The 69,726-nt window shown below is 45.5% G+C and overlaps 4 protein-coding genes across 10 annotated transcripts; 2 read left to right on the forward strand and 2 right to left on the reverse strand.

Moving 5' to 3' along the window:
- Positions 1–20,704: 20,704 nt before the first annotated feature.
- creld2 (cysteine-rich with EGF-like domains 2) lies at positions 20,705–25,253 on the reverse strand. 2 transcript variants are annotated; one of them, XM_069156932.1, is made up of 10 exons: positions 24,827–25,252; positions 24,500–24,582; positions 24,098–24,208; positions 23,271–23,362; positions 22,880–23,056; positions 22,617–22,730; positions 22,424–22,507; positions 21,954–22,049; positions 21,372–21,512; positions 20,705–21,087 (listed from the first exon to the last, which is right to left on the reverse strand). In XM_069156932.1, exons 1-10 carry the CDS (start codon positions 24,977–24,979, stop codon positions 21,029–21,031), a joined length of 1,110 nt encoding a protein of 369 aa, XP_069013033.1. In that variant the 5' UTR covers positions 24,980–25,252; the 3' UTR covers positions 20,705–21,028. The 2 variants fall into 2 exon arrangements, with proteins under 2 accessions (XP_069013033.1, XP_069013034.1); XM_069156933.1 differs by lacking the exon at positions 22,424–22,507 and having other exon boundaries at positions 24,827–25,253.
- A 303-nt stretch (positions 25,254–25,556) lies between these two features.
- On the forward strand, positions 25,557–29,281 carry alg12 (ALG12 alpha-1,6-mannosyltransferase). Its single transcript, XM_069156934.1, has 9 exons — positions 25,557–25,715; positions 26,465–26,597; positions 26,758–26,931; positions 27,093–27,287; positions 27,425–27,530; positions 27,671–27,892; positions 28,184–28,353; positions 28,597–28,672; positions 28,786–29,281. Exons 1-9 carry the CDS (start codon positions 25,557–25,559, stop codon positions 29,018–29,020), a joined length of 1,470 nt encoding a protein of 489 aa, XP_069013035.1. The 3' UTR covers positions 29,021–29,281.
- Positions 29,282–29,609: 328 nt separating this feature from the next.
- Positions 29,610–37,787, reverse strand: zbed4 (zinc finger, BED-type containing 4). Of its 3 annotated transcripts, none has more exons than XM_069156931.1 (2): positions 37,764–37,787; positions 29,610–34,282 (listed from the first exon to the last, which is right to left on the reverse strand). In XM_069156931.1, exon 2 carries the CDS (start codon positions 34,087–34,089, stop codon positions 30,307–30,309), a length of 3,783 nt encoding a protein of 1,260 aa, XP_069013032.1. In that variant the 5' UTR covers positions 34,090–34,282; positions 37,764–37,787; the 3' UTR covers positions 29,610–30,306. The 3 variants fall into 3 exon arrangements, with proteins under 3 accessions (XP_069013032.1, XP_069013030.1, XP_069013031.1); XM_069156929.1 differs by lacking the exon at positions 37,764–37,787 and adding an exon at positions 36,160–36,939; XM_069156930.1 differs by lacking the exon at positions 37,764–37,787 and adding an exon at positions 36,002–36,144.
- brd1a (bromodomain containing 1a) lies at positions 37,264–54,181 on the forward strand. Of its 4 annotated transcripts, none has more exons than XM_069156924.1 (13): positions 37,266–38,225; positions 39,756–41,163; positions 41,502–41,670; positions 42,044–42,175; positions 42,317–42,445; positions 43,966–44,278; positions 44,380–44,694; positions 46,749–47,366; positions 47,885–48,026; positions 48,296–48,429; positions 49,956–50,065; positions 50,495–50,649; positions 52,168–54,181. In XM_069156924.1, exons 2-13 carry the CDS (start codon positions 39,773–39,775, stop codon positions 52,349–52,351), a joined length of 3,792 nt encoding a protein of 1,263 aa, XP_069013025.1. In that variant the 5' UTR covers positions 37,266–38,225; positions 39,756–39,772; the 3' UTR covers positions 52,352–54,181. The 4 variants fall into 4 exon arrangements, with proteins under 4 accessions (XP_069013027.1, XP_069013028.1, XP_069013025.1 ...); XM_069156925.1 differs by having other exon boundaries at positions 37,267–38,225; positions 41,502–41,658; XM_069156926.1 differs by lacking the exon at positions 49,956–50,065 and having other exon boundaries at positions 37,264–38,225; positions 52,168–52,276.
- Positions 54,182–69,726: the final 15,545 nt, after the last annotated feature.

Here is a 69,726-nt window from a genome sequence, read left to right on the forward strand (position 1 = left end):
TTTTTCACGCAGATTTTTGTGGGAGTATCTTTCGAACGAGGATTCATAATAATAACGTCTTTGCAGAAACCTGTTTTTGTAGCTTGAATGGCCACATTCTAGTCATTGCTCAGATTGAAAGCTGACCTTGAGAGAGCAGTTTAAATGTTGAAACTTTCTCACCTTCACACGTCTTGGTGAATCGTGGTCTGAAGTGAGCGGGACTGTCGGTTTTGGGAAAATTTGTCAGATGCAGCCTGCGCAATTAAAACGCCACACCTGGAATTACCGCTTCATGGTTGTATGCCTCCACCAAACAGGCAAGACCAAAATGTGAAATATGGTCACAAAACAAGAAAAGGAAAAGCGTTTTTGCAGAACACTGTGTCATGGTGTAGTTGACCTTTTCATATATATAAAATGTTGTCATCAAAATTGTTAAAAACATAATGCCTCCAGCCATGGCTTAAAGATATGGAGGTGTGGGGTGACACGGTGTACACGCAACCATACAAACTGGAACCTGTTGGGGTTTGACCTTCTTGGTGAGGACTTGCCAAAAAGGGCCCCCTGGCTAGATTCAAATACATAAATGGGCAAGATGTACCATATTGTGTCACAACGAAGTCACTCAATTCGGCTTAGATGGCCCGGCCAACAGGACACAAAGCCCATGGGGTTTAATGGCAAACTAACTCTTTACATGGTTGCTTTCGCGAATATCTAGATGAGTGCAGCAAAATATGTATTTTGGATTAAAAAAAAAAAGGGAAGATCTTAAAAAATCACAAGCCGGAGGAGGAATAAGTCCGGAAAGGAGTACGGCAATAAAGTGTGTGTTTGTGTTAGATTGTGACCCATTTAGCCAAGGCCCATGTTTCCAGATGGTTGCGTCAATGCTGCCTGTGCTTCGGAGAGCTCTGTCTCTGACCTTAAACAATATTGCTGACATAACGCGCTGTGATGCACTGTGATGCATTAACCTTAAACCTCAGACATCACTTAAAACCTGTCTCGAGTTGTCTTTAATCTTTTTGACAGGGAAATATTTGTATCCGCTTCACGACTGCATGCGTTGCATGTAAAAAAAACAAAACAACCGATCAAACTTGGGACACATTATTAGTGTTTTAATCAGAACGCTGAGATGTGTTTTAAATCAAAACGCTTATGGAATCACGCGTATTTTAATTATTCAAAAAGCAGTTAATTAAATGAGTCAAATTTGGGATTCAGAAAAAAAGGGCGATGGTCTGTCTGTTGCACAACATGTTCCTGTCGTCTCAGTTACAACGTCTCTGTGCCTTTATCTTGTGACCTACGACCTCGCTCAGTACTATATACAAAATCAGATACACCGAGGAAGTGGGGGTGACTGTCAACTGTTTGTCACACTGTACATAAGCTGAACTACGGAGGAGAGACTTCGAGCGACGCCGGACATCCTTTCTTTGGGTGCGCATGTATTTGCTCCTTCTTGCAAGAATAAATGTCCGATTATGTTCGATTCTGAATCCGGCCTCTCGAGTCATTTTTCTAACAAAGTGCGTACTCAAATTGCACGTTCCCAACCACAAGCAACAGCGTCTTCATATTTCAAAGCGCTGAATCAAACGCGTTTGTGCCGTCGTGCGGTAATTATCGAAAGGGCTGCGCTTAATCTCAGCCGCCGTCAACACGCCGTCGCGATCTGTCCCTTCCGCTCCGCTCAACGTGACTGCGTTCACCTGAGCATCGGAGGCTCCGAGCGTGACTCAGCATTGTTGCGTGTCAACATCGGCCCCGCTTCCTCTCATTAAAAAAAGAAAAAAAACAGTCCATCATGGAACAACTCTGGGACAGCGTGACCCTGATGCAGTGCCAGCGCGTCACAGATAAAAGCCCCAAGGAGCTGGATCAGTGACGAACACAGCTGCTTCCTCTGGCCCCTCACCAGGGTCCATTCATTCGCTTTGCCTCATTTTGAACTCATTCAGCTACTCTAAACTTGCTCCGTGTCCTCTAAGGGTTAAAATAATAAAAAAAAAATAAAAAAAATACACTGAACACCGCACACAGAAACAAGAGAAATGCTTTTCGCGGTGCGATACCGACCGCGTGTGCTCGGTGCAGAAAAAAAAAAAAGGGCTTAAGAGTGTTTCCAAATTCTTTTGTTGGAAAGAAATATGAGCGCGTTCTTGACCTCGGGTTATTTTATCAAAGCGATCAATTTTATTTTTTTTATTCTTTTTCCCTTCAGGAGTTTCCCAGTAATGCCAGCCCCGGTTTACATAAGAGGCTAGCCCTATCATGAGAACATTTCCACCCCAAACAACACATGGAACATGAGAGCCAACAGGTTTCGGGAGATGAAATTCATAAACAAAGGTTCTTTTCTTCTTTTCCCACCACTTTTTTTTTCTTTTTTTTTTGCTGTGCGGGGTGAAACAACGGTTCATTTAACGTGAAAAGTTTACCGCTCTTGGGTGACGGCTCGAACATTTACCCGCATTTATAGCTCGTTTACCCGACGCCTCTTATTTTCCTCATTTTGCGCGCACAGTTACCTTTTTCCTGCCTTATTTCCTTCCCTTCCTTTAACCCCCATCCTCCTCTTCCTCACCACTACCTTGCTCTTCCCTCAACCCGGCCCCCTCCCTCCACCTCCACCTCCACCTCCACCTCCACCTCCCTTCTTCTCCCCCTTGTTTACCTGTAACTCTGTAGCGATGGTGACGGCTGCGGTTGTCGCGGTGATCGCGTTACAACTAGGACAGCGAGTTCCGAGAAAGGGGAAGCGAGGGATTCCCAATAATAAGCCTCTATTGTTCCCCGAAGGCCCTCTCAGTGCCACTCTACTCCCAAAACGCACACCCACGCACACACACACGGTTACACCGGGGAAAGGACATCAGACACACACTTTGAACGTGAAAGGCCCAAAGATGTGCACACAAATGCAAGAAAATGCACAAACAAACACAACAAAGAACGTGGCGGCGAAAGGTCAAATGGGTGGCAATCTGCTGGATTGTTTATTATTGTTTTTGTTATTGGTTTTTGTTATTGTTTATTCACGATCCCTAACTTTTACCGTCGAGTTTTTGGACACTTTCGAGTTGCCACGGACGCCGCCCCCCCCCGCCCCGGAGGCGCCACGTTTAAGCCCGCTTTCCGCCCTCTTTCTGCAGACCCACGCCGTTTTCAAAAGTTATTTGCTCACAAAAAGAGGTTTAACATAGAATTTTATCACCCTTGTAAACTTCGAGCGATCCCTTTTTTTTTTTTTTTTTTTACGCACAAATGCCGCGGCAGGCCTGCGGCTCGCATTCCTCACCGGGACACGCGCGTTTCAAAACCGTTGTCTCGCGCACGCCGAACGCAGGAAAAGTGCATTTCTTTCACAAAACCGGTCGTTGGGAAAAAAGGTTTTCCTCGCGGCTCCGGAGGGGAAGAAAAAACAACAACAAGAGGGTCGAAGCGGATCGACGAAGCCCGCTTTGAACACAAAGGAACGGTTCTCTTTTTGTTTGGAGTTCGAGCGAGGGCGCGTAAACTCAAAAATAATTCTCCGTAAACCACCTTGCGCTTTTCTGTTTTCTGCCAAACACGAGAGGGGAGAAAAAAAACAAACAACAACAAACAAACAAACAAACACGCCGGAGTAACGCGCCGGAAAACTCTGGAAGACGACCAGAGAAAGATACAGACGCGGGCGTCGCCGTGGACGACGAAAGGGCGATGATGCCGCCGTGGACACTTCCAGACTTCTTCTTTTTACATTTTTTTTTTGTACTTTTTTTTTTTTTTTTTAAAGAAATGGAGGAAGCAAACGGGCCGTAAACATTTTATAAACGTATTTAGAGGATCGGCGTCACGGCGTCGCCGTTTGGAAGAGAATAGTTCAGCGAGTGTACATATTTACCCACTTTTATGGTCGTCATTACTGCAGTAAAACCGACCCGGAGGCCCGTCCCGATGTTTGTATGAGCGACGCCGAAAACCTTTTTTTTTTTTCCCCCGAACTTATCTCCCTTCCTTTTTGTGTGTGTGTATATATTCCTTTTTTTTTAAGTCGGCGTTTTTGTCTGCGCGATCAACAGGAGGCTGCGAGGCAAATTCAAAACGTCGACGTTTAGAGACACGGGTGAACGTTTACCGCGACCGCGGGCGTTGTTTCAGATTTTTTTTTTTGGGGGGGGGGGGGACTCTAAAGTGGAAAAAGTGTGTTGTTGTTGTTGTTGTGGCTAAAAGAAAAAATAAATAAACACACGCCCTCGGACGACCGAGTCTCGCTACCTCAAAACAGGCTTTTGGTCCTTTTTTTTTTTTTCTTTTGTTTTGATTTGCCTCGTGGTTCGGCTCCGAGCGGAGTGACGTCACCCGCCGGTCAACCGTCGGTGACTTTGGTATGCAAAAGACCCACCTGTCGGAGGCCGGAGTCACGTGGCGAGCTGGTGACGTCGCGGAGAGGCAAATTTTGTGTGCTGTGTGTTTCTAAGACGCCGGAGTGTGTCAACATTCCCTATCGCATTTCCCTAGATTCCCTTGTCGACCTCGAGCGCGCGCACGCGCATGCGCGCGCTCTCCCTCTTTTATTCAGACTCGTGTTTGATATTCCGCATGAACCCGCGGAAAAAAACCCAACAACCTCCGAAGCAGGAGTTTGATAAGACGCGATACGGCAGCATGGATCATGATGATTACTGAAGCACAGAGGATAAACGGGAGGCACAGTTGAATAGACAAACAAACAAAAAATGCTGAAGAAATTGCACGATCAGCAACTTTTGTCACAGAGCTGGGACTTGATAAGAGATTTCTATATGTATAGAACATATATATATATATATATGTATATATACAGTATATATATATATATATATATATGCATTCTATATGCATTCTCCTTGGCCGGCGTGGGAATGTCAGATTTAAAAAACCCTAAAGTCCCATACTTAAGAGAATTAAATTCCCAAGAAGGTTTTACCAGCCCTGTAAATTCAGACAGTCAAACGAATAAACGCAAAAACAAACTAAAACGAGTCAAGAAAACACCACAACGAATGCTTCCATTCAGGACATATCGTGTTACCGGTCGGTTTGTTGACCGGAAAGAGGGCTGTAAAATCGTGACCTTTTGACCTCTCGCGGTTCACCGGATCTCAACCCGGCTGAACGTAACGGAAGACTGTTGCCGGTGCTCCCCGTCCGCCATCATTGAAACATCGAGTGGGGGAATTGTCCAATAATGTAACAGAGATATGTAAGCGGTCGTGGCTTTGTCTTTACCTGCGCGTTTTTGTGTTACTGAAACATACAAGGGGGGGGGGCAGAAAATCAGGCGGAGGTCACCCGGGGCCGTTCACCGGCAGCGTCCGCGCAGCACGTTTGCCCCCCCCCCCAGTCCCACAAACACACACACACAAACAAACGCGTGAACCCCCCTGAACCCTCTGCCATATAAACAGGCAGGCATGCAAGGAATGCCCACGTGCATTTACAGACATGTTTTGTGCCACCGGTGGCATTTGTTCGGTTAATCGGCCGGAGCAGGCAGCGGGGTCTTTTGTTATTGGGCCGGGGCGCAGGGCGCAGGGCGGGGCCCGATGGCTGAAAGAACCTATGAGCATCAGCAACATCCTGCTTCTTTCATGGGGAGGGTGGGGGGCGGGGTGGGGGGGGGGATACAGGATTTATTCTTGTAACATGGAAGCATTGTCACCTGGTGTAATACCAGAGAGAGCGGGGAGGAGAAAGGAGGTAGAGCCCTCATCTTTCCCTGTCACTGCTTCTCTCTTCCATCCGGGCCCCTGTAGTCCCAAAGCTGGGGGGGGGGGGGGACTCATTTGTTGTCTGAAAATAAATTTGGATTGGAGAAGGGACAATAGATTTCATATAACTGAAGAGTTTTCACACTCGCAACATTCGCAAAATCTGCACTTCAAAAACAATTCAGGTAAACATTTCAACATATTTTTTATTACAAATCACTTGATTTCAACTTTTTTTTTTTGTAGTTTTCTGACTGCTACACTGGTTTTTAACAGTGATTTTTCTTCATTACTGCCATTTCCTTCCTCTTATTTCACCGATCTGTTGAATATAGTGCGGACGAAGGACCGGACGCTAAACTGATAAACAACAACGGTAATGGCCTGTACAACAGGATGTAAAACTTAGGTGGAATTTGCTTCGTAAACTTTATCGGGGGACATAAATATGGAGACGGTGAAATTTGGCCTTTTGCTGCCACTTTTGCACAAAGTGACTCGGCTTTTCCGGTCTCACAAACACTCGCGTTACAATGCCTCTATTTCATCAGCATCTCTTCAATTCAGGACGAGAATAATTTAAAGAACAATGTAAAGTGAAACCAGTCGGGGGGGGGGGGGGGGGATAACGGCAGCTCAAACGCAGCCGGACGGCAGTTTTGTCTCTGCCGTCTCTTCCACTTCGCTCTCCTCCTCTTCCTCCACCGACTGCGACGAAGTCCGAGGCATTTTGACCTCTGCGGGTCACCGACGCTTTGATGTCACATGAGAGTCATTGAGGTCAGATGTGAATTGTTTTGGGTCAGATGGCACTCATGTGAGAGTCATCGGAGTGGCAAAAAAACGTCTTCGCGGCCTAACAGAAAGTCCAGAGGCCTTGTGACTTATCTTTGTGACCTTTTATTTATTTCTTTATTTTTACTTCCTTACTGCAGGGGAGGAGACTTGAAATAACCTCACGATCAGGATGCCTTTAATTTAGTCCGGAGAGGCCAAATGTAACCCCCGTGATCTGCATGCAGGAGTTTGACTCTGGCATTACAAATTATAGCTTTTTTTTTTTTTTATATATATATATAAAGGAACGATTGTTCAGATTGCAGTTTGCATCAGAGTCGATTGTAAAACACCCGGGAGGGGGAGTGCAGAAAGAAATAGGGAGGAGGAAATGACAGCAAAAAGCCTAGTATCCCCCCCCCCCCCCCCCGAGCAATAGTGCCCGCACAACAAGGCTATTGTGTCGTCGCTTCTTGTCTGATGTGGCCTGGGGGGGGGGGGGGGGGGGGGTGAAGCGAGAGAGGGGAGACGGGGAGGGAAAATCCACTTCAAACAACACCTTACAGTGTTATACCCTTGACAACGTGAACATTGTTCAACCCGCAGACAGGTGCTCGAGTGAAGGCGCGTTATGCAGGAGAGACGGAGAAAGAGGAGGCAAGACAAAGTAAGACAGAAGTAGCTTTTTAGAGACTCGCACGCGTCTCCCGGGTTGCGGTGTCGCTGCGCGAACGGGAGGGGGGTGGGGAGGGGGGGGGGGGGGAGTCACGTCGGCAGGGTGGCCCGCGTCCAGCGCAGTGGACGGGGGGGGCCAAGTTGACGCCAGGGTCCCCCCCCCCCCCCCCCCCCCCCCCCCCCCCCCACGACCCTGTTGTTTACAACCTGAGCACGAAGAGCGAGAGCAGGGAGGGAGAAGAGGGTGTACGTGGGGGGGGGGGGGGGGGGGGGGGAGAGGTAAAACGTGAAGCAGTGTAAGCGAAAAGGAGAGAGAGAGAGATGATCTTCACAACATGGCGTGAGGGGAGGACACGAGTGAAGGGAGAGCAGGATCAAGAGGCGTGAGCGCGAGTGCGTACGTGGCAGGAGTTACATCTGTTCCCAGTTACCCCGACTCCAACTCCCCCCTTTTCCTCCCCCAGCTTGTAAATGGTAGCGCTCTGCCAGCCATGTGGGGCTGTGAAGGGGACCTGGGGGGGGGGGGGGGGTTGCGCTGCTTGGCGGGAGATGAGGCGGGATGCACTTGATTAACAGTCAAATCTTGTCGTCCCCCCCCCCCCCCCCCGTAGCCTCCGGTTTGCGTCACCACCTCCTTGACGGGGTGAACGTCCCCGAACCATTACAAATCCCGTTTGTTACGTCGAGAACGAACACCAACAAAGATTTTTTTTTTTTTAAACAATGTGTTTATAACACCTCTCTCTTTTTTTGTTTTTAAAGCTGCACTTTGTCCCTTTGCTGAGAAGATACAGGTACAGCAAGTTGGTGGATGGCGCGAAAAGAAATGGTTTCAATTATGATTGTTAACGATCATAACTAGTTTTAGTGCTCGGTTAAATGATAAGTATTTCAACTTGGGTCTTATATTTGTAATTCTGGTTTTGTAATTGTGGACATCATTTTCCTCTGAAATATTTACCAACGTTCATTGGTAACTTCACGGCTAACTTCTGCAGGCCGACAACTAACTTTTCCACTTGCGTGAAGGCAATTTTTAAAGAAACACGTAGGACACGATTGTCCTTGATTTTTTTTTTTTTTTTTAAACGGTAGCGGATTAAAACGAGTGAATCAATGAATATACTTGAAACGTCAATATGAAAACTTTGACCATTACATTTGTTTTGTTTTTTGTTTTTCTGGCTCATTTGCGTGACATCATATTTTGTGATGATTGGATTTTAAAGTTCTTAAAAAAAAAAAAATGGAAATAAATTTCAACCGGATATCGAGAACTGTAAACATTTTATTTCTTCATCCGGAGGAAAAGAAAACGGCGGGGCGTCGCTCCGGTGCGCTCCGTTAAAGCGCGACACTTATTGCTGCCTGCGCTGCTGCTGGAATGGAAACACACATTTTGGCCAGATTGTAATGTTTTTTTTGCCCAAATCGATCGACCAGTGGGGCGAGGAAATGCCCGCTCTGGCACAGCGAGCCCAGCAAAACGTGGTGGGTTTGTTTACAACCCGTCTGACTGCTCGCGCTTGACTTTGTCAGAGGTTGCTGTCTTCGTTTCAGTGCAAATACTTCGGAGCGTGCGGTGACAAAAACGGTTCCCAAAACGATTCAAACCGGACCCAAAATTTGAAACGGACCAAAATGAACCTTTTAACCTCAGCCTTGACGCTTAAGCCGCAGTGCAGAGGTGATCATTTTTAAGCCGGGGGAGCTCGTCGGCAGTGGATGGCACGAACGTGTCTTCGCGTGGAAGAGAGTCTTCTCGCTGCGCCTCACCGTTCAGAGTTTGAAGTTTGAAACATGCTTTTGTTATGTAATCCCTGCTCTGGTAGTAGTCCATCTGGGAGTACTGTATTGGCATGTACAAACGTGTGTGAGAGTGTGTCAGCTGAGTGGGCGGGAGCAAGATGGAAAGAGTCACGTGAGTGAGTGTGTGTGTGTGGTGTGCGTGTGTGTGTGTGTGTGTGTGTGCGTGCGGGGGGGTATCTAACGGCTTTTCATGCTTTTAATGCAATCAATTAAATCAAAATTCCTTTCACGATGTCATTTTTTCATTTCTAATTTCCCACCTGATGATCTGAATGACTGCATCAGAGTCATCCTCGTTACCAATACAACGTTCCCCTGTTGTGTGTGTGTTGTGTGTGTGTGTGTGTGTGTGTGTGTGTGTCTGTGTGCGGGGGCAGCGGCAGGCTGGTGAGTGGGCTGATCACTGCCTCTCTCCACAACCAGAGACACTTCCACAGTGTTTTTTTTCTTGGTTTTTTTTTTGTTTTGCTACCAGAGCCATTCACAGCCATCACTACAGAGCCCCAGAAACAGGATGTAGGCCAAGCTGGAGCTGCGATCGCTTGGCCACGGGAACCTGACCGGGATCCAGCATGAAGTAAACCTGCCAGATCAAGCTGTGCAGTCATTTGGTCACGCGCTTAATTTGCAGTTTGAGCGGCGGAGCGAAACACCGGAAGCTCTTCTCCTCTTTTCTCCTCACAACTTCGGCGGCTTACGGCAGGCTGGAGAAAGGGTAAATACCTGGAAATGAAATGTCGCCGTCGTTTTATCGGTCGGCTATCGGACCGGAATAACCTGCCACAGTGCTCCTGTGGCGTCAAGGACTGGGGGAGGGGGGGGGGGGGAGACACTCACTGACTTTACGGACCAATGTATCCGAGAAGGAGCTGCTAAAGGAGCGACGGTCATGTAGCTGCAGTCGCGGGTAACATATAACATCCCGACAACCCCCCCACCTCCCCACATGCACAATTTTTAAAAAAAAAATTTTATGCAAGCATCCATTTATGTTGAGGTCTGCATGATAAAAAAAAAAAAAAACGGATTCTGGATCAGCCCCCTTACGTGCGCCATTTGAGACAAACACAAACAAAGCTTATCTGACTCCGGATCGTCACCCGGAGGGCATGTTCTATAACAACAGAACGTAACAGGAAGTCACAGTGTTCTTTACGTAACTGCTGTGAGGATCAATGTCTTTCTACCGGTGCCCATCGTAAACCAAAAGATTCAGGCTCCTGAGGTAAAACAAAAAAAAAAAGGCCCACACAGGCACCAAGTCAGAACAGTAAAATAAGAGAGGCCCGCCTGAAGGAAAACGCTCTGCTGGATGATTCCTGTCTACAGCTGTGTCCAGCCTTTGAATTGCACGTGTGTCCAGATGTTTCTGCCAATTAAGTCGTGTGTGTGTGTGTGTGTGTGTGTGTGGGGGGGGGGGGGGGGGGGGGGGGGGGGGGCAACAACAGTGGGACGGCTGACAGACTGCATCCCGCGCCACCAGGGTGCCACGTAGTGGTCGATGCTGGAAAGACAGGAGGATGGGGGAGGAAGGCCTGCCAGTGGTCGGACATTGGTCGGATGTTAAAGGAGCGCTGATTTTTACCCATGAAGTTCCGTTTACACAAATACGATTATGTCTTCTAAGACTCTGAAGGCAGCTTTTCGACGTGAATATGGTTATTGCAAAACAAGCTGTAATACAAAAAGAAAACAGGGATACAAAAAAAAAATGCTTAACCTGCCTGTAACAGGAAGTGCGGAGTTTTGTTTAAGAGAGCATATACTGCAAATATGAATTGCTCACAATGCATTTCTTCTTCTTGAAAAATAGAAAAATTAAAAAGGAAGATATAATGAAATGAAATTAAAAGTAAATATACTTTATTAAGTTAAAGTAACCACTTGATGACCGCTGATTTAAAGTTAATAGGATCAGGAGAATGACGGTCATGGCAATTAATGCAATTATTTAGTACTATCTTCTTAAGTCTGTCCTCTGTTGTTATTAATATTAATTTGTCCAATAAATGGCATATCCGTCTATACATGTTGCATACGGATGCCTTATTTAGAGGAGAAATTAAAGAGATAGCAGAGTCCGCTCTGAATCATTTCCCTATTATTGTTCAATAGCAGCAATTCCATGGAAATGAACTAGAGGAAATTGTTCTGGTGGCGGTTTTTATACCTTTTTTTTTGTATTATTTTGCGACTGTAAAAGTTAATAGAGGGAGTTAGGAAGTAAGAGGCTTTAGCTGCACTGGCTGCAGTTGGGAATGAGTGGCATGTCGCCGGACAGCAGCTCTGCATGCCAGATATATATGTCCAAAAGTGCTGAGCTGACAGAGGAGGGTGACAGGCAAGGCTTAGCTGACCCAGCAGCGCTGCTCTCCCTCCCTCTCGCTCCGTCCGACTGCAGACTCATCAGCACAGCCCTTCAATACAGAATGCACTCTTTCCCGGAAACCCCCGCTGTCCGAGCTCCACTTTTCAACGAAAGACCACCAAACCTCCAAATTAATGTAGTTGACTTTTTTTTTTTTCACCAAAGCTGCGATCACGAAGGTAGGGTTTTTTGTTTTTGAGTTTGTTGAACTGAACCCGAATCGACCCCTCGCGCTGACCGAAAGTAGCCCCGTCAGTTGCGTAACGGCCATCGCCGGGGTGGTCAGCGTGGCTAACTTGCTGAGCCCTCCTCTGATCGCTCTCTCTCTTTTCTAGGGTCCCGTCCAGGAAAAACGACGCCATATGAACCGATAACAGCAGGAAATGAGTTTCCATACAAGAGCGACACAGAAGCCCGGGCCTGTTTCATATCCAGTCGATTATAATAAGGGGGGAAAAGGGAATTGATGTCTGTTGTTGTGGCTGCGATAGGCTTCTCATTGCTTTCATGTGGCCGTGTGGCTTTGAAGGGTTCATAAGAGACTATGTCCTCTCTTATTACGCTGCAATGAAACACATCTACTAAACTACCCAATAAAACGCGGATCAGACTAACTCACGTTGAGGAAGCTGGACGGAGATGTGAGACCGTTTTGGTGACCCAGCAGTAGTAGGTTGCAGTTTGACTGTGCGACTGACTGCCTTTTAAAAGCTAGACGATGCCGCAAATTGAGCACTTTTAAAACGACAAAAACAAATACTTGCAGAGTGAAGTTATATATACATATGCACTTATTAGCAACCCTTCATCAGCCAAGAGCCAACCTTCTACTTCAGCCTCCACAACAGCATGCGAGTCTGTCACAGTCTGCAACTCAGAGACAAAGTTGTTGTCTCGCATGTATCCGATCTGTTCATGATTCAACACTGAGCACTTCTTCATGTACAGTACCTTCCATTTGGACCCATTTCATTATGTGGTCTAATTCCTGCTGCTAAAGGGCTATGTTGCTCTTAATATCACATCAGAGAAGTTAAGAGACCATACTGCATTATTATTATTATTATTATTATTATGTACTTTAACATTTCTAGTACTTTCCTTTTTTCCCCCAAATTCTTCTTTGCCATTTAGATTGTCAGCGTCCGCCTCTTACAGTGCAGACACAAGGACAAAAATCAAGTTAAAAGTATAAAATCATCTGGCAAACACACCAAAAATACAGAATTTTAAAACTAAACCTGCAAAATGGCGAAACATCTATATTCAAATGAGTACATAGAGCGTGAAAAGGTTGCTAATCGTGACAAACCCACAGCAGATTATTAGCTGACCCTGCACATTTTAGCACTTTAAGCTCGTCCTTTTTTATTTTTTTTTTACTCCCCGCAACTTCAGTTTTATTTCAGTCTCACCGTTCCAACCGGCCTCTTTACCAGCTGCTGTTTTTTTTTTCCAGAAAAAAATAGAACAAAAAAAAGCTCTGATAAGGCCCACTGCGCACTACCTGTTGTTAGCAATTAGTGAAGTAGCATACTGTTGCATTAAATAGCCCAAAAAAAACCAAAACAATGATGTATCTCTCAGGTGTTCATAGAGACTAAAACGTAAATACAGCAAATATTGGACTTTTGTCAGGAGGCCAGAAACATGGCTCCAAATGAACGCTAATGCTGCTATGTCTGCTGGATGTGTAAATAGGCAACCACTAACATAAAAACCTCATAAGGTGAATAATACTGGTTTTAAAGCTTGTTGCTTTTCCCCAACGGGCAAGAAGAATAAACATAGATTCAAATGGCCTGTTTATTAACTATTTGTGTGTGTGTGTGTGTGTGTGTGTGTGTGTGTGTGTGTGTGTGTGTTGAAAATAACAACATGGAAAATGTTGAGATTGCCTGGGTTCAGGCTCGGATTGCCCAAACGAAGCAACGGCGATATGGTCAAATTCTTCTTCTTCCGCCGTGAAATGATTCGTCTGATTGTTTGGACAACTTCGCGAAAGCGTTTGGAAACCCCGAGTTCCAAATCTGTCCGTGCTCGAAATAATCAATCGTTCACATTATCAGACTCCGGCAAATGAAAATCAGTCACGCCGGTTAAGGAAATGCAGCGGACAAACAGGAGTCTTGTTTCTCTAAAGTGGCCCGGAGTGTGGATTCAGCTTCTCACAGCGGGGGGGGGGTCTCACACACACACACACACACACACACACACACACACACACACACAGAATCAAACCGGCGAACCTTCCAGCCTCACCGATCCGCCCCGCAGCCCAGACCCGTCGTCGTCTGCCGGAGCCTGTACGTGACCTGGTCGATTCCCCCACACACCGATGCCTTGTTCCTTCTCCTCCTGTTTACACCCTTCAGTGTCAACACCGCCCGAGCGCCATGGCAACACACGGGCACGCGCACACACACACACACACACACACAGAGCGCTACGGGGAGAAACCAACTGGGGCCTCTCCGCCTCCTTCGGAGTTTTACTGCTGGTTTGAGAGAAAAGATTTGGAAAATACTTTGAAGACGGGTCGAACAGTTCGAGAGAAGTATGCCTTTGATGTGGGAAGTGAGCTGGTGTTTTATGTTACTGCAGGTGTTAAAATAGGTTAACAATACAATATGCTGCCTATTCACGGCAAAAAGCTTTACTCCCCCAGAGTGAACTGGGATATACTATCACCTACATGATACACCTATTTTTAGAGTTTAGGTTTTAAAAGTTCGATTCATTTTTTTTTATTTTTTATTTTTTTTTAACTTAGCATGAAAACCAAAGCAGGTGTTGAACATCTGCCTGGAACTCTCTACGACTTGACTTACGAAAGCTTTTCGTTTGGCTCCGGAGGTATCCAGAGACGAGTCCTCTGGATGTTCCAAATCTAAACTTTGATTGCCTGCAATTCATCTTTTGAGCTTGGATGTGTCAGATACAGACGATACTATAACGGAGAAAGAATAGGCTTGATCCCTATAGCCAAAACAAGTTTATACTGCTGGAAGTGTTTATTCCAGATTAGTTTGAATTTTGCATGTTCACAAAAGAAATACACTAAATGTATGGCAGCGGCCAGACACCGGTGGCGTGTGATTGGCTGCGTGTTGTGTATTTGTTTTTTTTTTAATTGAAGGATATATTTAACATTATAAACCAATGTTATGGTCCATGTTAACAGCATACAGACTTAAGAAAAAAGTATCTAAACTTTCAACCAAACCGATCACGGAGGTGGCGCAAAGTCTGTGCGTCTCCGAAACGATGGTGCCGCAGGAGGGGGGGGTGGGCTGATGGCCCATCCAGGTCTGATGGCCCATCTAGGTCTGATGGCCCATCCAGGTCTGATGGCCCATCCAGGTCTGATGGCCGCATTGCTGCTTTGAACAAAAGACAGAAATGGAAATTAGAATCTAATCTGATTCTGCGTGCAACAGCCGTGGTTTATTTGTTGTTTTTTTTTTACAAGGAGGCTTTCGCATGCGCGCGCACGATCTGAAAAAGCCCTATAGAAACCCCCCCCCCCCCCAAAAAAAAAAAAAAAAAAAAACCCCTCCCACTATTTTACATGCGATTTAAACAAAGCGCCCTTTCTCATTTGACTTCCAGTTTAGCATCTCAAAAAACAAAAACAAAAAAAAAAACAAAAGATCTGCAGATTTTGCAGAGGGAGGACTGCAGAGTCTCTTTAAAAAAAAAAAAAAAGAAAGAAAGAAAGAAAAGAAAAGAAAAGAAAAAAAAAAAAAAGTCCCTGGGAGATCAAAGTGGCCTCTCTGTCTCCTCTCATTCCCGATGGGTGTACGAGATCAGAGGCCAGACGATGCAGTCACACCGTGGTGCTGCACACGGAGCGCGCACAGGCCAAATCTCATCACGCTGTTATGCAGGCGCTCGCGCGCAACGCGCAGATGTGCGCGCGTGCAGACAAGAGACACACACAGACATGGGCGCTGGCTTTAAGATCAAACAAAAGTGGGTAACATCGGTCCGTCCTACCTGTCTGTGAAACCTCTGAGCAGCCAGAGAGCGTGCCAGCTCGAACCACGCCACTCCCTGTCTCCTTCCCCCCCCTCTTCCCCCCCTCCTCCTCTCTCTCCATCTTCCCCTCAGGGGAAATACACCTCTATTTGGTCGTTACACTATTCATCGGAGGCAGTGCAAAAGTGTACAGTATTAGGCCACTTAACTGATACTGCCATCTTTTTTTTTTAATTATTATTATTAAAAAGAAAACAGCAAAAACAATCGTGTCACATTCACTCCCATTTACAGCTCTTGCGGTATAAATACAGAGTACTTACACCGTTTGGCGCCCGGGTAAAGAAAAGCCGATGTTACTTTTTTTTTTTTTTTTTTTTTTAAGCGGAAGTAAAATGACTATTTTCTCTCCAACTTTTCATTCCCAGCACAATGAACCAGCAGGGCCACATAACGTGCTGAATAATTAACAATGTTTGGATTGATTCATACTCTTGTTGAAAACAGAATAGTCCCAGGTAGAATATCATTTTCACATATGAAAGGAAAACACCGGCGTTATTGAATGTTTTGCTAATCTATTATTTCGCCGTTGCTTCAGGCCCCCGGTACATGTTGTTGTGAAAAAAAAAAAAAAAAAAAAAAAAAATCTCATGACCTAAATAATTCAGATTTACATTATGTTTGTTTTCCCATCAGAAGTGAGCCGTATATACTGCAAGGAAAGGTGTTCATCAATCTAAAACACGTTAAGGAAATGCAGCGTCGGCATTCTGGCCCACGGTGACAATCACAATCATGTTAGGTGTAAGTGATTGGGGACAAATTCTATTAAATTTGAATCGAACATGTAGCTTTCATAAAAAAAATTAAAAATTAAAAAAAAATAGCCCGTGCTCGTAGACCGCACATAAAGGATCGAATCGGATCCGCAACTCGCTCCTCCTCCCCAGCTCGTCCAAACATGGTCACTTCCGGCTCCGAACCGCTCCGAGCAAGCAAGGTGGCGTCGGGCAAAATAGGAACGCTTCATCGTGGCCGTTCGCAAACCACGCGGCGATGTCACTGTCGGTTGGTGCTTTGGTGTAACACAAAACCATAAAGTCCATATATATATATATATATATATATACCTATACCTATCACAATCGTGACAGGGTGTGAAGCAATGCTGAACAGACATCATAATCAGTTTCTCCAATAAAAGTCGTGACTTGAAAATCTGAAATCCTTCAGCTCAAGTTGCACCAGCCGTGGTGAATGTTGACCGGCGTAACCGTAGATATTAAAGGTTAGCCGCCAGCGGACGGCGCTGTTCTTGCACATGTTGTGAAATATCCCGCAGTTCCGCCGGCGTGGTACAGAAGCTCTCAAGCGTCACTTGCGGTGCAGTTCAAGTATCGGTCCGTTGCTCAGATACTGATTGGTCACGTATACGTAAACCGTCCTTTCGCTCATCTGGACTGCGATGACGAGCCTTTATTCAGAACGTGAGAGTGCACAATGAAGCCTTTTGATACAAACAGGATGACACAAATAAAAAAAAAAGAAAACAAAAAAGAAATCCAGCATTCAAGGGGTCACGCAAGACTGCAAGGCGCACAGCACACATTTTCAATTTCCCCTCCTTGACCTCGGGGCGAGCAACGGGAGCTGCAGCCCCAGCCGCTCCCCTGTCCTCCATCTAACGCGTCGCGGAGCAAGAGCGTCAGTTGCTACAACGGTGGTGGTGGTGGGGGGGGGGGCTCTTTTCACCTTTTTCAGAGCCCCCGACGGGGAAGATTCGGGCCCGGCGCCTTGAGTAGGTTCTGCAGATGAGCTCCAGCTGGGTCAGCCCGTCAAGAGTTCCCCCATTTGTCGGGCTCGGTCGTTGGCAGTCGAGCATCCAGCTGGGCGAAAGGAAGGCGAACCCAAACCGCATCAGAGAGGGCAGCGAGTTTAAGGAGTGCCTGACATCAGAGGCGGCGCAGACCACTGACAGACAACAAAAGCACATGGTGCCACATCTGGCTTCTGGTTTAGCGTGCAGTTATCCTCAGTGTACCTCGGCACTATGATTATCTCTGTCCCACTGCCTTACAATGGAACAATGAAGATTGTTGTCTAAGGATAGCTTTGGGAAAAAAAAAAAACAACAAAAAAACCAGCCCTGAGATTTAACCGCTGATGAACGAGGAGGAGGCGAGTCAGCGCCGCAATTTCATGCCAAGGAACAGAGAGCCGGGGGTGTCCCAGCCAGCTAAAATATAAAGCGCCTCTGAATGGACGAGATTGTGGCGCTGTCGGCTCTCCTCCGCGAGCGCGTTTTTCCTTGCTCCGCTTGACGCTTAGGCCGTTTCCCGGTAACCCCCCCCCCCGCCCCCCCTCTCCCGTCGGTGTCCTCGCAGTCACACACCCCCCCCCCCCCCTTCCCTCCCCCCCCGCGCTCCAGCTGGACCATGTGCTTCACAGCTGAGGTTTACCGGCAGAAGAAGTAAAAAATAAAAAAATAAAAAAACACCGCAAAGTCGAGGGGAAAAGAGCGGGGTGCCCCTCCGGCCGCGGAGCGCCCGCGCACATCGCACGAGCGCACGCGTTGTGGAATCGGACGAGGGATTCGCTGAGCTGCGCGAAGAGGCAGGCCCGCGTCCGGAATAAACAGAACCCTTCATTTCACGGCAGGCAAGCCCAGCGGTTAGAGCAGCTGTCGAAGACGGGGGTCACAAGTTCAAAACGGTGAAACTGAGAAGCAGGGTCCCGGAGACCTATCTGCCCCCCCCCCCCCCCCCCCCCGCGCTCACTGTAAGACGTGGAACATCGTAACCCGATCGTGCGAAGAAAAGAAAAAAAAAATTCAACCGTACAAACACCTCTCATTATGACATACGGTCGCTGATGTTATACCAAACTGATAAGAGATGCAAAGGGATTATTTCAGTTGTTCAAGGCAAAAGTCTCGTGTTTTTCGACACGGGCCTTACTTTGAACAGTCGTATCCATGGCTGGGCGCGGTTGCCGCTGTAAACCTCGGGGGGGGTGCAACTGCCCCTGCAGTAATGAGGGGGAACTCGACACTTAAACGTAACTGTAAAAAAAAAAAAAAAAAAAAAAAAGCCATTTTGACTGATGGTATAAACCGCGTACCACCAGCAGGGGGTGCTGAAGCAGCGCCACCGTTATAATGGAAAGCGGTACGATACTACCGATCAGTGAACTTTAGTTTGAAGAAGGTTCATCCTTAACAGTTAGTTTTGTGACACGGTACCCAACAAAAGTGAAAGTGTCTTATTTTTTTTAATTTCATAACTCTGCAATGTATTATTATTTAATATTGAATATATTTAAGTAGAAATCGCCCTCGGCCTGAACTCGGCTTGGATAGGCTTCCGCCACCCCCGTGACTGTTCAGGATAACGCAGGCAGCCTCTAGATAATGGACGGATGGATGGAGGTTTCAGTAGCCTCTCTTCTCTGGATACTTGGAAGGAGGCTGGTATGCATAGCAGGTATATCGGCGCAAACAGCACGACTTGCAGCGTTTGAATTGAGCTGCAGGGTTGCAAATTGAGCTGCAGGGTTGCACAAACGGATTTGGGAAACATAAACTCCGACTGAACAAGTATATTCAGAAAAATTGTGTACATTTTCATTTAACATTCACCACGTGGAAAGCTTTCCCCAGAGTCTAACCAAAAGTAAAAAAAAACAACTAAATGGCCTTCCGGGTTTAGCTGCTATACCTCCACGTAAAGGATCCACTTCAAAGGGGACTTGGTGGTTAAGTGCAAAGTCAGCGTGAACCATACAATGTTCATTAGAATAAGACCCAGCTTAAAAGATACTGGAATTTTCCTTTTATGTTTTGGTTCATTTGTAAGGGCCAAGAAATTCTGACACCAAGACGACAGCTGGCCAAACCGCGCACCTTTGGATAAATGAGCTGAAACCCTCTTTCGCAGACCCGCTTTGTGCTTCGGGCTGATAAGACAAGACACCGTAAGTGAACTTATTCCTCCAGACTGAATCACAAAATCTCCGCCGCTGCAATGCTTCGGCGTGTAGCGAGTAAACCCTGTGAGTAATAAAAAAATAAATAAAAAAATAAAAGGCGGGTGAATCGACAGCGATTACTCATGGTGCCCAGTCTCTCAGCATCAGCTTGCTGCGACATGATCCCTAAACTCTCCCGCTTGAGCTGTTCTGCCACTGCGGTGGTGTGGACGTATCTTGTTTCCGAGGGATGAAACATCATAACAAATATATATATCCAGAAAGGGCTACGTTCACCTAAATGGGTGTTGCGGCATCAGCAGCAGGTACAGTGACTCGTGTGTTAGTCAGGATGCTGACTCATGCGCTCTCTTGGTTTCTCTGATTTGAGCCCTCATCTTGCCTAACCCCTCATAAAAAAAACACGCTTTCTCCTTTGAGGTATTGATAAGACATCATTTAAAAAAAAATTTGTTGCTGCTTTGGCACTGCTTATCTCCCTCGTGCTCCTATTAAATTGTTGCTTTAATCATGCTAATAAAGATGTCTTAAAAAGTTTGATATTCTGAGAAAAATTTTGGGTATTCAGATTTTATCAGTGTAGCCACGACAGCCTTTAAAAAAAGACGTATACTGCAGTACATTTAAGAGCCTTCGCCCATCTTCCCCTGACAGACCCTTCACACATAGTGGAGTTAACGTCCGTGGGTGAAACGTGGAGGGGTTGGGTGAGTGTCTGTGTTGTTATTGCATCTTCACTAGCCTCACTACCAGCTCAGGCAGGTATCAACTGGCGGCTCCTTCCACCTTCAGAAGGCCTGTCGAGTCAAAACAGCTGACATCATCCCACAGGAAGCCAGGACGCTTTATTGCAAGGTGAGACCTGGTTTAGGAAAATATGCTTTGATCCACGCGGTGCCGGAGGAAGGGCCCCTTTCCAAGAAACACCTGAACACCAGAGTGGTGACGGGGCTGCAGACTTTTAAAAGAGTAAAAATGTCAGCGAAGGTCAGGCCTCGTAGTAAATTTATGGATTAATGTGCGACAGAATCCTTTTGACATTTAGGATATTGAATGCTGGGGGATAAAGATATAGAATATCATTGTAATAATAAGCCACCACAACGTGGCTGTGCATCAAAAAATGACTCGGAGTTATGAGGGTAGGTTGAATAAAACCAGTGAGACACACCTTCTAGTCCCTCCTGGATCAATTTAAGTAATGCTCTCATCTTACAGACTCACTGTTGAGTGTCCACCACGTTTCATGAGGCTACAGTGCCACCTTGTGGCCATCGATGATCACTGAAACGCTACTCCACGTTTGCTGCTCGGGGAAAAAAACCCACAAATGCTGAGAAAGAACAAGAAAATATCACATTTACGAGACCCCTTAATGATAAACTGAACATAATTCGCCTTTATTGAAACACCTCGAGTTTTAAAACCACACAACAAACAAAGACAAGTGGTAGTTTGAGCACACCAGAGGAACAACAAGCGGCAGCAACAGCGCACCGAGAGCATTAAATGTCTCTTTTTTTTTCCCTGTCCGTTCATCCGTGAATAGCGGCTGGAAAAACTCCGTCCTGACGGCTGAGGTCCGTTCTGAGTGCAGCCGGGTCATTAAGTGCATGTAGCTGACAGTTCGTCACGAAGGCCTTCGGGTGGCACAAAATGTCAAGAGTTCCCTCCGAACTGGGCGCAAGATTTGATATCAAAGCTCGCGGTGTGGACTCGTGGTCGTCTCGGACGCTTCCGACTCCTCTTCTTCATCTGGCGACAAAGGAAGTCATGTTTGAAAATGTTCACATGTGAACTCGTGTTCATTTTTTTTTTTAACAACAATTACATTATCGGAAATTCCCCCGTACACAATGCCGTCAACTGGTTACGGTCAGATGGCCGAAGTTTACAATCCAAAACGAAGAAATTTTGAAAAATGACATTCATTTGAACATAATATTTGAGGCTCCTTTGAGAACGTCCCCGCCGAGACCTCCTGGAGGTTTTCAGACTGCGTAATGAACCGGGTCCTCAAACCGAACGGCGATCCTCACCCTGCTGAGGTGTTTGGGCACACTCGCCGTCCCGCTCCTCGTAGCCACCGGGGCACGTGCACACGTAGCTGCCCGGCATGTTGACGCACTCCTGGCGCTCCTTCGTGCACACCGACTCGGCCTGAGAACACTCGTCGACATCTGGAAGACACACGACGGCAGCGCGCCGATCGCGCCATTCAAAGTTAACACCCGAATGATTCAAGAACGGACGTATAGCGGCGCGAGGCGATCCTTTTAAATCGTGTAGCCCCCCCCCCCCCCCCCCCCCCCCCAAAAAAAAAAAGTACAAGGGATCAAAAGGAATTGGGACACTTCGGTCTTTTGCGTGTCCCTTTTAATGCGAGTTTCCGCACAAAAGAGTTCACGCGCGGCTCAAGAGTTGAGTTGAGATTTGCCCATTGAGATTTGAGTTGGGAGCCGTCGGCCGGTACGAGGGGTAAAGTGGTGGCCGCGGGACGCCGCGCTGCGCCCGTCCGGGTCCGAAATGAAATCCCGTGCACCGATCAAACCGCCAAAATGATGAAAAATGTGGAGAAAACAAAAACAATAATAGCGAATAGCGAATTACTGGCTTCGTACCTGTGCAGGTGCCCTCTGTGTTTTGGTAGCCGCCGGCGCAGGACCGGCACATATCGGGACCGGCTCCGGTGCAGCCGGAGCACACTCCGTCACAGGCTTCCAGGGACAAACACAAACACACACACACACACACACACACACACACACGCAGAGATAAATAGATATTAGATAAATATCACAGAAAACTCTTTCAATAAGCAGCGATCAGATGATTCCCCTGTTCGACAGCCGTCGGGGGGGGGAGTAAAAAAAATATATATAAACGACGCGTTTTACGACACCTCAATCGCCCTAACGGTCACAAGTTTTCAAAGTCGTCGATTTATTATTACAAATGACGTTGGGAAAAAAAACAAAAAAAAACATGCACTGGTGCAACTTGGATATTTCTGAAACGTTCAGACTAAAAAAAAACGTTGCGCAAACAAGAGTGACGGAGTGACGCCCGAGGACGCTGCGTGTCCCCTCACCCTCGCAGGAGTAGGACCCCTCCGTGTTGAGGCAGTATCGGTCTTCTTCACACGGAGAAGGTTCTCCGGAGCACTCGTTCACATCTGCAACACGTCAAAGACAGACCCGCAGTCACAGGGAGGCCGCCGCCCGCGCACAAAGTAACAAAGGGGGGTGGGGGGGGGGGGGATGATTATTACCGGGCCCTCTTACCGACGCAGGCGTCCCGGCCACCCTCCTCCGAGCCACCCTCCTCCCAGCCTTCTTTGCACTCGTCGCAGTCCCGGTCGGTGGCTCCGGCGCAGGTTTTGCAAGAAGGGTGGCATTCTGCGGGAGGAAAGCGGAAGCTCGATCTCGGGATCACGGGAAGGAACGACAAGCCCGCCGCCCGCCGCCGCCGCCGCCGCCCTCCCTCGCTCCTTCCGGGGAAGTTTTGACGGCGTCGTCGGCGGCGGGGGGGGGGGATCGCGTCGTACCTGCGCACAGGGAGAAGGTGTCGTTCCTCTCTTCGCTGAAGTAGCCGTCGATGCAGTCGAGGCAGAGCTCCCCTCGGTAAGCGCGGTCGCAGCTGCACTCTCCGGTCCCTCCGCGAGTCCCGTCGCCGTCACACAGTCCGTTCCCGTGACAGGGTCTCTCGGAGCCTCCGGCGCACGCTTGTAATAAGCGGGGGAGACAAGCTTAAGTCACGCTCCGCTTATTCTCGGGGTTCACCGTTTACAATACGTCGTGTGTTATTATTATTATTATTTTTTTTTAGCTGTATAATCTGCCAGAGACGGAACGAATGCGCAGGCTTTAAGTGACGCCCCCCCCCTCCCCCTCACCCACCCCCCCCCACCCCGGTGTGTATTGAAGGATTTTCCTCACCATTGCAGTCGAGTCCAAATGTCCCCTTTGGACAGCACACTTCGAGGGCGTCCACGCAGAACCACTTGTGCAGATCGGGATGCTTTGTTTTCCTGGAGCGGAGCAGAACAGGGAGAGCGGAGGGTTTACCGCACCTTGCCGAGTGGAGTGCGTCTTTTAACTGATACTCGTCCCGTTTTCCCAATCGCCCGTTCGGCCTTTTCATTTGGGCGCCAAGTCGTGCCGTACCGTTACGAATCTTAAAAAAAAAAAAAAAAAAAAAAAAAAAAAAAAAAGGCGCGACGTGCAAGGTCCCGTCTCGTAACGCCGCTTTCAAGAGGCGATAGCGAGTCTCTCGTTTTCAAGCAGTTTGGCCTAATCTTTGACGAAACCGTTCGATTGTAAAGCCACATCGCGTGGACCCAGTTAGTGGACGGACTGGTTGTAACCGCGTATCAACAAACAACAAAAAAAACAACCCCATAACATATTGACACAGTAAGGTGAGGTTACTTGTCTTTTATAAGCTATCGCTGCATGACGTTACCAGCTGTTTACTTTTCAGTCCGGAAGAAACTCTGCGAGTTCTTCATCAAACAATTCGCGCCGACGGTGTAACTCCTGTTTAGCTTCTAGTTTGCTCGGAGTTTCAGCCCTTATTGTGTTTATTGTTCCATTTGTTTCTAACGGTGTCTTTTCTGCAGTGACCGGTGACGTCACACCGTGGGACAGCTGGTTATATCGCACCTCTTTTAAATCCAACCAAATTACCACTGAATCGCGATGACACCGACAGTTTGTTGTTGTTGTTGTTTTTTGTCGTTGTTGTCGCATTAACCGACACCCACCTCTTGAACCACCAGGTCTCGAAAGTGTCCTCGTGCTCTTCCACCATTCGGTTGCACTCGAAGCTGCTGCTCTCGCACAGTCCCTCCACGATCTCCATCAGACGGATCTCACTGCGAACCACGACGGACACGCGAGAGGAGGAAGTTAAGAGGGAAGCGGAATAAATAAACTAACAGCAGTTGTCTGATAAAGAAGGAACAAACAAAAACAAACAAACAAACAAACAAACAAAAAAAAGTAAGATGGTTTTGAGGTTGCGCCTGAACAATCTCTGCAGGTGTTGGTTTGGATTCGCGCACGAACTGTTTTATTTTGTTTTTTTATTTTGTTATATAAAAAATAATATGTGTAGGACAGGACCAGGCAAAACGCAGCTCTGGTGACCTGTAGTTTGCCCTCACCTGGTCTCGTATTTTGACAGTTTCCTCTCCTCCCAGGCTGTGTTGCCTCCTCCAAAGTTCTGCTTTGCTGTTCTCTCAAAGCCCTAAAAAAAAAAAAAACACAAAAAAACACAAAAAAAAATACAAAAAATAACCGGTCGTATAATTTAGTACAAGAAACAGGAAATAAAAATAAAAATAAAAAAAAGACACCGCACCGGGAGCATTTAAAGTAGTTAAGGTAACGTAGTTATTCATGTCAATAAGATGAGGAGGGAGAAAAAAAAAAAAAACAACAACAACAAAGGAAAAGGTTTGAAAAAAAAAAAAAAAAAGGGGCTCTCTGACCTTGTTGAAGTTGTCAGTGATTTGCTGGCAGGTTGAACAGGCGCTTTTTAAATCCTTCTTGGCGTCGGTGACTTGTAAAAGTACAAAGAGAGTGGCGCAAGACAATATCCGCAGCAGCCGCGGCTCTGGACCGGTGGACAGCATCTCGGCCATCAATTCACACCCGGTTTCATAACAAGGACGCACGCTTTCAGCCACTCGCAAAGCAAGCTTCCCCCCCCCGCTGATATTAAAAGTGCAGCGCAGCTCGGACACGTCTATAATTGAACTATTCTTAACATTAAATCAGAGGTAGCCGTATCTATGCAAAGCGTAATAAACTGGTATTTACATGCCGGTGGTTGGAGGGAAGGAGAAAAAAAAAATAAATAAAAAAAAAAGAAAGAAAGAAACGATGCGGTTCTAGTTTTCCGCGTCAGCCTCTTGGTAGAATTGTGGCTTGTAATCATTGGCTGTGAGCGCCCGTCAATCAAATGCGAACCCAATGACAAGCCGCCACGCGCGGGACCAAAAAAAAAAAAAAAAAAAAAAATCCAACCGCACGTGGAAAATTCAAGAAGCCTCGTAGTTATATTAAATTATTTTTGTTTTACCTTTTGGATGAAATATTTGTTTAGAATCAAAAACGAAATCTCAACCACACGACTTGTACAAGGATGTTGGTAATTTAGCGGTGCGGAAGCATTCACTTCCGGCGTCGACCGGACGTGAAATAAAGCTTTCAGCTGTCATGGCTGAAAAGGGGAATGTTTGGGGGCCGCCGCTGCTGCCTTTATTAATTTCCGTGGCTCTCTTGCATTTATTAATTTGTCCGCTTACTAAAGTTGAAGAGAGCTTCAATTTACAAGCGGCACATGACATTCTGTATCACAGACTTAACTTTGACAAGGTAAGCAGCCATTTCACGTGCTACTTTAAGATAACTGGACACAGCACCAGAGAGAGCAAAACAAACATGTGGTAACAGATCCAGTGGTAAAAAAAAACAACAACTCAAGGTTCAACCGTTTTAATAGTTTTATCATTTGTAGAGGAGACACGTTTTTAAATATTAAAATTACAGTCACTTTAAAAAAAAAAAAAAAAAGCCATAAAGAGGGTAAATGGATGTTAAACTTTGTAAAATTCAAATGCAATATTTTTTAAAATTTTACAGCTGAATGATGGCAGTCTGTTAAATAAAAGCTAAATGATTCCATTGCTGAAGAAATAAATATAATAAATACAAAAAAAATATATAATGTTCTTTCAAAAATGTATGCATAATAATGATCACCGTGTTTGTTGAAAAAGATCGATTTTGTTACTTCAAATAAAACTTTTAGCTGATTTCATTTGGACGGCTCCAAATCATACCAATTTATACTTTTGCACAACCGTGGATATTAAGTTATACGTGCATATTGATGAATGCGCTGCTGCATCGTGCATATCGCGTTTGTTCTCTTAAAATACGCCGAAGTTTTCGTTATTTTTCACGATTTCGAAAGAACCGAGGAAACCGCCGACATCCCGCGTTAAGATCCATTTTGCCGTCCTTTCGGCGCGTCCAGTCCCATTGCGCCATCTTCATCGGCAGATTTTTTTTTTTTTTTTTTTTTATAAAAACCAACGAAGGTGCCTCTCCTGTCATTTCAGTACGACCACCTCGAGTTCCCCGGTGTGGTGCCGCGCACTTTCCTCGGGCCGCTGTTCCTGTCCGCGCTCTCCTCACCCGTTGTTTTTCTGTCCTCTCTGCTGGATGCCCCGAAGTTCTACGCTCAGCTTATAGGTACAAGCGATCCGAGAGATAACAACGCCTCGTTTGTATTTCCCTCCCCCCCTCCCCCCCTCCCGCCCTCCCGCCAAACCACAGACGCGTTAAAGTCGTTTGTGCTCCTTCTGTAAACCGTATAAACGGACCTTTTCAATGTGTTGTGTGTTCTCTGCAGTCCGAGCTTCCCTGGGAATGTGCGTGGTCGGTGCGCTGTGGCACATGCAGACGGAGGCGAGGAGGCAGTTTGGCTCCGCGGTTGCGGGCCTTTTCTGTCTGACTTGTGCTTCTCAGTTTCATCTCATGTTTTACAGCACCAGGACGCTCCCTAACGTATTTGCATTTCCAATAGGTGAGACGGTCATAACCGTTACAATCCAAAAAACACTGGATTTAAAACGTTCTTTTTCCTAAATCTCTGTTGGGGTGGGGTGGGGTGGGGGGGTGGGGAATGACGACAAAGTAAATCTTCCTTTTTTTTTTTTTCTCTCCCCGCTCCCTCCTCCCCTCCAGTTCTTGTAGCATTCACATCCTGGATGGCTCAGAAATATGGCCGGTTCATCTGCCTCTCTGCTTTGGTCATTGTTGTGTTCCGGTCAGAGCTCTGCATCTTCTCGGGCCTCATGTTACTGATATCGCTGCTGAGCAGGAAGCTGGGACCGCTGCAGCTTTTCCGCTACGCTGCTCCCGCCGGCATCTTGTCACTGGGTTAGTGGCGAACGTACAGCGTATATACTCTAAATAATACATGCCTAATATTAACCCCCCCCCCCCCAAAAAAAAAACCCAAACACCTGAACTGACCTGTGCATCGAGATGGTTTTCATTTCCATTGTCTGCTGCAGCTCTGACGGTGGCCGTCGACACCTTCTTTTGGAGGAAGCTGCTGTGGCCCGAGGGTCGGGTGTTGTGGTACAACACTATTCTGAACAAAAGCTCCAACTGGGGAATATCCTTTTTATTTACTCGCGGTACGCTCCGCTCCCTCTTGCGTGGAGCCATTTGAGATCTGGTGCGCGTTCTTTTTCAAACCTTTCTCGTCCACCGAATCCCACTCACCGAGTTCTCCTCAACTCTCCCGCCCAGTAAACCTCTCCCTTCCTCTGGTACTTTTACTCCGCCGTGCCTCGTGCTCTGGGCTGCACGCTGCTCTTTGTTCCCTTCGGACTCCTGGACAGGAGGATGAGGCCGCTGCTGCTGCCCGCCGTCGGCTTCATTCTCGTCTACTCGCTGCTGCCTCACAAGGAGATGCGTTTCATCATCTACACGTTCCCTGTGCTCAGTTTGGTGGCGGCGCGGGGATGCTCTTTCATGTAAGGTCAAACACAAATCCCAATACTTCCGCTTCGCAGACAAATGTGACTTTTAGATGAAAGATAAGCACTGCAAGATGAGCTGATTAACTTTAAAACTTTTCTTGCTTGAGTTGAGCATTAGGACCTATTATTATTATTTTTTTTTAAACGTATTAGTTTGTCCAGTATGAACAGTGTGACTGAACAATTTTAGAAAGTTGCAGTTCTTTTAATATGAACCACTTCATTGGCTCATGTTCCTAATCTTTTTTTTAAATTTGTTTTTATTTATATTCTTGTGTGCTTTAGTTTGTGCAACTACCAGAAGTCCTGGATGTATAAACTGGGCTCTGTAGTTGTGGTTGGCCAGCTGTTGATGAATGCAGCGTACTCCAGCATTTGTCTCTACGTTTCTCACCACAACTACCCGGGGGGTCGAGGGCTGCAGGAACTGCACGAGCTGCTGCCGCCCACAACAGGTTAGAAGCATTTACGGCGCATTTGGATTCGCAAGGGAGCTCCCCCAGTCATAGAATCAGTTTCACTGCCATTGATACGTTCAACCGTGTTGAAAATGTGAGCCGTGATGTTCAGAGTACGTGATCATTTTCTTCTTTTAGTTTATAAATGTACACATTTTTAATACTGTTCTGTCATTGTCGTGGAAAACATGCCGTAAATGCGCAATGTCCTCCCATTGTTACTTTTTTTTTCACTTTCAGATGTCTTTGTTCATATCGACACCTTTGCGGCTGAAACTGGAGTCTCGCGCTTCTTGGAACAAAACAGAAACTGGAGGTCGGTGGATTGTTTTTCAAAATTAGACTTAAAATGCACCCAATATTATTATTATTATTATTATTATTATTATTAAAGTTTTTGCAGCAGTTGGACTTACTTTTTCCCCACAGATATGACAAGCGAGAGGACGTAAGCCCCACAAATCCCGAGATCAAAAGGTACTCCCACCTACTGATGGAGGCAAACGCCACCACGATACAGCTGCTCCGGGACACCCACCAGCCTCTGGCCTTCATCGAGGGCTACAGGAACATCGCCTTCAACGCGTTTCACTTCCCTCCAATCAGCGTGCGATTAGAGAGAAAAACTGTGCTGATGGTAAGAAAGACCAGAGGGAGACTTTAACAGGACTCTGTTGAAGGAATGGATTTTTTTTTTTTTTTTTTAGGTGACCATAAAAATATGGAAGTATCACATTCCACCACAAAACAACTGCTGGGGTTTGCCACGTCAGCAGAGCAGCGTGCCGCATTAGTGCCGTCGTGCTTCTTTTCCGCCAGGAGAAAACGTTCGTTATTCTTCACCTCGACGGGATTCGTATATTTTGTAAGATAAGATGGAAGAAACCCCGTGAGCGGTGGGAAATACATTTTAGAGCTGAAAGCATCCGGAGTCTTGTATGTGTTCACTCCATGTTTTGGACAATAAAAAAAATATCTAATTGATAAGAAATAAAAAAAAAATGCACAATTGTAAAAGGAAAACCTTTATTTACAAATGACCACAACATTTGCATGTTTCCAGTCTCAATGATAAAACATTTATCAAATTAGGTTCAGAAGTCATTCAATATAAAAATCTACAGTACATTGTTTTTACTCAATAATAAACCCATAATTTAATCCCCTGGACATAAACTTAAAATTGTGCTTAAGAGACAAATTGTATATTCCAAACAAACGCCCCCCCCCCCACCCTCCCCCCCCACCCCTTATTCTGAAAATACAGCAATATTATACACAATCTTTTTAAAAACATTTCAGCTAGTAAAAAAAAAAAAAAAAAAAAGAAGTCTATTTCTAAATGACAGTACCATGAGCCACAAAATTCACGATGAAAATTAAATAACATTAACTTAAAATATCTTTCAGTCACAGCATTTATTTTTGGGCCATGTTTTCATTCAGACAACAACAACAACTCTGCATCTAACTTTTAACCCATAATGATCCAAAAAGCATCCTGACATGATCTGCGCAAATTTTTTTTTTTGTTTGTTTGTTTTTTTTTTAACAATATTTACAGCATTTTTGACCTGAAGTAGTTTTGGATAAGGCACAAGGAGAGAGTAGACAGAAAACAAAAAGAAAAGGGAAAAAAAAAAAAAGAAAGAAAGAAAAAACATCGATTTACAAGCAAACACATTTTTCACCAACCCCTACAGCTAAAAAAAAAAAAAAAAACCCTCCCTCCCTGATACACTTCTGACTGAGACTTTTAATCACAACAGCTCCAAAGTGTTTTAAACAGTAGTACACAGAATACAATAAGAGCTCAATCTCTTCATTGAGAATTAATCAGTGTATAAATTGCTATTTTACATTTTGCCCGACAGAAAAACCCCCCCACTTCACAGCTATGAAACTTGGTCCTTGTTAAAGGGTTTTCAAGTGAATGCTCAATAACGAGAATCAGTACTGAAAATAAATCAAAGGGAGGTTGACTTTGAGGAACAGCAGACCCTCCATGTTGTCCAGCAGAGGCCTGGGTTGATTTAGGGCACAGTTGACGCTCGCTGTGCTGAACAGTGTTTCCGCTGGGACGATGCTGGGAGGGCAGCCCACGTAACGGGCGGCTACTTTGGCAAGATCGGGCCACAGAAACTTTTTCAGGTTCCAATAGTCGAGGGGGTCACAGCTTTGATCAAGTATGTCTTCCTCAAGGTACTCCAGCACCGCCAGCTCCAAGGACTTTGGCTTCTCCTCGTGTTTTATCTTTTGTCTGATGTCCGTCATTAAGGACCAGAGGTTGTCCTTGTTGGAGTGGGAGGTGTCGGATGAAACGGGGGCCTCGCTGCAGCCGTTGGGCAGAAGAGGAATTTCTTCTATTGAGGTAGAGGACAAGTCCAGCTCCTGGATCAGATCTTGTTTAAACTGCTCGGCTTCCTCCTCCGTGAACAGCGAGGTTTTGTATCGCGGGTCCAGCATGGTGGCCCAGGTGTACCGCGGGTCGGTCAGGGTTGCAGCCATCTTACTCACCAGGGCTTCCTTCAGAGACTTGAGCATGTTGTCGATGCCCACGGTCTCGTCGAACAGCAGGTCTATCTTTCTGTTGAGGATGTGAATGAGCGGTATCACTTGGCCCAGCGTGGCCGTGCGGTTGCTCATCTCCCTGCAGGCGACTTCGAAAGGTTTCAGTGCATTGCAGACGGACAGCATCACCTCCCACTGGTCGCAACTGATTATTTCCCTGAAATTGCACTCGATCGACATCTCGTCGATGGCGTTCTTCTGCTCCACCAGCCGATCCAGCATGAAAAAGGACGTCATCCATTTGGAAGGGACGTCCTGGATCAGCTGGTTCTCCGGCAGCAGGTGGACCCTCTGGAGCTCGGCCAGCTTCTCCTTGGCCTTCGCCGAGCGGTGCACGCGTTCGCAGATCTTCCGTGCAATACTCAGAAGGTTCTGAACCATTCTCTGGCTCTTTATGGCTTCGCTTACGATGAGGTCGATAGTGTGTCCAAAACACTGCATGGTGACGTGGCCGTGGTCCTCCAGGGTGTTTCTGATGGTGTAGTTGTCCGTTACGGTGAACCCCCTTTTCAGTCCTGATGAGGTGATCCAAGAATCCCACAGGTACTCCAGCTGCTTTGGGATGTCATGCATATCTTGATCACAGTCTATCTGTGAGACACTTAGGAGAGCGGAACAGTGGAAGTCTTGACCTTGGGGTCTGACGCTCGACTCGTACGTTGCCCAGTGGGCGGTGAGGGTCAGGTATTCCCTCGTCTGGCTACTGACCCAAATACTTGTAGTGAAGTGGACCACACCGCCTTCGGCCTCTTTCAGGTGGGTCAGCACGACGTCCTTCACCCTTTCGTACATGTCTGGTATGGCAGTGCTGGTAAAGTAAGAAGAAGGTGGTAGAGAATACTGAGGCTGGAGGTACTCGAGCAGTCTGTTCAGTCCAGCATTCTCCACCACGGCTGATGGCTGAAGATCCAGTGCGAGCATTTCTGCGATGAGTTTGGTGATTTTTTTGGCAACCGGGTGGTGTTCATCAAACCGTTCGCGGTTCTGCTCTGCTTCATAAACGGCAGTGTCCATGAGCTCCTGTTTCACGTGAATTTCAGCAGACGGCACATCACCTGAGATAGTATTGTTACTTTCAAGAACATGTCCGTGGAACCTCTGCATGTGCCTGAAGAGGCAGCTTGTGCCGAGGTTTGTAGTCTTTTTGCCTCTGCTAATTGTGCGGCTACAGTGCAAACAAACTACCTTTGTGGGGTCGGTGGGTGAAATGGAGAAATGGTTCCACAGTTTTGACGTCTTTTTACTAAAAACAGGCAGGGTTTGTGGTTTTTTCTCGGTGGCGGGGCTCGCGGTTTCCTTGGCCGAAACCGCGTCCGCCGCCGCCGCGAGACCGGTGAAGGGGTGGGGGGAGGGCTCCTTGTCGTCTGTGCTTTTTTGGTTTTTGAGGACATCCGGGTGACGTCTCATAAGGTGCCTCATCAGGCAGCTCGTACCAAAGTCGCCCCGCTTCCCCCGACTTATGACACACGGACAGTAACGGCACAGTGCTTTTAGCTGGTCAACTGGCGACACTATGAAATGGTGCCACACTTCGGATTTCACCCGTTTCATGATCTTCTTGTTTTGCTGGAAAACTGAATGATCCTGACTGAGGCTGGGGCCTTCGGAGAGGTCGCGCGGTGAGGAAGTCAGGGGTACGTCCTCCCCCCGAGCTTTGAACAAGAGGTTGAGGGAGGACTCCTGACCCGAGAGTTGCATCAAGTCGTCAGGCTCCACCTTAATGTCCATGCTTTCCTCCATGCTTTGGGGCAGTTCATCCGATATGGTTTCTGGCGAGGATGGAGGAAGGGGGGACTCTTTTTTAACTTCCAGCGGATCCTGGAGCAGTGTGCGGGACAGCAGTGAGGGCGGGTTTGTGTAGGGTGGGGGAATGTGATTTCCCAGCCCGTTTTCCTCAATTACAACCTCTTTGTGGGCCCTCCACATGTGACGAATAAGACAGCTCGTCCCTAGATCCTTTCCATTTTTACCCCTACTGAATTCATTCATGCAATGGATACATACTGCTTTGGAATTGTCAGCCGGCGACAGGTAGAAATGTTTCCATACGGCCGACCTGCGACGGGAACTGGAGCTTTTTGGGGTCCCCGGAAGGCGCTCGGGCCCTCCGTCTGACACGTCCTCGAGGATGTTTTCACTGGAATGTGAGGATGCCAGCGTGCCGCAGACGGCGTCAGCGTTGGCGTACGGTTCTAGTTTTGGTTCGACTTTGGGTAACACTTCTTTGGATGACAGGTCTGAGTTTTCAGCTGAAGAGGTGGACGGTGAAGTGTTCTTTGAGGCAGAAGTGATGACGCTATTTGTCAAGTCTCCGTTTTTTGGTGAGTTCGGGGAGGGAGGTATCAAGGATGAGGCAAAAGAGCTGGTCAGATTATTTGAGGACACGTCTGCTCCCTCTTGTAAGAGCACAGTCGGGTGAGCCCTTCGTACGTGCCTCATTAAACAACTTGTACTGAGGTCTTTTTCGTTCTTGCCCCGACTGAACTCTTTCATGCAGTATAAACAGATTGCTTTGGTACTGTCTCGCGGCGATATGCAGAAATGATTCCATGCTGGAGATTTTTTCCTCGGGTTGGTATGACTCCTCATTGACGACAAAAGACTTTGAGTGACAGCGTCCATGGCAACATCATAAAGGGTGCTTGTGTAGCCACTTAGCAGATTACTATACTCATCACCATCTCTGGTTACAAAAGGGCCAATTGAGCTACCAAATGCGAGCCTTTCATCGTCCTGCATTTCCTCCTCCATCCCATTTGCATCCGCAGGCTCCTCTTTAACATGTTCACCAAATTCATTACCGTTTTCATAGTTTTCATCCTCTATATTTCCCTCGGTATCAGTGTTTAGGCAGTTGTCTGAAAGAGTGGGGGAAGCTGGGTCGGTCTTACTTGCTTTGTCCGACTCCAGCTGTAGATCACCCTGAGAAGTTAAATAGGAACAAGGGCCGAAGTCTTTATCCAGTGTTATCGAGGAACAGGCAGGTGAATTTGCATCCGCAGTCTCGTGAGGCTTAATGCTATAGGATTTGAAGACGTAGCCATCCTGCCCCTCGATTTTCAGGCAGGTCCCTTTCGCCTCTCTTTTTTTACTTTCTACGCAGCCATTTGGTTCACTTATCATATTCTCACCCATGTGAGAAACCTCTTCCTCCCCGTCCATGGCAGCAGCCCAAGAGTTTCAGTAGAATAGTCAGGTCTGCGTTGTCAATCGTAATCACTCCTGTCAGGTGTAGTCATTGATACGGCAGCTCTCAAGCAGGTGTGGTGATGTGCGTGTTGCTGTCAGGGACACACAGCGCCTGCTCGTTCCTCTCCATTTATGACTGAAGTAGTCCCACTTCCCTTCACACGACCTACGGAGAAGGAAAACAGATCAGACAAATGTGTTCTGAAAAAAACGGGTAATACAGTTGTTTTACTACAGCACAACGCATCCCGTAGATTTTTTTTTTTTACTCTCGTTTTTATTTTCTACTTTTTAAACAAGCATTTGTGCTGGAATTAAGTTACTGCACATACTGTAAAACTCAAGTTTCATTGACACTCACTTTATCACCAGTACCTTTGTGGTGATACACATGGAAATGGTTGAATTTGTAAAAGGTGGGATCTGTGAGGCTACGCTTTCTCATTTAGAGGCTATACGCATGTGTGTGTGTATATATATGTCATAATATGAGGATTTTACTGGACACGATCATAAAACATCAGAATAATGATTTGTTATAATGCAAGTAAGACTACATGGATTCAGGCTGCGAAAAATAACGATTTTCTTCATTGCTTGGTTGATTATTACCTCGGTTAATTGATTAGCTACATCAGAAAATGTATTAAAAAAAAAAAAAAAAAAGTCAAAGTGTTTACCAAAGCCCAGGGTGCTGCCTAAAATGTCTTATTTTCAGTTTATTATCATTGAGGACTAAAGAAACCAGAAAATATTTATATTTAAGAAGCTAAAATCATGTCTCATTAGTGTGTGAACGGGAAAACCACGTTAAAGCGCTTTGAGACCATTTTGACCATTTACTACTTTTTTCCCCCCTTTTGTATATTTTCATTTTTCAGTAAATAAGAGTACCACAATAGACCAAAACCATCAAGATCTAACATGTTGTGCAAAATGTCGAAAATACCTAAAGGGCAAATACTGATATAAAACAGATAAGTTACTTTATTAATCCCACAAGGGGGAAATATAACCCTTAACTATAAAGGTATTTATTTGAAACGCGTTGAGATCGCGTTAGACACACATCAGCCCATGAACACAACAAGTACGACTCCAACGCAAAGCAGTCCAACTTGTAGTAATCTCTAATAACCGGTCCAATAAACACAATACAAAATTAATAATTCATCTTAATCCGCTGCCAACGTAAACAAACGTATAACCGAATAATAACGCATCATCTCGTTTCCATAATGAACAACAACAACAACAAACAAACAAAAACAGAAAGAAAGAAGTAATGATTTCCTAACTGAGCAGTGACGGACAGTTGTTCCGGGTTTGGCTCAAGTGCTATCCAGGAAGATGCGAGAGGACAGCAGAAAATAGCCACCGGTGGCTAACCTTCATCTTCACACCGAGTTATATCCACACACCGGCTTACCCGGAATAAACAAAAAAAGACAAAACGCAGACCGTGACGTTTTTTTTTTGTTTATCTAATAAATAAAATAAATTAAAAAAAAAAAAAAATCAACATCGCCGGCGGTTCAACGCTTCATCATCAGTAAAACAGCAACGGTGGCTATCTCGGTGCTAACTGTGTTAGCCACAAGGCTAATAAACACACGTTTAAAAAACAACAACAACAACAACAATTCTGTCACGTGGATGTCGAGTACGCGTATTCCTCGCGGTGTAATTCATAACGCAACTATCCCGGTAGGGTTACGACAGCCTCGAGAAACGCGTTAGGTAAAAGGAAAAGAAGAAGAAAAAAAAAAAAAAAAAAAAATGTCGGACCACACTACGCCTGCTAGCTGGTTAGCTGCCAGCTAGGCCACACACACACACACACACACACACACACACACACACACACGGGACGGTAGCAGCTAACCTGGCGAGGCAGAACCGGCCGCGGCGGCGGCGGCGACACACGAACCACCGCGGGATCCGAGTCGAGACCCGCTTCTCTCAGACACACAAACACACGACGCCCCGGCCCCGCGCCGAGCCCCCTTCTTCGGTCGCCTACCGCGAGCCCGGCGTACTTACCGCGAGGTGGGTCGGCGTGATCAACCGGGAGGAAGGAGGTGGGTGGAGGTGGGTGGGGGTGTGTGTGTGTTTCGGCTCCGAAACGGTTAAATATGACACATTTGATTGATCCGGAGGGGGGCTCGCTGCTGCTGCTGCTGCTTTTGTCTCCTGGTTTGCGGAGCGGCAGTTCGGCCGGAGCAGCTCCACACAGCGACGGACGGAAGGAACATGTTTTAATGATGTCACCGGGCACAGGGTCTCTCGTATAGGGTGGAGGGTGGGAGGTGGAGGGGTGGAAAAGGTTTTCAGTATTTAGTTACATAACACCGGGCTGTACTTTTTTTTTATTTTATTTTTTTTTTATTTCATTTAAAAAAAAAAAATTTGAATCGACGAATTAGTATTAAAATGATGCGTTCACGGACCTGTTACAAGCGTAATATTAATGGTTAACTTTGTGAACCCGTTTCGCCTTAAACATCCAATTAGCCTACATTGTAATGATCGGTGGGATATAACTAAGTACATTTACTCAAGTACCGTATACACGTACGCGTTTGTGGTATTTGCATTTTGTATTTAATGCAACTTTTTTTTTTCTTCTTCTAAATCAGTTTTACTGACTAGTTATTTTTAAGATGACAATTTTATTTTAATTTGGCGATTTTGAACTCGGAATTTTTTCTTAAACTATTTTAGGGGTGTTTCTATATAGGTATCAAATTTCTTCCTACTTTTTTTTTTTTTTTTTTAAGCTGAATAAACTATTTTTCAAACCCACCCGGATTCGCTGTAATATTCAATGTTTTTATAAGTGTTTTTTTTTTTTTTTAAGAGATACGTTGGTTTTACAGAACAGAAACGAGACAAACATGATAATCTAATGAAATGTGATGCATTACTGCAGATTAAACTAACCAATATCAAACAAAGTACTTATAATAAGATCAACCTTGTATAACTACAGCAGCACGGTGCGCATTAATGCAACAGTAATATTAATGCATATGGTAGTTCCCTAATAATAACAACAACAACAATAATAATAATAATAATAATAATAATAATAACAACAACAAGACAAATAATTGCATAATAGCCCAACTAATTTGACTGGAAAGCACAACGCACACTTGTTACTAACAACATCATGAATCGGTGAAACGCGTGACTTCTGGCGTGTGTTGCGTTCACGGTCCGTAGCAACAGCTTGGAATTCAAACGCAAACATACAAAAATGAGATTTAAAAAAAAAACAAATTGTTTTATTATTAGTCACGACACCGCTCTGAACCGAGGAGGTTTCCTGACCCGAAGGACACCGTCCGAGGCCGGCAACCGAGGGTGGGGCAGTAATAGTGCCTTATAACTGTCCTCCGTGACGGGAGAGGAAACGGCTTTCATCCAAAATAACCCAGGACATGACCGACAGACAGGTTGGAGACTCCACGTCCGGTCGCTCCGTCTCAGTTTGTTGTTGTTGTTTTTTTTTTACTCACACCGATTCGTAGGCTTTGTTCGGGGTCGACAAAAGGCAAACGGGGTTTGATTGTGTGACAGATGTGTGAGGGGGGGTTGGGAGGAGAGGAGAGGAAGCTTTTGTGTGAAATCTCCCGACTCACCACCAACATGACCTCCAGCGTCACCGCGCGTAAAGGAGTGCGCACGGGTGGGAGTTGTCTGGTGAACGCATTGTTGTGCTGCTGGGGGATGATGATCCGTCCGTAGCGCCGCCGCCGCCGCCGCTATTCGCTTCTCCGGGTCGGCTTGTTTTTTGCAAAAGCTCAAGCGAGCGACTTCCAGCACCGCCGCATATGGCCCAGAAAAAAAAAGAAAAGAAACGACACCCGCGTGTCTTCTCTGTAGAAATTAATGCAGGAACTTCCCCCCAAAAAAGGCACCAAATCAGGCCCCCCCCCCCCCCCTTTTTTTTTTTAATCAACATTAGAGGAGACCCCCACTTATCGCCCGCTGGATGAGAAACACCGTGCGCGGACTTAAGGAGCCACTTAGCGCGCAGGCCGTGTCGCCATTGCTACGGTCTTCTTCCAGCTAGCGAAAAACTGTTTTGGGTGAAGCCGGAGGTACGTGCTTGTCCTTTTTTTTGTGTTGTTGTTGTTGTTGTTGTTTTTTGTTTTTTTTTGGATGCCGTGTGCGTTGACGACGAAGAGACATTTAATGCATCCGCGAAAAGACGTGTTTTAATGTTCGCGATCTAACGTGGAGGAGGGGAAGTAGCTAACGTTGTTTTTGTTTGACGCCATTGGCTCCGTTAGCGCCTCTCGCTTTTGCTTTGCTGGCCCAGCTAAATGTTATTGTTAGCAACCCGCGGCTCCGAGGACCGTGTGGTGGAGGAGGAAGGACAAAAAAAAAAAAAAAAAAAAAAAAGGCAATTGCAAATGTTTGCACCGAATGGGCAAGTGCTAAAAGTCCTGCGCAGTCACACTCACGAATGCCCCCCTTTCGCGTGGCCGCCTCCCACCGCGTTTAAATGCCTCAGCTCATTGACAAAACTGGAAGGTAGAAGCCGGCCACTACGTGACGGTCCACAACACGAGCCGGTCGGAGGCATCTCTTTAATCCCATGCAAGTTTAGTCGAATTAAAGTAGCGTGTAATACATTCAATCCACTTAAGTGTTCACCTTTTCTTCCTTCCCCCACGTGTTGTGGTCCAGAGGACGTTTGCTTTTTTGATTAGAAGTGCTGTTTTGTCCCTGTTGAACGGGAGTATTATCTGAGCAACGAGTCAGAATAGATGTTGTTATTTGCAACAAAAAAAAAACAAAAAAAACCAACATGTTTTATTTCTTATATTATTTTTGATCATCTTCTCCCATGCTGTTTATGAAACGTATCCCTTTTGGATAAAAAAAAAAAAATGTAGGCTTGGTCACCGGCGTTGCAGTTTGAATGTTTGGTGCAGCAGAAAATAAAGAGTCTGTATCAACCGTAAATAAACGTGCATGATGTCACAGGATACTCTTAAAAAAAAAAAAGTCCCACATTTTGTACTTTTCTGGCGTTATTTGCGGCCTTTATATCTATTAGAAGATATTGTTTTGTAGTTTAAAGCACCAGAAAAAAAAAATAGTCATTGATCTCCGGTGCTCTACAAAGAACAGGCCGTGTTCTTTTTAAGGCATTTTGATATCGACGAGCCTTTCGTGATTTGCCGAGTCTTTTCCGATTGATACATACGCAGGCCAAACGCAGGTTTTTTTTTTTTATTTTTTATTAAGTCTTATAGTTTGCCAGGTGTGCAACAGAATGACCGCTCTGTGTTTTCTTCAGCTAAAAAGTTTGGACAGTGGGCCGTGCTGAAGGTGTAAGTAGGCTTGTGACTTCACACACTTACAGAAGTCCAAATTACACAGTTGCTGAATACTGGCTGTGTATTTCTCTGAGTACTGCGTGTTTTGATACTTTAACGGTATTTTTTTTATTTTTTTTATAGCACTCACACCTTCTCTACAATAAAACAAAACAAATTAAAATCTCAATTCATGCAATGTAGGACCTTTAAACATAGCCCCTCTATGAAGTGGATTAGTCTTCTATGCCCTTGGTTAAACTTACTTGTTTAACTGTTCCTCGCCACTGTCCTTGTCCGCAGCAACACGGAGCATCAAGATGAAGAAGAAAGCGCGGCAGCATCGGGTTGCGGTGCCGCACAGGCCGCCGTCTCCTATCAAGCCCTCGCCCAACAAGCAGATCTTGACTTACGCCCAGGCGCAGCGCATGGTGGAGTTCGAGATCGATGGCCGCATCCACCGGCTCAGCATATATGACAAGCTGGACGTGATCTCGGACGATGACCCCATGGTACAGGAGATGATGGAGTGCACCAGCAATAAGGAGAACTCTGAGAAACCACAGCAGGTCCTCCTGAGGTCGGTCAGACTGAAAAACAACCAGGAGAAGAGGAATGCTGCTCTGGGGATCACCAGCCAGGGAGAGGGAGGTGCTCATCACGCTGGTGCCACTGCAGGCCCAAAGCTTCCTGAGCCCAAATTCCGCACTGTGGAGTATAACCTTCCAGCAGTTCCTAAGCGCGCAGCTGCCTTTTATAAATACACAGAGAAGACGGAGGAAGAGCTGGACGAGGAAACAGAATACGACATGGACGAGGAAGACTACGCCTGGCTGGATTTAGTCAATGAAAAACGGCGAAGCGAAGGCGTCAGTCAGGTGTCTCACAACGTCTTCGAGTTCCTCGTCGACCGCTTTGAGAAGGAGCTGTACCTGGAGAGTCTGGATCAGCGGAGTGAAAGGCACGCGCCCATCGACGAGGACGCCGTGTGCTGCATCTGCATGGACGGAGAGTGCCACAACGGCAACGCCATCCTGTTTTGTGACATGTGCAACGTGGCCGTGCACCAAGAATGTTACGGCGTGCCCTACATTCCAGAGGGTCAGTGGCATTGCAGACACTGCCTGCATTCGCCAATGCAGCCCGCGGACTGCATCCTTTGTCCGAACAAGGGCGGAGCAGTGAAAAAGACGGACGACGGCCGCTGGGGCCACGTGGTGTGCGCCCTCTGGGTCCCGGAGGTGGGCTTCTCCAACACCACCTTCATCGAGCCCATCGACGGCGTCAGCCACATTCCCCCGGCGCGCTGGAAGCTCACCTGCTACCTCTGCAAGGAGAAAGGCGTCGGGGCGTGCATCCAGTGCCACAAAGCCAACTGCTACACCGCCTTCCATGTCAGCTGCGCCCAAAAGGCCGGACTCTTCATGAAGATGGAGCCGATCAAAGAGGTAACAGACACAGGAGAGCCCACCTTCTCTGTGAAAAAGACAGCCTACTGTGGAGCTCACATGCCTAATGGTTGTGTAAGGAGGCCTCTGACCATCTATGATGCTGCCAAACCCAAAAATGGACTATGTAAGAAAGTGGAGAAGGGGAGAGAAGGGCAGTCAAAAGGAAAACAGAAAAAGAAGAGTAAAAGCAAGAAGCCTGAGCCTGAAGTTGAAAGCGAAGCTGCAGCTCCTACTACTGTGCCTACGTTTCCTTGCCACAGGTACACCTACTGGTTGTGTTATGCTGAGAAGTGCAGTATTTGGTTAGTTGGATAGCATATTAGGGTACACTTTTCAGGTAGATTTACGTTTTAGGCAGTGATGCGTTGTGAAGGAGAGGCGGTATTGGAAGGATTTGGCTAGTATTTTCCATCACCAGCGATATGCTGCCGTGCTGATTTAATTCTGTCTGTGGCTGATAAGTTGAATAATCCTCTTAAAACCCAGGCTGTTTTCTAAAACCAACTTCACTGGTGAAATTCTGTCTCCCGTCTCTTGACATTTAGGACGCTCTTTCGTTGACTCCTCTCTCGTAACACCTGTCCTCCCGCTTCTCCAGGTTGCAAACTATTCTGAACCAGGTGTCCGTGCAGAAGAAGAAAGCCTTTGTGGAGCTGGTGCTAAATTACTGGACGCTGAAAAGGCAATCCAGGAACGGGCTGCCCCTCATCAGACGCCTTCAGACAAGCCTGCAGTCACAGAGGAATGCGCAACCGGTTTGTTCATCTGTCAGTCAACCACAGAAGACTTTTAGTCTTCCTTTTGCCTTTTACTGAAGTATTTGTAGTTTTACACCTTTTTAAATATGTATTATAATCATTTGTACATTCAGCGTTCTCACACTTCTGTAAAACCTTTTACATTTTCACGTGTTTTTTTTGTTTTCATTATTTATTTGAACACGCTCTCACCACTTGTGTTAGCAACGTGCGTGTATACATGTAAATTAACTGCAAAATGTAGATCTGTGCACCGTTAAGGAATGGTAAAAAATAATTTCTTAAGAAATAAGTACCGTCTGCGCAAGTTGATGATTTTCTATTCCATTCAGTTCTTTTATACATGTATTTTTTTTTTTTTTTATTGAAATATCTTCCCCAGAGGCAGAGTGAGGAGGAAAGCAGGGCATTAAAGGAACAGCTGAAGGAATGGCACCGCCTCCGACACGACCTGGAGAGAGCCCGACTGCTGCTGGAACTAATTCGCAAGAGGGAAAAGCTCAAGAGGGAAGAGGTGAGGAGAGAAAGGACCGATGCATGGATGGACAGATTTCTGTCGATTTGAATATTCTGGCAGTAGCCAGAGAAACTGTCATTTGCTCACAAGTCTTTTTTTTTTTTTCTTTTTTTTTTCTCTGTCGTGCTGTGTGTGCAGATTAAACTCCACGAGACCCTTTTAGAGATGCAGTTGACACCCTTCAGTATTTTGCTCCGAGCCCTCTTGGACCACCTCCAGGCGAAAGACCAGGCTCGGATCTTCACCCAGCCGGTCGACATCGATGAGGTGAGCAACGGCAGACGCTTGAACGCTCCCTGTCGTTTTGCCGTCGCAGTTGTCCACACGGTATTTCTTGCATTGCCCTTAGATGTCGCAGAGTCCTCCTTACATTTGCCTGTGAAAAGTAGCGTGACCTCAACATGTGGCATTTTCTGGTTCACGAATGTCGCACTTTGTAAGAGACGATTTAGTTTTTTTTGTTGTTGCTTTGTGGATGCACTTTTGTTTGGTCTGTTGTTCCGTTATTTAATTTACCGCACGTAAAAGTTGAGAACTGCAGCACGGTTTCTGGCTCTGACTTGTTTGCGGCAAACTCGACGCAGTTCCATTCGCCTCGTGAGACACGAGCCAGTGACAAAGCGGAACACTTCGCAGCGTGCGCCTTGCGCCGTCGTGCTGATCGCTCTCGGACAATGTCGACCGGTCGCGGCTCAAGACGGACAACTGCGATGAGCAGGGTTTGAAGGAAGTGCAAGTAGGAGGACTTAAACTGTCATCCGGTGACACACCGGTCGGTAAAGCTTCTTCAAACTGGACCAACTGGTTCAACACACCCCTTCGCACTTTGCCGTTGTGCCGTTGTCAGGACGAAAGCCGACTAATGGCAGTAGCGTGGGCCCGTTTAACCCGTTGTGCTGCCTTGATTGCCAGATAACTTCATCAGAAATGGTGAAATTTGCTGAAATTGTGACGTGCGTGTTTTTGTGTACCTCACACAAGCATAAATTCAATTTCTTCTCTTTCTGTATTTTAGCGAAGCAGATTGTACAACAGTATCCGGGGGGGGGGGGGGGGGGGGGGGTACAGAACATTTTGACACCGTTTGTGTCACCTTTCCGAATCCCCACAACAGCCCTGACACAAATAAAAGAGCTCAAAAACGACCACTTAAACGGCGAGAAGCTCCAGAGCCTTTCCTTCTCCCGGGTCGCCGCGCAACTGTTCAAAGTTTCTCTCCCAACGCATTACAAAGAGTGCAGCTAGCTGATTACTGCTTTCTCCAGTCACACAGTCTGACCACGGTGACCCAGGTTATAAATCACAGCCCCTCCTTGTGTGGATGGTGCGAAGCAATGTGACTTCCTGGTAAGTGGAATGTGTAACTTGAGATAAAGTTTCTGTGGCAGTTGCTGGACCGTAGAAGGTGAGAGGTGTTAGCTTTAGCGTGCCTAGCTAGCTCGGTCTCACCCCCCCCCCCCCCCCCCCCCTCCTTCGTTTCCATTCCCCCCCACCTTAAACAGACAACTGTCCCCCGGCTTTGGCGCAGTCGGTAGAGCACGAGACTCTTCATCAGGGTTTGTGGGTTCAAATCCCATGTCGGGTGCGTCTTTCTACCCGGAGTCCATTATATTAGCAGCAGAGACTTTTGAGATCGTCTGAATTATTGTCTTTTATTGTCTGACGTTAGATGCGACATCTACAATAATCACATCTTGACAAGATTGTTGAGTTTATTATTTCACGAAATTTTCTTCATTTGTTAGTTTTGAAGTCATTTGAAAAGAATCAATGATATCTTCCCACAGGTGCCCGACTACCTCGACCACATCAAGCACCCGATGGACTTCTCCACCATGAGGCAGCGCATCGACGCCCAGAGCTACAACAACTTCGATCAGTTTGAGGACGACTTCAACCTCATTGTCGATAACTGTATGAAATATAACTCGAAGGACACCTATTTCTACCGGGCTGCCATTCGACTCCGAGACCAGGGCGGGGCCTTGCTCAGAAAGGCCCGGCGGGACGTGGAGAAGATCGGCTTCGACGCGGAAAGCGGCACACATTTGGCCGAAGCTCCCGAAATCAAAGCGGCGACGTCGTTTTCGTGGGAGGACGGTGAGGCCGAGGCCGAAAACGCGTCGCTGCGATGTGTTTGTGTCACCAAGAGACAGGGCAACTCTGTTTAAATCCCTTTCCTGTTTGAATTCTTTCCGCAGTGGACCGTTTACTCGTGCCGGCCAATCGGGAGAATCTGTCTCTGGACAAGCAGCTGCAGCAGCTTCTGGAGAAGTTCGATCTGACCTGCGCCATGAAGTCCAGTCCTTCTCGCAGCAAGCGCCTCAAGCTGCTCAAAAAGACCATCAACGACGTGCGCAACGAGATGAGCCTGAAGAGAGTCCTGCCCTCCCACCATCACTGTTCTTCCTCCGCATCTCCGTCAACGTCGTCTTCGTCGGCTCCCTGCCTCACACAGCTGGGTAGACCTAAAGAAGCCAGGCTGAAGCCCAATGGACACTTCCCAGAGGACGAGGGTATGTATGGATCTCTTTTAATACGCTGGAGCACAGGTCAGAGATCAGACTTTAGTTCCACTCCAACCACGCAGAGCAAATAAGTCCCAGTGTGTGCCTTCTTCTTAATATCAGGCTACTATATTAGAAAACCTGCCCTGTTTGTATTGAGGTGAGCATCTGTGTGTTGTTTTGGGAAAATTTGACCTAAACATGTTTATTTTAGACTTTAAAGCTGCGAATAGAGCCTGACTGACGCAGATACCGATATCGGAAATAAAAAAAAACCTTTTGATATTGTTATATCGAAAGAATTTTGGTGATCAAACGCTCGCGCAAAAAGCTATGTAATGGAAGGAGGATATTTTACAGTGTAACGATGAACTTTATTGTCCAAAAGGACATCAGTGCGAAACCTTTCTGGTTATGTGATAATTATGAATAACTATTAAAAAAAAAAAAAAAAAAAAAATACAACAATTTATGAATCAACCGAAAAATATTTTCTGCATTGTTTTCTGAAAAGTAAAAAAGCTTTCCTATTGGACAACATATACGCCAATGTCTGTTTGCGATAAGCCAATATCGGCTGATAAAATCCTTCAGCTGAAAGATTGTTAGAGTTCTAGTTGTAAATATGAACTTTTATTACAAAACTAAAAGAGCGAAAACACTCTTCAGTTATGCCATTATTTGATATAAAATAATCACAGACAGTCAACTGGATTAGCTGTGATTTATCTTTCCAAAAGTAATTCATCCACATTTGGCACACTTTGAGAATATTTATAGCAGCAGTGTACAGCTTGACTTTTACACAATGGGTCCAGCAAAACACTACGTGGGTCACAAAAATCCAAAAAGGCTCATTGCAGATGGAACGTTCTGCAGTTTTGTTGTGTAATTCACTGAGTGAAAGTAAAGAAAACGGTCAAATATGTCAGCGTTGGAAAAAAAAAAAAAAAAAAAAAATCTGCTTTAATTGGCTTTCTGATACACAAAACCTAGTGTGCAGTCTTTATTCCAACTCGCTGAAGCGGAGAGGAACAACTCGAGGTTTACCTGGAAGGGATAGTTGTGCTGCGGCAGCAGAGAAAAGGTGTTGCTGGTAAATCCTAAAACTGTTCTCGCGTCTTCTTCCGGAACTGATCCCTGAATGGATCCGGGGAACCGCCATTATCCACACCCACACAAAATAACCTACGGGAATCAATGCTAACATTTGTAAACACGGTTATGACAACTCGGTGCGACTGCGGCGTCCCACTGTGTCACTGCAGTCGCTGTCTCGAGCTTTAACTCGCTCGGCACACTCGCCGAGTCACATGAAGTCTGGAAAAGATGGAATTCTAACGAGCTAGTATGCGGAAGGAAAAAAAAAACAAACAAACAAAGGAGAAAAAGTCATTTTGCTCTCATTTTTTATTTATAAAAGTGTCCCTGTGTGTACTAAACGGTACTTTGTTTTACTTATACGAGCCAAATGCTAATTAGCAGTGTCAGCATTTCTGCAAAGTGTGGGCATCGCAGCGCATTATTAGTAGCAATGGCTGTAGGTTGTATTTTGTGGTCTTTGTCGTGACTGGCCTTTTGTTTGTACTTTCACAGTCTCAAATGGATTACATTTTACTTTTATAAAATTCAAACTAGTAACGATGAGGAAAGAGAAATGGACAATATTGATATGAATAAAATATTAATAAAACTGACAAATTGCATCCAGAAAACAACGAAATAATAGTGTTATAAAATAATAAAATATTTTGCAATAACTGCCATAATATTGACAATACACAGGATGTTGTGCTCATCAGTAGGGCTGTACCCGACTCTGAACTTTTGTCAGTGAAATAAGATTTGGATTTTCAATTGATGTAACTATTTGTTCCTTTTTTTGTTGTTGTGTGTTTTTTTTTTTTTGCATATCCACTTTCCTGCATTCAGATAATGCAGACGATTCCAGTCCTCCACTTCCAGTGGGCGGCCCTACTATTTTGTCACAGTTTAGTAAACGATGCCTGTTGGCTGTATCGTCTAAATTCCAACTATAAACTGTTTGTCTTTGTGCTTCACAGGAGACAAGTCTCTTCCTCCTAAACTGGAGCTATCTGACGCCGTACCTCCCCTAATCCATTCAGACAGGGATCCCGAGCCCCCCACCCTGAAACCGATCGATGCCGCTCCAGACCGCGAAGACAGGACTCACAGCAAGCGAGTCAAGTTGGACAGGGAACTACCCGACCTGCTGTCCTCCGCTCCGCGCCTCAACGGCCACTCCCACGACAGCCTGCAGAACGCGTTGCTGGACGGCGACGTGAGCGTGGTGGCCACGTCGACCCTCGCCGAGCCCACGGGCACGGTCAACCGCCGGACCGCCGTCCTCTTCCGCAAGTCCAAGGCCGCCAGTCCACTCAAGGCCCCCAGGAGCGGGGACGAGGGGTCCGACGGAGCCGACAGGAAAGAGGGCGAGGAGGAGGAGGAGGAGGAGGAGGTGGAGGTGGAAGACGACGACGACGACGACGGCGCGCAGCTGGGCTCCAAATCCTTCCTGTCGGTGGTCATACCCAGGCTGGAGACGCTGCTTCACAGCAAGAAGAGGAAGCACAGCGGCAGCAGGGACAGCGAGGAGGAGGAGGAGGAGGGAGGAGAGCAGGAAGACGAGGGCGAGTCTCCTGTTAAAAGACTTGATACGGGTGAGAAGAGAAAAACAAACCGAATAGAACTGAGTTTTTGAATGAGCTGTGATTATCTGGCCAATTGAGCGCCATATAGGCTTTCATCACTTTACAGTCAGCCACTTGCAGACTTTCAAGGACCTTCATAATTTTCCGCATGGTTCAACGTTGCTTTTGTGTTCTCGTACATGAGAATGTGAAGGTTTTTTTTTTTTTTTTTCTTCCCAACGCTGTGATTAAATCACTCCAGTTGTATTTAGCTTCACTGCCAAACACTGAAGCTGGCAGTGTAAACATTGCAATTAGCTCTTGGACTGCTTACAACCCATCACAGTCAACTTCCAAAGAGCACAACCGTAAATAACAGCAGACGCTTGTTTATTCTATTTGCTTAAATTGGATTAGCGATTGGCCGAACAAGCCGTAGCTTCATCATCACTTGACAGGAGTGGCTCTGCTTCCGACCGCTGGCTTTCGGATCGCAGCATTATATGTATGTAATTGGTGCTGTGAATCTCTGCTCTGGCTTCTCTCAGGCCTGTCAAGTGGTTTTCTGGAGGTGGAAGAGGAGAAGGAGCTACAGGGAACCGGTAGAAGCAGTAGACCTGTGGAGGCGCGAAGACGCTGCGCCTCCGAGTCCTCCATCTCCTCATGTAGCAGTCTGCCGGGAAGCACCAGGTAATCCCCCCCCCCCCCCCATATATACTAATCAATAATCCATACTTTTTACTCGTTTTTGGTGTTTTGTCACTGAGAATCTGCAGCTAAATATCAATGAAGAAGAAGTAAATGATGTCACTGCTGCCTACTGGAAGCGAAGCCGAAAGACTCGGTGCCAGTTGTTGTGTTTCGTCAGCTGTTCGTCCACTGCACTTCTTTTAGACATCACGGCACCAGCTATTTAGATAATGAAGTTGACTTTGTTTATTCTTCTGTTTTGCTTTTAGCACCATTCTCAGTCTTCCAAAATGTGGTAAGGGGAAACCCGCCTTGGTTCGGAGAAACACTGTGGACGATAAGAGCGAATTAATCGCCTGCATCGAAACGGGGAACTTTGCAAAAGCTGCACGAATCGCTGCCGGTAACGACCACATTGTGAAAATAACTTGCATGTGTGGGTGTCAATCGACATTTTTAAATGAGATACTCATAATTCATTAATTTGGAATGTTGTCCTTCAGTAACTTCTGCTATGTTATATACTCCATTAACAACACACAGCTGTGCAAATAGTTTTCCATTTCTGTAAGCAGAGACTATGAAGTCGAACCTGAATGAAACTTGAGTTTAGAGGTGAACACTAAAATGTATCATTTTGAGTTAAAACCGTTTCTTTATAAAAAAAAATGTGCACCGAAAGCACATTTTGTATGTAGTCCTCCAATTTAGTAGCGTTGTGAGAAAGATGTACGCATTCAATATGGACATATCAGCAGATAGAGTATATATATATATATATATATATATATATATACACACATATATATATATATATATATATATATACATATATATATATATATATATATAATAAAACACATTTGAAATTATATTATTCTGATAGTTTACTGATAGTCAGTGCACTGAAACAATAAGTTAACAATTCATAATCATATTTTTTTTCTTTTTTAAACACAAACACATTTTTCCCAAGCATCTTTTTCTGCATTATGCTCTAAAAAAAAAAAAAAAAAAAAAAAAGTTTTGATGTCGACGCGTATCAAACAACGTACACGCCACCAAACGACATATCGACAATAACGATGCATCTGTAATAGGCCAATATCGGCCGGCTGATAAATCGTTCAAGGCTCTAGTATGTACTGAGGCAAGTGATTTGAAGCCGAACAACAAATATGAAATTACAATACATTTAGGCCAGTAAAACTCGCATGGCAAGTTATTAGAAAATAGGGTCAAATATATTGTTAGTTCAAATATATACCGGCGATGGTGTGCCAGCATCAGTCGGTGAAAATAGGTTTACATTAACAAAATGTAAGGATATTTATTGTGGCTCGTGTCATTCAGTCTGACTAGTGAGTAACGATGTAAGTAGTTGTGTATATTCCCAGATGTCTGCAGGTCCTGCGCATTTTTTTTTTTTAAATGTCACAAATTATAGCATTTCTTGCTATGAAAAGCATATCGTACTTCTACCTCTTCAATTGGTCTTCAAGGTTTAACTTTATGTAACTTGCGGACACCTGGTATTCATACATACATGCATAAAAAGCAGGGTTGGAAATTAACAGCAGCTGCCAGTCAAGTTGTTGTGAGTTTTGACAGTGACCGACGAGTCTTTGTACTCCGCCATGCCACCGCGGCATGTAACCCAGTCAGCATCTGGACTCTCTCCCCTCATCTAAAATTCACATCTGGCGAATTAAATGCCAAAAGTGCCGGGTAAATTTTATAATCTGTCTATCACTGTAGCTCTCGAAGTTAATTTCCCACCCTGATCCGCTGTGTGCTCGTGCATTTTACGGCATGGCTTTTTTTTTTTTTTTTTTATTTTATTTTTATTTTTATTTTTTTTAAAATGTGTGTTTCTGTGTGTGTTTAAACCCACACATGACTTGTTTGGTGTTGTTCCCGCTTCCATAGAGGTTGGCAACAGCAATATTTGGATGCCCGCTAGTGCTGCAACAGTTGCATTGGAACCCCTAAAGCTAGTTTGGGCCAAATGTAGTGGATACCCTTCCTACCCTGCCCTGGTGAGTGTTTGTGGGAGAGACGGCGTGACAGTCGCCGACTAAAGTCCCTTTTCTCTGAAGTTTTGTTGCCACCTTTTTGAGTTTGGGACACACGGAAACCTGATTACGACACTCTTGTCCCACAGGATGAAGCAGTAGTTTCGCTCCAGCTGTTTCTTTTTAGGTGGCAGATTGATAGATTGCCCTGCTCCTCGATGTGTTTTCGGTGTTTCCTCTAGGTGGCACTCTTTGACTGTAAACCAGTGATCTTTGCATGAAAGGACAGATGAGGAAAAAAAGTATTGCCACGAGCTGGTAGTGTGCATGCGTGTGCGCGTGTGTAGACAGTACAGACATGTTTTGTCGTATGCTTCACTGATTCCACGTGTGACCGTCCCGATTTTTGCCGACGCAAAAACTCCCCTGTCGCCTCTGCCCGCCCGCGTGTAGATCATCGACCCGCACATGCCGCGTGTGGGCTGCCAGCACAACGGGGTGTCCATCCCCATGCCCCCCATGGACGTGCTCCGCATCGGAGAGCAGATGCAGTACAAAGCCGAAGAGAAACTCTACCTCGTCCTCTTCTTCGACAACAAGCGCAGCTGGTGAGTGCCGCTCTCCGCGGGAGTGATTTAAGCTGACGCGGGGCTTCTTACAAGGGTAAAACCTGTCAACCTGCCTGCCAGCCAATCATTATTGTCCCGCGGCTGCATGACATCAATTGTCAAGAGACAACAAATGGCTCTCGGCTTGAGAGGCGCTGGAAAGTTTCACCTGGACTGCCTCACCGGGATGACATTTTTTTGTTGTTTTTTTTGGTCTTTATTCCACATCTTGGAATGAGCACGGTGGAGCCCGGGAGCTGACAAAATGTGGTAAAACAATGTCAGTCATAAAAATGGGTAGTTAAATCATTAAAGTAAAGTATTAAAAAGAACAGTATAACTTTCAACTTTTCCTTCCCAACAATTTGCCTCACAATTTACTTTAGAGCCCAAACGATTCTGGATTTTTGGGGCCGATATTGATATTAGGCAGTAAATTAAAAAAATAAATCCAATATTTTGACCAAACTAAGATTTGTAATGGAGACAGGACATTTTACAGTTTGCAATGAAGTGCAGTGCACTAAAACGGTGACCTTCACTGGCAATGTAATGATTATAAATACCTGTAAATTGAAAAATTTCAATTTCAAGAATATGAAATATAAATATATGAAAAAAAAAAATCACATTAGACAATATATACTCCATTACTACGTTTCTGTGCTGGGCCGATATCTACAAACATGTCGGGCTCTAACTTTCCTTGCACAGCTGTTCCCCTGTTTCCCTGCAGGAAACCTTTGATTTTGAACTTGCGTGTCTTATTTGCGCCTGTTGGTTCACGTACAAAACCAGACAGCTTCTCCAAAAAAAACATTAAAACAATTAATCGATTAATTAAGTAGTCAACGGACAGGAAATCATCAACAGTCCTCATAATCATGTAATTACTAAAGCTGGTTACTGAGGAGAAATGTCAAACGTCTTCTGATTACAACATTTCAAATTTGAAGATTTGCTGCTTTTCACAGTTTTCATTATTATTGTAAATTGAAACTGGATTTTGAATGAATCAGTCAATTTGATGAAGTTCTCTGGGGAAATAAGAACTCGTAGTAATTGGTTTTCAGTCATTTTATATACTTACTGATGAATACATTATATAAAAAGTAATTGATTCATCAGTAATTAGAATCATTTTAAGTTACAGCCCAAACCCAACTCTGTTAACATTAACTTGTGGCTAAATGTTTACGTCAGACCTTAAAACACTGGTATGACAGAAACATAACTGCATTAACCTTTCAGCTGCAGTAGTTTCATCCTGGTATTGTTCATGTTTAAATCTTGTGTGGAAAAAAAAAGAAAGAAAAAGTTTAACATCTAACAAGATGGTAATGGTGAGACTCAGGATGACTGCGCTTTTTTAAAAAAAATTTTTATTGCTTTAATTAAAGAATAAAGGGCAATTTTCTGATTAGATTATGGCAATAAGTCCCATTTTTTTCTTTCCTGTGGAGAGTTATTTTCTACCACTGCAATGATGTAATACCAGTGTTGTTTTTGCCCCTTCAGGCAGTGGCTTCCTAGATCCAAGATGGTTCCTCTGGGGATGGACAAGACCATAGACAAGATCAAAATGATGGAGGGTCGCACATCCAGCATTCGCAAGGCCGTCCAGATCGCCTTCAGCCGTGCCATGAACCACCTGAGCATCGTGCAGGACGAGCCAGTCAGCGACCTCAGTGATGTGGACTGACGCTGACTCCCCCCCCCCCCCCCTCCCCTCACACACACACACACACACACAAAACACACAGATTTGTACCTCTCCTGTACCAAATAGCTTCCCACCTCCCCACTCCCACTCCTCGTCCCCTCTGTCTCTGCAGGAGACTCAAATGTTTACTGGGACAGCTGCTGGAACAGGCGGTGTCTCATCCTCATCCATTCCAGTTCGTACACACTCCTTACCATGTGCCGATGGAATATACGGCTGCTGCTCAAATGAATGTCTATCCTCTCCGCCTCCAGGCTCGTTACTGTGCTAAGAGACTGCTCTTTTTGGCACCACCACCACCACCACCACCACCCCTATTTTAATTTATCATTTCAAAGTAAAAGTGTTAGATTTCAAAACATTTCGGTAACTTTACCAAACCTGTCAGCGGTGTCAGGACTTGTAGTTACAACTAGAAACTAACCAACCGTTGAGTTTTTAAACGTATCCGATATTTTGGCAGGTAGCCGATCATCATTTGTGCATTTAGTTGTTCAAAAGTAGCTCGTAAACAGCTGAAATCCTAAATGTCATGGCTATATGAAGATTTTTCCAGTTGTATCAAATTCATGGCCAAAGCCTGTGTTTTATTTCAAGGTCACATTTCTATTGTCAAATCAGCTCCATTTACAAACACCATCCTTTGTATTTAAACTGTAAATAATCTGTACAGTTGCCTGACACTAACTTATTTTGTAGTTTTGACAGAAATGGGAACTGTACAGGGGTTTTCTTAGTATTTATACTTGATGCATTCTTGGCACTAAGGTGTGAGTGCTGTTTTGCCAGATCTGTATGATCAAGAAGAATACAAAAAAAAAAAAAAGTGCAAAAACCTTAGAATTAAAGGAGATTAGGGCTAAAATGTCATGTTTCTGAAAAGTATGAAAGTATTCCTTTTTTTAAGTTATTGAAGTTTATATTGTAAGCTTCCATTTGGCATTAATCCTTTTTGTATTAAAAAATAGTTTTAGTCTATTTTTGTTCCTATATATATTTATATGATTTGAATACATGGTATACAGTATGGAAGTCTCTGAAGTTCGTATAGACAGGCTGATGTGGACACAGAGCTTATGTTGTTCTCAAGAAACCAAAAATGTTGCTACCCAGACTTTATTTTTGATTTTTTTTTTTGATGTTTGATTTTTTTTTTTGTGTGACGTGTGAAGTTGTTGCCAAAAAAAAAGAAGAAGAAAAGACAAAAACGTAAAGTGTATTTTTGAATGTGATGCATTTGACTGTTACTTGGTTTTGCTGTAGTCATAGGGGGACGTGCCTGCGTTAACTTATTGTAAAGTATTTGCATTACTTTATATTCGAGGAAAGATGTGCAAACTGATTGTGGTAAAGTGGCACATTTTGTGGTGGATACTTGCCTTCTTTTTAAGTAACTTTTTCTGACTTTGTTTTGTAGTCGTAGACTTCCAAACATTTCATTTTATACTGTTGCCTTTTGTTTCTGGGTAGCATTGGGTAGTTTTGGTATATTTCATTTTGTACTTAACTGTAGTAGTTTTTTTTTTTTTTTAATCAGGTCATACAAACTATTGCTGGGACTGTTTTTTTTGTAGCAAAACAAAAAATAAAAGATACAAATATGAACATTTATACCTATATTAATACACACACTGCAGGTGCACACTTCGAATGATTTTTACAGTCTATAATATAACCCCCCCCCCAAAAAAATCCTGCTTTCTAGTAAACATGTTTAATGAACTGTGTCACTGAAATTATTAGTTTCTTCTCCTAAATTGCCAGTAAAGTGTTTATCTCTTCTGGAATAAGAAACCTGTTGCTGTGAAAGGTCAGGTCCACCTGTGGTTCTTTGCTTAAGTAAAACTATCAGCGCAACAGTCTTAAGACTACTTGAGTACAGGAACATATCTTGCATTGTGACACCCTACGCTCTTGATCAAACGTTTGAAACATGACGAGTGACACTTATAGAATACAATCATGCGAAGAAGTATTCAGATTCTTTAATAGAGTAAAAGTAACACTACAGAAATGTAAAACCAAAAGTGCTGCAGGAAAAAAAAATCCTGCATCAGTAAAAGAACATAGCAGCAAAATGTACATCAAAATATTAAAGTACAAGTTCTGGTTTGGTCCTGTGACTGATATATTATTAAAGTACGTCACACCATTAGATTATTAATACTAAAGCATCAGTGTGTAAGCAACATGTTACTATTACTACTAAGTGAAACCATAAAATAAATTAAGAGTGAGAAGTCAGTGTTTGGTGGAGCTGTTAATAACGCAGACATCCAAAAAGGTTGGAAAAGGTTTCATCGTTAAGCAATATTTTGTATTTTAAAAGCTAGTTATAGTATCCATTGCACAAAATATTTATCTGAAAAGTAACAAAAGCTGGTATAAATAAATGTAGTGGAGGAATAAAGTGCAGTAATTCCCTCTGAAATGTGGAAGTATAAAGTAGCATGACAGAAATACTCAAATAGGCCTGCAAGTATTTCAAAATGGTCTTTAAATAAATGTGCTTTGTGACTTTAAGCCACTGAAAACCTTGAAATGAAATGAAAAAAACACTAGTAAAGTAAAACAAATGGGGGGGGGGGGGGGGGGGGTACTATATCTGACTGAAATGTGGTGAACCGATGGAGAAAAATCTGCTTAGCTGTCCAGAAAGAGGCGACCATTTTAAATCCGTCCACAGAGCGGCGCTGTGGCTCCACACTAAAACTCCCTCCATTTTCGCAGAGACGCCACTGGAGTTTTTTTTTTTTTTTTTTTTTTACCTGAGAGTCTACCTGCCTCCAAGTCACTCCTCCTCACAGGTCAGCGTGCAGCACATAAAGCGTGTTTATCAGTGTTCAAATGGTGAATTAGAGAGCGTGTCGTGAAAGTGAGCTGACAGAGGTGGAGGGGTACGGAGATGGTGCGTGGGCTGCAGTTCAACCTGAACCTGTCACACTTGTGGAAGGCCGAACAAAAAAACAGAAGAAAAAGAAAAAAGAAAGAAGAAGCACGTGTTGGATGCAAATCTGCCAGGAAACTGTTGAAATATGCATTCTGCTTAAGTCAATACAGCCTTTTGTTATTTCAAGCTACTGGCATTCAGAAAAGGTAAAGCGGGTTTACGGGGATCAAATGAACCGGTAATGGCCCCCGTGATGCGCGGAGCCACCTTCAAGCCACTGCTGAAAGACATCTCCCATCTTCATAAACAATTGGAGCTAATGCGGAATGTGACTCCTGCCTCTCGTCTGTCTGTCTTCACCAGATACTAATTGTGTGGGGAGGTAAACACTCGCAGTCAAGTGGAGAGGACGCGCGGCGAGTCAAGCGTGAATATCAATCTCCCCGCATCAGTGTCATCCGATGACTTTGACTGGAGTTGAGGTGGGCTCATTAGAGTGGCGGAGCAGGAGGCCGCCGGTGGCACCAACATCCAGGTGGAGGGCTCTGATGTCATGGAAGCCTGTGGAGCTGTGTGTGTGTATATATCTATATATATATATATAGATATACACAGATATATAGCTATATATATAATCCAACCCCCCTCCATTTGTACAGAGGTGTCACCAGGGTTCAGGGAGGAAATGTCACGTTTCCGCACAGATAACACCCCCTCCGCATGAGGCATGAGGACGCACACGGGTTTGCATGCATCTGATTATTATGAACTTGTACCATGTCAGCAGGTGACAGCGAGAACTGCCTTGTGTTGCACACGGGTGTCAAGACCTGGCAACTAATTCCTGATAACTTTTCCTGTGCCTCCTTCCGATTTTGGTGATAAGGAAAAAAAAATAAACAAAAAAATCAACATGGGTCCCTGGTATTTTGGGGCTTTTCTCACCAGATTAAAACAGAATGATGTCAAGTCATGAGGCACATATTCATTTCACAGCTGAACCAGTGCTGGTTTTCTGACCACGAACTCCCCTCAAAGATGCCGGCTTGTATTATTGCCATTACTTCCAGATTTATTAATACAGTAAAGCCTTTTTTTTTTTTATCACAATAAAGGCAAAACAAGTAGAGCTAAAATAAAATGATGAATCGTTTCTGTCAGTTCTTAATGTAACAATCATGTACAGTGTGTACGGAAAGTATTCAGACCCCTTTAAATTTCTCACTCTTTGTTTCATTGCAGCCATTTGCTAAAATCAAAAAAGTTCATTTTATTTCTCATTAATGTACACTCAGCACCCCATCTTGACAGAAAAAAACAGAAATGTAGAAATTTGTGCAAATTTATTAAAAAAGAAAAACTGAAATATCACATGGTCATAAGTATTCAGACCCTTTGCTCAGTATTGAGTAGAAGCACCCTTTTGAGCTAGTACAGCCATGAGTCTTCTTGGGAATGATGCAACAAGCTTTTCACACCTGGATTTGGGGATCCTCTGCCATTCTTCCTTGCAGATCCTCTCCAGTTCCGTCAGGTTGGATGGTGAACGTTGGTGGACAGCCATTTTCAGGTCTCTCCAGAGATGCTCAATTGGGTTTAGGTCAGGGCTCTGGCTGGGCCAGTCAAGAATGGTCACAGAGTTGTTCCGAAGCCACTCCTTTGTTATTTTAGCTGTGTGCTTAGGGTCATTGTCTTGTTGGAAGGTGAACCTTCGGCCCAGTCTGAGGTCCAGAGCACTCTGGAAGAGGTTTTCTTCCAGGATATCTCTGTACTTGGCCGCATTCATCTTTCCTTCAATTGCAACCAGTCGTCCTGTCCCTGCAGCTGAAAAACACCCCCATAGCATGATGCTGCCACCACCATGTTTCACTGTTGGGATTGTATTGGGCAGGTGATGAGCAGTGCCTGGTTTTCTCCACACATACCGCTTAGAATTAACACCAAAAAGTTCAATCTTGGTCTCATCAGACCAGAGAATCTTATTTCTCATAGTCTGGGAGTCCTTCATGTGTTTTTTGGCAAACTCTATGCGGGCTTTCATATGTCTTGCACTGAGGAGAGGCTTCCGTCGGGCCACTCTGCCATAAAGCCCCGACTGGTGGAGGGCTGCAGTGATAGTTGACTTTGTGGAACTTTCTCCCATCTCCCTACTGCATCTCTGGAGCTCAGCCACAGTGATCTTTGGGTTCTTCTTTACCTCTCTCACCAAGGCTCTTCTCCCACGATTGCTCAGTTTGGCTGGACGGCCAGGTCTAGGAAGAGTTCTGGTCGTCCCAAACGTCTTCCATTTAAGGATTATGGAGGCCGCTGTGCTCTTAGGAACCTTGAGTGCTGCAGACATTATTTTGTAACCTTGGCCAGATCTGTGCCTTGCCACAATTCTGTCTCTGAGCTCTTTGGACAATTCCTTCGACCTCATGATTCTCATTTGCTCTGACATGCACTGTGAGCTGTAAGGTCTTATATAGACAGGTGTGTGCCTTTCCTAATCAAGTCCAATCAGTTTAATTAAACACAGCTGGACTCCAATGAAGGAGTAGAACCATCTCAAGGAGGATCAGAAGAAATGGACAGCATGTGAGTTAAATATGAGTGTCACAGCAAAGGGTCTGAATACTTATGACCATGTGATATTTCAGTTTTTCTTTTTTAATAAATTTGCACAAATGTCTACATTTCTGTTTTTTTCTGTCAAGATGGGGTGCTGAGTGCACATTAATGAGAAATAAAATGAAATTGTTTGATTTTAGCAAATGGCTGCAATGAAACAAAGAGTGACAAATTTAAAGGGGTCTGAATACTTTCCGTACCCATTGTAGATCTCTTGTTTCTTCGTCTTCGGCACCTGTAGCGATAAGTGATAATTGCAGAATTTGGCATTCACTTTCCAAAGATCCAAACAGTTGGCAGATAAAGAGCAAGCCTGTCGCTTTAGCTCTGCCTACTCTCTCCAAGGGCCGGTTCAGACCGGTTCAGACCAAAAAAATTGATTTGAAACTTGCCAATTTACACCAAAGTGACTAGATGAGATGGTGTAACATCAGTGATAACCCAAGTGAGATAGTGCACACTCTCACCATGTTGCCAAGGCTTCGTCATGGCTGGGTTTTTTTTCTGCGTAGGTGTATGAGCATACCGTGCGTAATGTTAGTTAATGAGAGGTTTGGCAGATATTGAATCAATTGTCCCTTGCTGTGTTATTCTGCATTAATTTGGCATTTTGCGTGTTGTGAAACTCTCCACTGCAGTAACTCTCCGTACTTTTGTTTTAGCTACTGGATTTTCAGGCTTTTTTTGTTTTTTTGTGGCAGGATATCGTTTGTATCATCTTAAAGCGTGAACGAGGTCGGCGACGGTGTGAAACTTGCGACAGTTGCATTTTCAGTTGTCGTGAAACGGTGAGATCATTAAGGTGGTACAACCGCAAATACGAGGACTTCCATCAGTGGGCCACGCACTCATTAGTGCGTCACTTCATTCAGTGATAGTTATTTGAGTCTAACTCTTCCAGATTATTACTTTAAGGAAAAAAAAATAGTAAAAACATGCGTCACATTTTGTTGTTTTATCTTCTACTGCAGAAAAGTAAAGTAATGTCATTATTTTTATGTTTCCATGACTTCAGCTTGGTCTTTGAGAAGTTGTGGCGGACACTTTTTTCCTGTTTTTTTTTTTTTCCCTCCACATTTTATAGAATGAAACACCAATTGATGAAGTAAAACAGAAAGCGAATTGAAAATAATTTGTACTTGGGCGTCGTTCAAATTCCATTTTTCACCTCTCAGCGACTTTGCGGTCGGAGAAAATCGTTTTGTTTTGTCACCGACATGTATCGATATCTTTCAGCTTCGTCCAGCTCTTTGTAATTTATTCAAACCTACGGGTCCCTGTCATAAAAGTTATCCGGCTTTAAATAAAGACAGAATTCTCTCGGGTTTAAGAGGTTAGAAAGTGTTTCCGCCTTGAATTTAAGAAAGAGAGAGAGAAAAAAAAAAAGTGTTTCCAACAAACAGAAAAAACAACTCTTTTTTTTAGAAAATTCTTCACACTCGCACACTCGTGTGTGTGTGTGTGACTGGAAGTTCGGAGGTGTGTGAGGTGACTCGTAAAGGAAACGCCCTCTGAACCGTGCCCCGATCCTCCTGCATTAAACATCTCGAAAACCATCCACTTTCCATTTTGGCGCACACACACACACACACACACACACACACACAATATTATCCTCCACCGCTCCCTTTCCAGTTCCCTTCGCTCCCTCTCTTTACCCCCGTCCACCACCCCACCCACCCCTCTATCTTCCTCTCTTTCTGTCTCTCTCTCTCTCTCTCCGTGGGTCCCTGATAGGCCCAATCTCCAGTGGCCATGTTCAAAACACCGGGCCAGAATAGCACAGGCCCTAGGTAGATAAATATTTATGGGGTGCGTTTACTTCGTACCACAGAGGAGAAGTAGAAATAGTGTGTTTCCAAGGTGAGCAAAACAAACAACTTCAAAGGAATTGAAATGCAGTTCATGTAAATTTTTTTCCTCCTACAGTCGCATGTTCCTGCAGAGATTATCGTTATATTGTTAATGAAGGATTGGCGCGCCCGACGCCAGATGACCTGATTATTGTCTGTTTGCAGAAGCAGGAGCCCCCGAGGCACCGGTGGATGAAGTAGATGAAGTGACTGAAAACAGACGCGCGCAAGTACGAGCTGTTCATTCCCGGTCACGGGGCTCCGCCACGACGAGTCTTGGTCTTTTTGGTCGAACCAGCAGCTCCGGTGGTCATTGAGCAGAGTGGACTGTGATCAGAAACGGCACCGCTAATGGATGAGATGAAAGAGCAGCTCTGCGGGGATGAAGCCAAAGAAAGAAAGAAAGAAAGAAAGAAAAAAAAAAAAAAGTAATCAACGATCCCATGGGATGATATTTATTTACTGCTAATCTGTAAAATGCTACGCGGGCTTTCACCGCGGCTGCAGCTTAACACCTGAGATCTAATAGCTACTGTTAAAATCTGGGTATAATATCTCTCCGGATTCTCGCTCTGTAACCGGAGTCGGCTGCAGACGGCCGCTCGTCACACGTGCCTCCATTAAACACGGTGAGGCGACCGCCTAATTATCTGCTAATGTCATGATTCAGCTGGCTCTGGGAACCGTGGTGATGGTGGGGTGTGTGTCCGGGGCTTGCTGGCTTCTTGGCTTGTGGGCCGGTGTGTTGGTGTGTGTGTGTGTGTGTGGCGGTGGGGTGGGGGGGGGGTGGGGATCAGCAGGACTCAGAGCATGGCCCTTTGATGTGAAAGATAATTACTTGTGTAGTTAAGATAATTAGCACAAGTCCAGAATAAAAGTAAATAGGCTAACTGTCGCTTCCACTGAAGCCTGAGTGAACCCAAGCTGGGAGCCAAACAGCGTGTGATTTTCCTCTCTGCTGAAAGTGAAATTAGATCTCGGATGTGCATTTTGGGCTGCGCGCGGGGTGCGCTGTTTGCTTTTTGGAATGCGTGATTCGGTGCTGTCCAAGGGGGGGGGGGGGTTCGTGTGAGGGGAAAAAGAGTGCACAAACCTGATGTCGGACGCCAATTTCGGACCGAGATAGGTCAGACCGGTCGCGGCGGCGTCCGGAGCGAGCTCTCATCGGCGCGCCCCTTTCTGCGGGAGGTGGGGGGGGACGCGTCCCGCAGACTTCACTGACGGAGGAAGTCGAGACGCGCGAGGTTCCGCGCGCGCCTCCGCCGCCTCCGCCCTCCTCCCGCGACGACTCGTGGACTTTCGGAGGGGGTGGGGGGGGCAGCCCGCGCGCGCGCGCCGACGTTTGACCGACGTGGCCGAACGGTTGACCGAACGAGAGCGTTCGGTTCCAAAAGCCGTATTTGTCTTTGCGTTAAAAGGCCGTCGGCGGGCGTCCAGAAACACAGTCCCCCCCCCCCCCCCCTCTTTAGAAACGTACGAGCGGTGCGTAATAACTATTTGGGTTAATTCCTATTTGTTTTATTACGTGTTGTCTCTCGACACGGTTGAAATGTGGCGTGAATCCTTTTCCACACCGCCCGAGGACGTGGAAATGGAAACACAGTGAGGTGTAAAGGTGCTTGAATTGCGACGCAGCTGCGTGGGCCGTCGTCCTCCCCGCCGCACGTGCGTCCCCCCCCCCCCCTCCTCCCCTCCCTCCCTCCCCCACGGGGTGACGGGAGTTCTTCGCATGTAGCCCGCGCAGATTTAAGTGGGTTCATCCCGGCTCTTGTGGAAAAGAGACTCCCCTGCTGCTCTCATCACCATTCTGCCGCATTCCAAGGACACCGTTGTGATTGACGGGGCTTAATGTGTATCTTGCCAGAATTGGATTTGATCCTGGGGGCTCTGCCACGGGGGCCCCTATGTTAGATTTATACCCCCCTCCACCCCACACACACACACACACACACACCTCCACCTCCTCCATCTCCTCCTCCTCCCCCTCCCTTTTTTTTTCCCTCTGTCGAACAAACAGAAACAGAATTACCTCCTCTGGAGCAGCAGCTCTATCCCGCTGCATTGTGGCGAGATCATGTGCGGATCTGTGTCACAGAGCGATTGTGCCGTTTTGTGTTTTCCCGAGAATGGCGGGCGGGGAGGGATTTGCGCACGTGGAAGACCAGAGTGAAAAGAGAGCAGGTGTGACACCGCGCCAGCTTTATTTTTGATGCACGCGTATGGATCTGATGTACAGGTGTGCGTTGCGGCATATGCGCCTCCCCCCCCCCCCCTCGTGCACGCTTGCGTGCCTGTTTTGTGCGCACGGGGCGGGAGGGGTGTGGGTGGGTGGGTGGGTGGTGGTGGTGGTGGTGGAGGGGGGTGGAGTTGTAGCTGCACCTGCTGCCGCAGAGCTGTAATTTCCCTTGCAGAATTTAGCTGAATGAGTCCCCCCCCACCCCCCACCCCCCCCCCTCCCTCCCCCCTCCGCCGGTGCCTCACGCTTCAAAGCACCGACGAGACGAAACGCAAAGATGATTTGTGGCGGGCTCGTCAGCAGCGCCCCACCCCCCACCCCCCACCCCCCACCCCACGCGCTCCATCTGGGGGTGGGTGAGGCGGCGTGGCAACCCCTGGTTGCGTAACGGGCAAAACTCCACCACCCCCCCACCCCACCCCGCCCGGGGGCACGTCAAGGGCCCAATGACGTCCGTGAATGGCGGCGCGGCGCCCTGGGATAGAATGCGGGCCGGCGTCGGCTGTGGGGAGACCGCGTTACCATCGAGCCTGGAAGACGACCAGAATGAAGACACCTCGAGCTCGTCGTGACTGCGATACCATCCAGATCTCCAATTGGAGCATCAGTTCACCATCCCCCCCCCCCACCACCACCACCCACACCCCTCCACCCCCCGCCTCGTGAAGCTGCGTCTATACCAGCAGGGCCCCATCCCCCCCCCCCCGGCTTTTAGATAGCTGACTCTTGTCTCCCACAGATCTGTGGCGGTAACATCCTTATCGCCGGTAAAAAAAAAAAAAGAAGCCTGCCATCCAGGTTTATCCATTTGGCTGAAGACTGACATTACTGCAATAGCGTCCCGTCCTTATCGCTTATCTGTTTCTGAGGCTGAAGAAGCGAATGCAGACCAAGACAGATTACTATTTCAGCCGAGAAGGGAAACAATGGCTTTCTATCTCGGTTTCATGTGGAGGCGCAGCTGAAGTGGCGTCCTTTCTCCACAGCAAACACAGTGCGATGTGCTGTTTTTTTTTTTAAAAACTGTTTGTGCCCTGTCGGCTCCTCGTCGTCAACCCGTATGTTATGAAACCGCTTAAATCATTTACTTTAGTTGACCACGTATTCGTGACAATCATGCAAATGCATAATTGTGACGCGTACACAACCAAAGTGGAGGGAGCCACCGTTGTGGCGTTTGCGAAACTGATTCCCGAACCAAAACCTGTATTTTTGTTTTGCTTTATTTAATTCATTACTGACCATTAGTTCGCCAGCTCTGCACGGCTGCTCGCGACACACCACCTGCAAAGGTGCGCACAAATGTCAGAGCGCATCATTTTCAGTTGGAAATGATCAAACCCGACTGTAACCTGAAGCTTTACGCGGGAAAAACGGGACCGAAGTCGACCCCGGGCCTTGTGCTTTGTCGTGACATGTCGGCCTGGTAGCTTCTCGGCTTACGACTCTTTGGAGACGAGGCCGAATTGAAAAGTCACCTTCGCAAACAACCCTTTCATTTAAAAACAATGGAGACGATTTTTTTATTTATTTTTTTCCTGCTGGTCCCACCAGGTTTTTGCCCTCCGGTTATGTGCAGCTTCAAAAGAGCTTCTTGATATTTTTTTTAAAGCTCATAAAAAAATGTAATAAAAATAAAAAAAGTGAGAAAAAAAAGTGAGTCAACAGCACAGGTTAATAGCTACCGACAGATTTACCGAAACCCAAAGAGACCCTAAAATATTACCACAATTTGTCAGAGTAGAACACCAAAATTTTTTTTTTTTTTTTTTTTTTTTGAAAGGAAAAGTTCACAGATTGTTTTAAATGAAAAGCCACTGCAAGTTCAGCCACTTGGGGCCAAGATAATCAGGAAATGACTAGGCAGGCTGCTGGAGGGCCTGATGCATACTGTATGGGTTTAGAGAGGGCTCCACAGTGAGTTGGGTTCATTTAACTTCCACTGGTGGTTGATGCTTCGGGTGCAGCTGCAGGGGAATGCACTGCTCAGGTTGGAGATTGTTAAAAAAAAATAATGAAGGATGGTCTGTCTAACAGGTTAGAAGAGGAACAGTAATGTGCTTTCCTGCTCTGCTTTTTTTTTTTTTTTTTTTTTTTTTTTTTTATCACAAGATCTGGCACCGTTGTCCTGTCAAATAAACTCGCTAAGTTATCTCACTACTAGATGGTAACAGTGAAGTCACCGCGGCTTCTTTCCCATACAGATTGCTGGATTAAGTCAAAGTGATGTTTTATCTCTTTCAAACTCTCTTCAGCTCTTTTACTGCGCCCCCCCCCCCCTCCAACCAATCCATTTACGCGGTATCGTCCCTGCTTTTCCTGCGGGGGGACCTGTTAATGCTACGGGATATTTCCCTGTTGCACCTGACTACTTAAGTGTTTATGTTCCACTGTGTTCCCACCTGCCCGCACTCAGCCTGTTAAATGATTAATGCTGAACGTAAAGACCCACCAACTTTTCTTGGTCTGCCCCCCCCCCCACCTCCTTCAAGCCTATTGATTGTAGAACAAAGGGGAGGGACTCGGGCTGACCCCCAGATTACAAGCTGTGGAGTATAATTACCAGCAGTGCTCTCTCTCTCTCTCTCTCCACTCTCCCCTCCCATCCCCCCCCCCCCCCCCCCCCCCCCCCCCCCGCCGCTGTTCTCTCTTCCTGCTAAACAAAGACACAGCAGAGCCGATAAGGCAGTAAAAAAAAAAAAAAAAAAAAGAGCTCAGCTAAATGAAACATGTCAGATTTTTAATGGAGTTTATTTACTTTGGTGTGTTTACCTATTAATGTCAGCTATGATTTCATCTGCATGTTGGTCCTGTGTGTGTGTGTGTGTGTGTGTGTGGGAGGGAGGGGGGAGAGGGGGAAGGGGGGAGGCTCGGTATAATTAATTAAAGCTGAAAGTGAGGCTCTTGTCACTGAAGCTCACAGGAAACAGGGAACTATCCAGCTAGGAAATCTATGTTTGGGTATGAGGCAGGCTTCCCTGACAATATTCATCAGTAGATCCTTTTTCAACACGAAGGCAAGGCCATTGTGGACAAAGGTAAATGAAAAGTCCTCCGTGGAAGTATTGATTTCCTTAGAAGAAAAAGGTAGTAGCTTTGCATGTTCTAGCTCATTAAGTAGAATTACTTGCATATAATTAATTAAGGTTGATTAAACTACTGCAAGTACTTTGCAGAAAAAGGCATAAAAGCACTCTTGGCTCAGAGGTATCTTTTCTTAAGGATTTCTGCTGGTTTGTGTGGCTGTATCAGTTTGCTCGGCTGATCTTTTTTTTGTTTTTTTTGAAGATGGCACAGAGGAGGATCTAGTTGGATTTCATTTGAATGTTCAGTTGCTCAGCGATTAAGGAAAAGGGTTTTTCTGAATTAATAAGAAAGTCATAATCATAGCCTGCAATTTTCATTTTTCTTACCAAAGCATCCAAATTGATTCTCTGTGATTTCAGATATATGGGACACATGAGGATTTCTGTTTGATTCCTGATAGATTTGCGCGATAAAATAAAGGTGTCTTCATAATCGCAATCCGTTTACTCTTGATATCTGTATTAGAGGCACAAACGAAAAAACAACAACAACAACAACAAAAAGAACCTTCTGATTCTGTAATGAAGTGATTCACTACCAGAGGTACTTGTGCTCCATGGGGGAGCCTCTGAAGGTACGTTGAAAGACTGAGGAGCAGCATAAAGCATAATGTAATTATGATTTATTCAGCAAACAAATCCACATATTTGTCACCAATCAAGAATGCAAGAACCAGAAGGTTCTTTTTTTTTTTTTTTTTTTTCCATATTTGGACCCAAGGTTTGTGATGGAGTGCATGAAAACTAAATTGCCACCAAGATGTAAATTGGTCAAATACAAATAAGGAATAAATGGTTTAAACTTACAAACACGGGCAATTCAGTTGCATAAAAATGAACGTAAGCGTTGAATCATTTCTACTTCTAATAAAATGTTTGGAACATGACGAGTGGTGTCACCGGATGAACCCGCTGTAACGTTCGCAGGTGTTCACGCTGGAGGTTCAAGATGTCGGGTCACCTTCGAGTTGCGATTTCTCTGACGATGACGTGACGTGGATATTCCGTCGTAGCTGCCAGCGTCGCATTCAGTCGAGAGAAGCTGTCGAGGTGAAACGCATCGCTGAAGTTTGCTCGGTGTTTTTTTTTTTTTTTTTTGAGGCGATTCGTGGCGTTGAAAAAGAGAGCGTACGTCGTAAATGCGGACATAATGAACAGGGAGGTCTGCGGTCGGGAGGGGTGGTGGTGGTGGTGGTGGGGGGAGGGGGGGGAGGGCTGTGCGCTTTCAGCGGACGCTTTTACAGTGTTTTACTCTGGCGGACAACAGGCAGATTTTTTTTCAGGAAGGGCCCAGCTTTGAAGCAATTATCACATCAGTGAGCTTTGTTTTACTCTGTGAATTTAAGGATGTATTCTTTGATCTTGTTTGGCGTGCCGAGTCCCGTTCACGACGTGGCGGTCTTTGCTGATTTAAAGAGAGACAGATTTGTGGCCGAAAAGGAGTTTGAAAGGAGTGAAATAGGATGTTCTCATGTAAGATTTACCTAAACTGAAAACAAGTGATTTTTAAATGTTTTTTTTTTTTTTTATTTTTTTTTATCTCATGTAGAGAAACACCAGTATACACATTCCTTTATAAAAAAAAAAAAAAAATGGCTGTCTTAAATATACAAGCATCTCAAGCGGGTGTTTTGCTCAAAGTAATGAAACTTAAAGACAGCTTGTAAAGAAGCCTTTTCAGTGTGAGAAAAAAAAGAAAAGAAATCCTATCTAGTTGACAGTGTCACTGCTGTGTATTGCTTTGCTTAAGAAATATGTAAATAATCCAAGTAGTTCGCATCCACCCACAAAACATTTTCAGTCAAGCTTCAAGCTTTGCTGCGGAAGTCTCTCCTCCAGACGCACTCACCTCGACGGACAGAAGCTTCTGACGCTTTGAGGCCGTTCGTCACACGCCCGCAAGGTTAAACAGCGAAGGCGAGACTTCAGGCCTTTTTAGGCTAAAAGCAATAATATGGACATCTTGTGATGTATGCTTTTTTTTTTTTTTTTTTTTTTTTTTTGGTAGTCTCTTGATTCCGAACAAAACTGCTGCAAACTGTTGCCGGTCTGCTTTCATATCCAATCCAACAAACACGACTGCCGTGTCAAGCGCTTCTGAAAATCCACCGCTCGCCACGTCTTGAAATGTGAAAAACCTGTGAAAGTCATCGCAGCCGGAGACAATTTTATTGTTCGGTTTGTAATTTTGTAACTGCCACTTGTAATATAAAAAAAAAAAAGAAGGGGAAAAACAATCCATTTACCAGGCTTTCCAAAGCAATCACAACAGAAATGTTTTCCCTCTCCCTTATCGGCGCTCCTCACAAACAACAGCCCGGGATTTAGTAGTTTGCACAATATAACGCCGCACATGTCACCGGTGATGAAATATATTTGGAAATACAATGAGAGCTACGTGATATTAAGACTACGTCCCTGTTATTGAGCTGCGTCGTCCAATTTCAGCAAATTATGTCCCGGTTGTCTCCTGAGCAAAAAAAAAAATAAAACAGTTTTTCTCCCTCCTGCTTCATACTTATGCATAAAGAGGTGAGAAAAACAAACAAACAGCTTTCGCATGGATCGTATTAGTCTGTTTATTTTGTGGAAAGATCAGGAGGCCTTAACAAGTTCCACTCTGTTAATTCCACATTGATTTCTGTCGTGCATTCCTCAAGAAGCCAACGATTTGAGACTCTCTAAGCTTCTCTAGATTGCATACTGAAGTCTGTATATTCTTGAATTCATTCATGACTATTCATGAATTACTAATTAATGGAAGACGCTGAGTATTATATAACAATTTGGATTTGGTGTTGTTTGAACCGCATGGCCTCGCTGTCGCTCCCAAATAGGCCAGTCCAATAGAGCCCGGTCCGGACCGCACTGGGGCCGGGGCAAGTGTGTGTGTGTGTGTGCGTGTGTGTGTGTGTGCGTGTGTGTCCGTGCAGTCACCGGGTCCGTCCATCTGCCGTTTGACAGCGCCTGGCTCGCTCCCGACCCTTTAGCACAGCACCAGCCACCGAAGTGATGCCACAACGTTCGCCTTCCTCAAGACACCAGTGTTTATTTATTTATTTTTTTAACAAACCGCGGGGCGGGTTGGTGCGAGCGTGTGTCTGTGTGTGGGCGAGGGCGCGGGCCCAAGTGTAATAGGTTGATAAATCACCCACGAGCTGCAAATTAATGAACAGCATATGGGAGCGAGTGCAAATACGCCGCCAAACTGAAACAATTGCACCAGATTACTTTATCTTGCAAAACAAAAATCAATTAACGCCCTGATATACATCTGGTGTTGCAACAGCGCTCGTGTCGCAAAGGAAAACGGAGCGCCGGGAAAGTGCGGAGCATGCGGTTTTCGAGTGGTCATTAGCATCAGAAAGCGAGAGGAGAGTAGAAAGAAAAAAAAAAAGGTCTGCTGAAGGTCGGTGTAAATGGAGGAAGAAGAAGAAAAAAAAAAAAAAATCGTTCCTGCCCGTTTGCCCGCAGAACAAGTTAAATCAACAAGCTGGAGTTGATCGAAATTGGACAAAACCTTCAGAGCTGCCCCTCAAGCCTCTGAATTCCATATTCATTATCTCTGACCGTCGTCGTAATTCGGACCGCCCCTTCTTTAAAAAAAACAAACAAACAAAAGAAGGCGCGTCGGTGTGACGTCAGCTCTCATTTTTCAACAGAGGACACCTTCGGCGTGACAAGACCCGTATAACCGTGGTGAGACGGGAAGGGGGACAGGCGGAGGGAGGAGGGGGGGGGACGGCGACGGACGAAAAGACTTGGTTCGCCGGTCGAATCGCCACCTGTGATCTGCAGGAAAACTAAAACCCTCTCATTCCCCCGGTTGCCTCCTCCCTTCCCTCATCCCTTTTTTTTTTTTTTTTTTTTTTTTTTTAAGGTCCTCGGAGGACGTCGCCACCATCTTCTTTCAGCGGTAAAATGTCCCCCGGGCCGAAGCTATTTCAGATGCTCTAACCGGTGGGCCCGTGGTGACGGGAAAAGGCGTAATTTGTTTTGACTTTGCCTCTCGCACAAACCAATCTCCCAGTGTTATTTAAGTCTCCGCTCTTCTCTGGCTCTCAGCAGCGTGTGATGGCAAACAACAAATCTCAGGTTGCCATGGATCTCGGCTATTTATAGGCTGTTTTTTTGTGTGTCTTTCTGTGGGTTTGTTGCTCAATGCATCTGCGTTTATGTGTGTGTGTGTGTGTGTGTGTGCGTTTAATTGTTTGTTTGTTTGCATGTAAAGACGCCCCCCCTCCCCTCCCCTCCCTCCCTCCCCCCCCCCCCCCCCCTCCCGCCGCTCTCGTTTGATTCCATCACGCACTTGATATACTGTCATAGCCAAACTATCGCAGTGCGGATTCAGTCGCAACCCATTGTTGCTAAACAAGAGGAGAAAAAAAAAACCAACAACAACAACAACAAAAAAATAGAAAAAGCTTTGTAACTTTTGAATTAGACTTAAAAAAAAAAAAAAAGAAGAAAGTATTCATGCCGTATTCCCAGTGCACTCATATCTGGGCTGGTTGTGATCCGACGGATACAGAGACGAAGCGGGAGAGCCTCGGCGCCAGCGACAAGAAGCCTGAAAAACACCTGATAGTCCCGAAATAGAGAGCTTCATTATGCCGGAGCCGGGGGAAGGATCCAGCCCCCTCTGCCTGTTGATATCAATTCCCTCTGGTGACTTCTGA

The sequence above is a fragment of the Embiotoca jacksoni genome, unplaced genomic scaffold (genome assembly GCF_022577435.1).
Source record: "Embiotoca jacksoni isolate LCO1_2020_lvr unplaced genomic scaffold, fEmbJac1.0.p SCAF_21, whole genome shotgun sequence".
NCBI lineage: Eukaryota > Metazoa > Chordata > Actinopteri > Embiotocidae > Embiotoca > Embiotoca jacksoni.

What these genes read in the sequence shown, in the direction of transcription:
- brd1a (XM_069156924.1), top strand. Translation starts at nt 39,773, where the DNA reads ATGAAGAAGAAAGCGCGGCAGCATCGGGTTGCGGTGCCGCACAGGCCG. An exon ending in AAAAGCTCAAGAGGGAAGAG is followed by an intron (nt 42,176 to 42,316) that starts GTGAGGAGAGAA and finishes CTGTGTGTGCAG; the next exon opens with ATTAAACTCCACGAGACCCT. An exon ending in AGTCTGCCGGGAAGCACCAG is followed by an intron (nt 48,027 to 48,295) that starts GTAATCCCCCCC and finishes TTTTGCTTTTAG; the next exon opens with CACCATTCTCAGTCTTCCAA.
- zbed4 (XM_069156931.1), bottom strand. Translation starts at nt 34,089, where the DNA reads ATGGACGGGGAGGAAGAGGTTTCTCACATGGGTGAGAATATGATAAGT.
- alg12 (XM_069156934.1), top strand. Translation starts at nt 25,557, where the DNA reads ATGGCTGAAAAGGGGAATGTTTGGGGGCCGCCGCTGCTGCCTTTATTA. An exon ending in CGCCGGCATCTTGTCACTGG is followed by an intron (nt 27,288 to 27,424) that starts GTTAGTGGCGAA and finishes TGTCTGCTGCAG; the next exon opens with CTCTGACGGTGGCCGTCGAC. An exon ending in GCGCGGGGATGCTCTTTCAT is followed by an intron (nt 27,893 to 28,183) that starts GTAAGGTCAAAC and finishes TGTGTGCTTTAG; the next exon opens with TTTGTGCAACTACCAGAAGT.
- creld2 (XM_069156932.1), bottom strand. Translation starts at nt 24,979, where the DNA reads ATGGCCGAGATGCTGTCCACCGGTCCAGAGCCGCGGCTGCTGCGGATA. An exon ending in CTGTCAAAATACGAGACCAG is followed by an intron (nt 24,209 to 24,499) that starts GTGAGGGCAAAC and finishes CGTGGTTCGCAG; the next exon opens with TGAGATCCGTCTGATGGAGA. An exon ending in GAGACCTGGTGGTTCAAGAG is followed by an intron (nt 23,363 to 24,097) that starts GTGGGTGTCGGT and finishes GCTCCGCTCCAG; the next exon opens with GAAAACAAAGCATCCCGATC.